The sequence below is a fragment of the Calonectris borealis genome, chromosome 19 (genome assembly GCF_964195595.1).
Source record: "Calonectris borealis chromosome 19, bCalBor7.hap1.2, whole genome shotgun sequence".
NCBI classification, from domain to species: domain Eukaryota; kingdom Metazoa; phylum Chordata; class Aves; order Procellariiformes; family Procellariidae; genus Calonectris; species Calonectris borealis.
Genome location: NC_134330.1, coordinates 8,586,031 through 8,642,983, shown reverse-complemented (window position 1 = coordinate 8,642,983; position 56,953 = coordinate 8,586,031). Strand labels below are relative to the sequence as shown.

Genomic DNA, 56,953 nt, shown 5'->3' with positions numbered 1-56,953 from the left:
ATCCTCATTTTAGCACCACTGATTCAGGTCAGCATTTCATCTGGCCACCTCGTGGCACTTCCCGGAGTCCTATTTCAAAGTAAGCTATCCAAGGTAATTTATTTGGTTTATATGCTTTATTTTATCCACATAAATCATGAAACAAAGTCCATAGGGAACAGGCACTCTATACTTATCATAATATGTAACTTAGTTCCCCAGAGACTGAGTATGTACAGAACAGCTAATAAATGGTTCAAAAAAACCTGGGTCATTAAATCTTGTTTTATATCTTCTTGTTTCCATCAAAGTATGCAGGAGTGGAAATTCTCTTTCTAAGACAGGCTCCTACTTTTCAGCCAACTGGGAATAGAGCCAGCTGAAAAGAGAGAACCCCACATACAGCACTGACAGCTGTGCACAAAATTCATGAGCTCAAGAGACAGACTGCTGCAGAGACAGGTGTCCGAGATCTAAGTTTAGCTTGAAAGATTAAAACAGTATCTACAAAGAATGCATTTATTCTAATCCTCTCTATGCTAGAAACTACACATGCATCACTGATGTATGCATCCTGGAAACATTTGAGATATGTCTTTCTTCTGTAGGATTTCATCCTATTGTGTTCAGGGATAAAATAGGTTAGCGTTAAGACCACAGAAATGCACAAACCCAGGAGAGAGAGATGTTCCTGCTGCCTGAGGACGGGTTGCAAGCGGTCAGGATCTACAGTTACAGAGGAGATAGGATTCAGGTTTGCACGGCAATGACGGCTGCCCACCCTGGCAGCAAGCAACCCCACCCCAGATGTTCTCAACACAATGAAGATGTCTTATGTAAATAAGAGCTGGGAGGCAGATCAGGTGTGGTTCTTGCAAGACAAATGTGCTTGGGAATTATGTATGATTCCATGTTTAGCTACCCTGGTATAAATCCAGAGTAATTCTTTTGATCTTAAAGCAGCACTGCTCTAAATATACATTAAATGGAAGAACATACCCACTATCCTCAGAAGAGCCAAAGGTACGGGAGGACGCAGCCTTTCCACCTCCCCAGTGTAGCTACGGGTTTGAGGGAGGCTCTCTTCCCCTCGCTGCCATAACTGGGTGAAGAATCAATTTCCTTGTAACAAACCATAGATACAGCATAGCAGATTTTGATGCCTTAAGCTTGTAGTCTCTAAATTAGAGACAGTCTGGGAAGGCAGGAGACCCAGTTTTTGATTCACAAGGAACAAAGGATGAATCACTCACTTATTTAGTATCATGTGATATAGTGCAGTTGCATATATAATGGTCTATCAATACAGGCAGAAATTATCATATGTTAATACAAGAGAATTTGATAATCTTGAGGACATCAAAGTGATGAAGTCAACAACAAGGCAGGCTTAATAAACTTCACCTCCTTCACTCAATAAAACAAGGGGCAGGTGCTCACCTTTGGAAAGCTACAGAGCAAAATTCCTGGGTTGATAATAAAGATTTACAGATTCTTTCCCCTCTGTGATACAGAACATATTGAATCATAATGCCAGAATTTTTAGAACAATTCTCACTCCCAAAGAAACAAGAATAACAAAGGGCAGGGTATTTTAAAAGGGCAGAGTCGCTGTTTAACCACAGAATTCCTCTATATATCCAATTTCCACAGATTCAAGAAAATTCCCCAGTTTTGTTCAGGGAATGGAATTTCATTGTCATGAAATTTTGCAAATACTTGTTTAATTCGGCACTTTCACAGGGAGACAACACATCATTTCTAAGATCTCGTGGCAAAGCTGCTCCTAAGGCTATCACAGAGATTACTTAGTTGGCGCCAACCGGCACAAAATTATAATACATGGCTGGAACTGCCATGCAATTCTTGCAAGCAGAAGTAATCTCTACCCTTGCATCATCAGCTCTACCAAGCAGGAGGTCATGTGATGGGTGCTCCAGACAACGTGGGGGAGAACAGAAGTAGAGAGGATGTTTTTAATTTACGTATTTTACATATCTGTAATGGGCACCTGAGAACCAAAGCCGCAGAGTAACTTTTCTGCAGCCTCTGGGAAAATCTCTTTGGGAAATCGGCTGGACGGAGGGAGGATGCAGAGGAGAGGAATAGGGCACAACTGCAGGCAGTAGATAAACCTACCTATGGGTGGTGACAAGCACACACAACTGCTGAGTTTATAATTTTGAACATCCCCATGGCATGCAGAAAAACCTCTTCTCACTGGGAAAGAGCTCCTCCATACCCACTTTACCCATCACTTGAGATTTGGTCACGGTCTCCCACCACTCCAGCATCCCAAACACCTAGGAAATAATAATGAGTATTGCCCCTGCAAAACACCTGTGTGGTAGGGAAGCACTGGCTGTCCCTACTGTGCAGAGAGGGACATGGGGTGCACAGCATCTTGCCTCAGACTTCTCCAGTACGAGTGTGGCAGACTTCCAGCATGTGGTGCTTTCACAGCAGGATCAGCTTTCCATGCCGAAGAATGGTTTGGAGGGGGAGCAGTGGGGAACTCCATGGGCTGTACGTCAAAGCCTCCTCCTAGGGCTTTCCCACAAGCAGATGGCAAACTGACTCCCAGTTAGCAACTCATCACAAAATGAAAAACATCTTCCCCTTCCCTTCTCTTTCGAGGCAGGCTCATGTGTTAACTGTTTAGCTTTGTTTACAGGCTCCTCGGGGTTGGGCCTTTGGTTTTTTGCAGATTCTTGCCCTCGTACAATAGCAGACACCAAGAAAAAAGAATAATAATGATAAAAAAACCCATCAGTCCAACACTGAAATTCATGAACATCGCTCGGGTTTCTGACAACCCGAGTGTTTCGGCTTTGTCAAGATTCCTCAGTAATTCACAGCTGCTTCTTCCCTCTCCCTGGCTTGCCCCTGGGATCCAGGCACTCACAGCCTCACCACAGCTTCAGGACATAACAGACCCAGGAGGGATCCCATGCCTCACAGCAGTGAGACCCTCCAAGAAGTGGTTTCCTCAGAAGTACGAGATTAAAACTTAAGGGGAAGGAGCACTAACATTTATTTGAAAGGGAGAAAAACAGCCTGGGTAGCAAATCTAACAACTTTGTCCCAAAGTTAAACCCTGAGAGTCGCTCCACATCAAGACCAAATGGTTGTTTCTTCCTTCCAGGGCTGAGGACACCATTACCATCCTGCTCCACCCATCCCATGTCAACACAGGAAACGCAGACCCAATCCAGCCACCAGACTCATGCTTTTCTCCTCCTACTCAGTAGCATATTACAAGGCCACTAAATTAAAAGGAATGCTCTTTAATTCTTCGGCTTTCAACCCTTCCCAAGCACTGCTTCTGTATAGATTTCAAACCAGTTTGACAATATACAGTTCTTCTGGTGTACGTGTGGGTTTTGGAGCAATATTTAACAACTAAATTAGATGTATGCGTAAAATATACACAAGGGTGTCTAGATATTAGGTGGGGTGTTATTACATAAAGGCAAGAACAAAGACCATTTATATTACAGTACGCAAAACCAGCATACAGATTTGTGCACAGGTACACTGGTTATAAGTAAACTAATAGCTTAGGCATTTTATGCAGCATTATTCATGACTTTCATATTAAGCCATCCGTATTCTTTTAAATTCCATTTTATGTTACCCATATTATTTTTAATCCATGCCATTTACAAGGCCTTAGTGGAAGAGGTCTGCAGTTATGTTGTGGTGAAGCCTCTGTAGCGTGGCCACAGACGTGTGTGGTGCAGGACTACTCCATTATGCTAAGCAGCCAGCCGTGAGCTTATGCTCTAAGTACGAGATCATCATTGCTTCAGACAAAGCATAGTGTAGCGTTAGCTCAGTGTCCTCATTGTTTGTCTATGTTCCTTGCAAGTAAGAAGTAGCTCACTGGCCAGAGGCCAGTGCTCTTCAAACCAATCTGCAAATGGCCTAATCAGAGCTGTGATCTGTTCTGTATACTCAATTTGTTGAGTCACATCAATTTGTTGAGTTTCCTCTCCCATTAGAAATACATGCAAGTGCCGTTTTCTAAACATATTAACTCTCTTCAGGCTATTTTGTTGTGTAAACAGAAAGACAACTGACTAGGCATTGAAGTCAAGAAACTGATGTTCACCGTAGTCTAAATTCTTTACAACTTCACCAGTTTTACGTTTCTTTCATTTCATTACATCATTTTGAGAATTATGCTGTGCCCTTTTTCCTAGACAACTCCAGCTTAATCACAGTTAGAAAACAAAACAATACACTATGCAGGGGAAGGACGTTCTTCAGTTAAATAAAGTTGCATCATTTCAGCCATGCTCAAAGACCCACCCAATACCCAGAATGCCAATGGGATTAACCTTGAGGTTGCCAAAGCCACAATTTACCAGTGGTCCCACCACAATCCTGGGACCTTTGCTCAATTACAGATCCAGAGATCTTCCCACCACTGCCAGTCCTCCAACCCTGCGCTCTCCTGAACCATGTCTGGAGTCAGCACAGGCTCAGGGCACAGAAGGCAACCCACAACAATCCCACCATTCCCACTTCTCACCACTCCCCCCCAGGTCTGCTTCTCTCTACTGCCCACAGGGAAAGGCAAGCTGGCCTCAAAACAAGTCCTAGGAGGGCCCAACTTGCAAATTAGGAGGGCAATATAACTGGCTTTGCTGCAGGCTGCCAGAAACAGCACAGAGACTGGTTAAGGTAACTTCAAGGTCAACATTAAGTACTGCTGTAGACATACCTTTTCTCTTGAATTTTCTGCCAGTATCTTCTGTCAGCCTCTCCCCATCACTTCTGTGAAGTACAGTCATCTTCTTGATTGCTGTTGTCCATCCCAGAACTGGCTCATTTTGGATAGGGCTCTGTACACTGTTTGTGAAGCAAACCATAAAATAGGATTATTCATAAGCCGCTGCTTCACAGGATGTTTTCCATGCTACCATGCACAGCTTGTACAAAGGTAAAGATTTTCAGCTTTCTTCCCTCTGTACAGTAAAAACTTATGGCCAACATTTGTTCCTTTTTGTGTTACAAGATCACAACCAAGCTGCCAATCATCTGGCCAAGAGGGTTATGCAAGAGTCAGGTTTACAGTAAAGTTGTACAAATTTTATAGCACCACAAACACTTTAACTACCATGATGCTTAAAACTCAAGAGCATTTGGAGAACAAGGAGAGTTATTCAAGCTCCACACCATTTTGGCTGCATGTTTTCCAGGTGTATGATTTCACCACATGGAAAAACACAGCCATTGCCAAAGTGAACTCATAAAAACCTTTGATGAGTAAAGTTTGGATAAGCACAAATCATTTGAACCGACAGTTGGTCCAATTCTCAAAGGGGTTTGGCAGACATAATATAATTCGTGGTTTCACACACAGGCCATTTTTCCCCTCCCTCCCTCTCCCCCCCAATCTTCACAAATTCGGAAGATGTTGTTCTAGAAGGTGCACTGGGTTGGGTTTGCTGTGTTTTTCTTTTCCCCCCGAAGGGTTAGGCACCACACTATTGCAACTCAAAGCCATTTGGGGCTGTGAGTAAGCTAGCAAACAGGTTTTCCAGAACTGTGTTTAGATAGTTGCATGATCTGCCTAATAGACATTTTAAAAAAAAAAAAAAAAAAAAAAAATTAAACTCTAGGTCTCTCACCACCCATTTGCTAGCAGGCAGGTAATATAAGGCAAACGCTTTAACAATCTCTTCCTCTGACACATTTGGACATGTTATTTCAAGATGTGTGGCGTCATTTAAGGCTGTGCCATGAGATAACACAGTATTTACATCTCTGGGCTGGGAGCAATATTGCTACAGCTTTTAGACATTATTGACATAATATTTTCTTTGATAAACAATCTATCAGGAAATTGTCAAATTCATAACTGAGGTAATGCCATTGACTAAGCAATCCTACACGGTCCAACAGGCAACTAGAAATAACATTAGAGAGCATAAACACTATGAAGATGACTCCTGTTCCAAACGGCTTTTGTTAAGCCCTGCTATGGAGAAAAGCGTTCATTTACAGCTCATGCTGTCTCTTCTCTATCCAAACGGGTAAATCAGACAGACAGCGGAGGTCTTCCTGATTAACCTCTCCGTAAGTAAGAGCAAAACTTGCTTGCTCCTCCAGACCTGGAGTGAAACTCTCATCCCTTTAAATAGAAAATTTGAAATTTACCAGTAATTAGTAAGTTTTGGATACTTGGATGTATTTGAGCTGTAAGGATTCTGCATTTTGCACTCCACAATGCAAATGAGGAACGGATAGAGAACAGACATTTAATTTCTACAGCATGAATTACAGTTCTCAGTAGACTTTATGCACCTCATCTTCAACAAGTCGCTATGTCATCTTACACCTACGTGAATGGACTTATAGCAAGTAAGTAGAGCTTTTTCCCCTTTTTTCATTTTATGAATTTTTCCAGGGTTCAGAAAAATTTGTAAACTCCTGCTTGCCATTTGCGTCTTCCTAACGTACATACCAAATCTAAAACATTCAAATTGCCTAAGAAGAAACTTCGAGTGGTCACATGAGGTGCCCCTGTCCCTTGCTCAGACATATAAAAGAGAATCAGCTGCAGCAACACAGCACAGGTTTTTGAAATTCACTCTCCATGCAAGCTTTGCCATATTTCCTTATAAGCTTTTCCAATGAATGCTCCTGAAAATTCATGCCTGCAAATTCACTGGATGGAATAATCAGGGTAAGCAAAGTGAGAAGCAAACTGAATCACCTTTTTGCTTGCTTTTTTGAATTTTTTAGTATTTGCACAATTTGTCACAATGCCTCCCTTCTTTACCCTCGTAAATAAATCCCATTTCCTCCTACAGGAACTCCACGGATGTGACAGAAGTTGCCCTCATGCAAGGCAGAGGCAAAAAGGAACCAGTTAGACGTACGCACAACAATCTCAAAACATCCCCATCTTCTCACAGCTGCCTACAGAGAGGTCCAGTTTTCCAAAGCAACCACATATATAATGGTGTTACAATTGCCCTTCTCTTTCAAAACATCCACATTGCTTGGGCAGTTCGGGGCCTCAAGTGCGCCACTTAAACGTGTACATTAACCCCCGTGCCACAGCTGGTGAGGTTGCAAATGAGCTGGGCCTTCCTCTCCTTTCCATAGGACTTAATACTGACATACTCCCCTTGACTTCAATCAAGCCCCTAAGTCATAACATGCTTCCACGTTCAGCTTCTTGGTTTGTTTTTAAGTGATCAAGCTCACACAAGCCTAACGATTCCCTTCAGTTTTACAAGCATATTCATGTTTGCTGTCAAACGCATGAGTTAGTTTTCTGCAGGCTATTGCAAGAGAGCAACCATTAATTACTGCAACAGCACAAAATGCCTTTTTATTTAGAAATATATTTCAAAATGTTTTTGGTGATTATACCATCACTCTCCCAAACTAGGTAGGCACAGGTAAACAGTTTATCTACTCTGAATTTGTAGAAGCTTGGTGTATTTTGGTTTCCTACAGAATAATATTTCCTCTGTCTTTCCCTTCTGTGTGAGCTGATTTTTACCTTTTTTTTTTTTTTTTTTAATTCTGTGCCTTTAGGAGCTTAATGGAAGATTTCCAAACACAATGAAGTGTCTTAAAGGGTAACAGAAATGCACATTTACTCATTACTGAGGCTTTACAACACAATGTGTTTCAGCGGAGAGAAGCTCAAAAATATGGCTTCCACCGAGAGCCCTTGGGAAAGGTGCTTCCCTTCACGTACTCATGATGGCACCAGAGCCGGTTGCTCAGAAGTTTAGTTTGCAGTCAGATACCTCACAACTGCAGCTTTCAGAAAAGTCTCAACATTATTAAATGCTACTTAGCATGATGCATGCTTTTGATAATGCAACTTTTATTTAGCTATCTAAATTGAGTTCTGAACTCCTTCCAAAAAAAAATTCTACCTCTCTCAGAAGAGACCCCAACCCTCCAGCTTTCTAACAAAAGAAAAAGTAGTTCAGGAAACAGAAATGTGAGTTCCAGTTCATTAGTTTCCATTATGAAATGAAATTAATATATAATTATATGTAATATGTATTTATATATGTATGCATATAGTTGCATTCGAATATTATATATTAATATACTATACGCATTATATAATTTTTTAATATATATTAGAGAAAAATTCTACAGTCCCCCAGTAATTTATCCTTTCCAATGAGTCCCATGTTTACACTTATGCCAGCTATTTCTTTAGACATCAGTGAGGACTGTCAATAGGACTTTTCCCAACATGGTAAATAATTACAGGCTCAATCCTTGAGTGACACCAGATTTCACAGATTTAGAAACTACATAAAATCATATTTCTCTAATTAGCTATTAATCAAGCACCAGCAGTTAAACATTTAAACAGCTGAGACCAGATCCCCCTTTTAGAAAATTGCTTCCACTGACAATCAGTGTTGTAAACTTTTCCTATTGTCCTTTTGCAGGAAGAAAATACTGTTGTTATTGACAACAACTAAAGAAAACTTCACCTTTTCATCCCTGGTTATACACAGGCAATAAAGAACCCTTTATTTTAGCAAAAAAAAGAGGCTCAAAACTCTCCCGTTTTGAGTTTGAAGACGGGTTACTGAGCAACTGAGACACCATTCTTACCACTGCTTAGAAGGTGAAGGATGAAGACAGCCTGGAAGTGGTGGCTTTGAGATGTCAGGTCTCTTACATATTCTGCTGCCCCACGCATTTCTAAATACACCCTACTTTATTTACACAAATCTCTAGCTCAGGTAACCTAATGGAAGTTCACTGTTTTCGTGGACGCTTCCGAGATGTACTACCACCACAGAAGTCATGATAACACCTTACATAGCTAGAGGCTAAGCAAAACAGCTAACTTCGTTCAACGCTATCACTAATGCTTTCTATGAAAATAACCCTGTATGTTTGGCTGGCCAAAGGGTTTTAAGCAACACCATACTGTTCAGTTTCTTTCTATTTCATTTTTTAGTGGTTTGTGTGAAATCCTCAACCCTTACAGTGCACGTACTGGCTTCCTGGGTTTCATTTCCATCCAGTTATTTGTCTTTTTATTTGTGAATGAAAGTATCCTTAGGCAGAAGGTGTTGTCCAGATTAGAAGCAGGCAGAGTTTCTCAGCTGAAACTTTTATCCCTGCCCAAAGAAAACAGGCGTATTTGGGTCAACAAAAACATTGCAAATTTATGTTGGATTTGTCACTTCAGCTGAAAAAATAAAAGTCATCAGCCTGAAAGTGCTTACACATTTTCAAACTGAAATTAATAAATTAATTTCAATTAACAAGAAAATATTACAGGCACTTTAATGAAAGGAAGCATTATGTATCGAGTAAAACAAAATATTTTATTCAACCTGAGCCGATTCCCTTTTTTGGTCCTTTTACTAGTATCATCATCCTCTCCTCAATCTGCGGGGCTTTTTTGTTTTTCAAGAAACATTTTCCTCGCAGCTTTTTAGAGCAGACAGTTCAGCTTGTTTTGTTCCCTGCAGCATTTCAACTCCCTCCTGCCCCTTTCAGGACAATTTGTGCCTACCAGTCTCAAGACTAATCTTACTTAGAAACCAAAGGAATTCTTGCTGGAGAGAAAACTCTCCTGTTTGCTGGTAAGATCGGGGACAATCCAACAGGTTATAAGGCAGGGTAATACAACACTGCAGTGGAAGCCGGTTTTGCCCATGCCTAGCCTGCCAGGACAGGAGCCTGTGAACACCCTCCTTAGCCAGGAACTTTTTGACTCATTCCACCCAAGCAAATGTTCCTTAACTTCAAAAAAAAAAAAAAAAGATCAGATTCCCCTCGGCCACTGTCACTGAAGGGTCAGAAACTACTTAAAATATATAGATGGATCTGAAGGAGTTTAATGGCCTGTAATGACAGATACAGAGACCCTCCAGCTGGATGTCACAAAAATTAGAGTAAGCACTTTACAAGGAGATGTGGGAAGAGGAATCCCTTCACCAATTCTTTAGAGATCCAGCTAATTACTGGCCAGATGGATGCTAACATACTCAGAGGGGCTTGTTGCATTGAGAAAGGGTGTTTAACACACCCTCCCCAGATATCCGGGACTGATTAGTTGCTGCCCCCTGCCAGTGCTTCACCTTTGATTTCACATGAATGCTCAGGCTAAAGACGCCCAGCTTTCAGTTAGGACGCGATATGGATCCATTGGCCATTTCAGCAATGCTCAGGGACATTTCTGCTCAATGGTTTGCTCTCTTAGCAGCAAGGGACTGGCCAGTCTGCTCAGCTGGGCTCTCTGGCTTAATTAGGGCCCCCTCACAACTGCAGCCCTTGAATATTGAACCTTCCCTTAGTAGCCCCATTCCCTGCACAACCATAAAATGCAGCCTCTCCTGGTTGGCACAGACTCCAGACTTGGATACACAACAGAGCGGGACATGTGTCTGAGGAGGTTTGGCCCACAATGAGTCAAGGAGGGGGAGGATAGACTGCTAATGTCCATTCACAAGCCTTTTCGGCTTGTAACCCATGAGAAAAAACACAGGGCATTATTTGTCTCCTAACGCTTCTCCATACCTGGCTACTGCCTCTCTGGCAGAACAGGTTGGGATTCCTTTCTTGGAAAGAGCTGGGAGATGCACGTCCCCTTTCTGCATGCTGCAGTGACCACCTTTGAAAGAAAACAAGCCCCATTTCTTTAACATTAAAGAAACATTAAATACAGGGACTGTTATAGAAGTTCAGAACCGCATGAATGGTTTCTTTAAGGTTTGCAACCCTATGGGAACATTCCCCAGAAACAAAGATACTACAGAGACTTTGCAGCATGGCAGATTTGACCAGACCAGCCATTGTGTAATCAACCCGGCAGGAGCATCACAGAGCATGGAGGAATGTTTGCATGTCAAGCATAGTTTGGGACAAGATTACCTGCAAATCTGATCTCCGTAGCCCTACTCATTGCTTCTCAAGAAAGTCTCTTCATCAGGGAGAAAAAAACAAGACAGAGAGAAATTCTTATACAAGAAATATCTTTGGGGCTCATTCTTACCACTTCCTCCTGTCCTCCTTTATAGCCAACCCATTATCTCACAGCCACTGCTGCTGTGCAAAGCTGCATTACACCCTGGCTTGTGGGATTGCAAGACACCATGTGCGAACGTGGAAAAAACCTCCTGATCTTAATAAGCACCTCACCCTCTCACCAAGACATGGTTTGGACTGGCAAATTTTGTCCTGTTAAACCAAGCAACATCACAAATTACAGTGTGCAAACATTAATTGAGACCACACCCTGGAAGAGTGAAGGGAATTGATGTGCAGCAGCGTGACAGAGCTGGACAGTGGCAACAAGACAACAATTTCTATCACACAAAAGCTGCAAATCAGAGTTTAACTTGTCTAACCAGCCTCTCTACATCACATCACGGACACAAATCTACCACCACCCTGGAATTTGTGCTCTCAGGTCTGTGTTCCTGAGTTGCCAGCATTTAATGCGTGTCTCAGGTGGAGCCAGCAAAAGCTCTTGTAAAATTGATCTTGGCCTGCACGCACAGACCTAAGGTGGTAATTCACCTGGATAATTTGCAAATGGGAGGTTTGAGGACTGGCGTGGTGGAATGAAATTCGCTTCATCAGAATCTGCAGGTGATCAAATTCAGACTCCTGTGCACAGTCTTCATGGACCCAAGGAAGTCAATGGAATCACTGAAGATTTGGGATAGAATTTGATTGAGGACAATAAAATTATTATTTCTGGAAGCAGCAGGATTTGCTGGAATTCTGCATAAAGTCTAACCTTACAAACAGGTGTTGGGGGACACAGAAGACACAGGAAAAGTAGCATGGAAAAACTAGCATGTGATCTCTCTTGTAGAGATACAGTACCATACCCAGAAATACACAGGTGGATAACAACCCTACTACAGAACAAAATAAACTATTCCAGCCACACCTAGAGAGACCCTCCTTTAACAAGGTATTTCTGACTAAACAGAGAAGTTTAAACACCAGCAATCCAGGTAGAGGCCAGTCTGGCTCAATGGCTCCTGATGTACTGTTGACCCAGAGCTAAACTAATTAGCCCATTTCCTTTTAAAGTGTTCTCAGATGCCACTTGGCCATATCACTCCACACCAGAGAACTCTGAAGCAGAGTTCATAATTACACCAGCAAATGTTTGATTGAAAATTACACTCAAACGACATAGACTGCAAGAGGTTACCTCCCTCCCAATACAAAAGGCCTGATTCAGGACTCTGGGGCAGCTCCCCTTTAAAGTCACTATAATTCTGCAAGTCCAGGAAGCATGGTAATAGAGAAAAAATAAACTTATTTTTGGCACGCAGGCCAGAGTCATTTTGCTAGCAGTCCCCCTCTGATGCTGATGCAGCCCAAATGTGGCTGATGAGCCTGTTACAGCCTTGACTAGCTCAGATGTGGGCAGGAGGAGGGAAACACCAGGGTTATTCTCCTCTGGCGACAACAGCCCAGAGGCACAGCTCAGCGAGAATTTTAAGTAGCTAAAATGCTAAGCATCGAAGTGAGATTCTGTCCCAAAACTTCCTGTGGGTTACATTTGCACCTCAGTCTCTCTACCTGTAAAATAATAATTACCCAACACACCAGTTCTTGTAGGACTTAATTAGCACTTGTCAACCTCTTAGAGCTCCTCAAGGGAAGAGGAGCTATGCACCACAAAGTACTAATTAATGGAAGAATCCTTTGGAACAAAGTATACGATTCTGTTGTTGTCAGATCTAATAGAGTCATAAAAAAACAGGGCTGGAAGGGATATCAAGACGTAACCTAGGCTGTTCCCCTGCCCTGAGGCATGATCAAGTATATCTAAATCACTCTTGATAGATGAATACCCCTAAATCTTGGGATGCTCAAGCTGCGGATTAAAATAGATAAAGATAGACTCATATTACATGTGCATTGCACTCTTTGGCTCTGCTGAACGCAGATAAATACTCCCTCACGTGTGGCACATGGGGCCTCTCTTAAGTGCTCTCTGCACTGGCCTGAGAGAGGCTTTACTGCACCCGCAGTGAAAGTGTACTGCGAGATCTACCGATCTTTCCAACTCATTATTATTACAGCTCATGCAATAAAAAGACCCATTGTAGCATACAATCCCCAAATCTCAAAATCGGAATTAATGAGACACAAAAAATGTGAAAAAGACCTCCAAATGGGGAATGGAGCAGAGAGGTGTTAAAGGATATGCTCATGTTATGTGGGGCTTCAGCGAGAACCAGAAATTTGGTGCAGATCACCCCAGTCTCATGCATGGCTGAATTGAAAGACTTCCCTTCCGTAATACCTTCAAATCATTTTTGTTATGTTTTTCCCACTTTTCTCCCCCCCTTTCCAATCCCAAGAGTCCATCTAAAGTACAGTTTGGCCTAACATATAATTCAGATGTGGCTACTGAAGCATTGCATAGCCTTGAGTTTAAAATTTCCTTTTTTTTTTTTTTTTTTTTTTGAAACTGAAGTTAGGCAGGTCAGGCCTGGAACATTAGTTACACAAAGATTTTTAGAGGTTTTTTTTTTTTTAAATGCTTTAATTGTAAAAATGTGTCAGTTCAAGCAGTCTTTCCAAGACATACATGCAAAGTACAGTAGGAGATACCTTATATTTGATTAACTTCATACAGGAAAGCTTTTGAAACTTATACTTTCTTCATCAGGCTAGTGGATAAAAGCTAAGCTAGGCAACTGATACAGCACTTCAGAAGTTTATTAAATTAACCAATTAAACTGGGGCGGTATACAATATACAGAGGCCAAGGCAAACAATAGAAGGTGGAACACACTCCTGGGGCTGAGACGATAGTGTCGTGTCAGCATTTCCATTATGAAGCTACTTCAGAGTTATTGTGGGAGGTGTGCAATAAAAGAAAAAAAGCTTAAACCACTGAATTCAGTCATTCTAAGGGATTCCCAAACATGCCCAGGCGGATGGAAGAGCAAGATGCAAACCAGTTTTTCACTAATTTTGTCACTTGAATCAGAAAGCAGGTTTGGCCTGGAGAAACAGGTTGGCACATAACACAGGAAACAAAGGAAGGCTGGTTCTCTGGAGCTGCACAGTGCCCAGCATAAGGGAGCCCTGTTCTTGGTTGCTTGAAAATATGACCATAATGAACATGATTAATCAAGTACAGCATGTTTGCACGTTTGTGTGGGCTAAGACACAGAGCTTACTCAGTAATAGGAGGTCTTTGCGGTAAGGCTGGCATCTTGTATAGCATCTTACCCTTAATCACAGCATCCCTAAATGGCAATGTAACACAAATTGTAAAACAAGACAAATCACACATACAGCAAAGCTGTTTGTATTGGCAGAGTTGAACCACAGAAGCGTACCTGACTTGAAGTTTTGTCATCTTTTCAGTGCTAAACAAGAACCAAAGTGAATACTTTTCACAATAGGGAGTATCGAGCGTGAGCTGAACTCCCCCAAAATTTTGGGTGCCCAACATCAGGTTCAGATCCCAATTTTGAAGGTTGCTCCTTCCCTGTACAAACAGTGCAGATTTTTTGGGTCACAGAGATTCAGTGGTTTCATGTTACATTTCGCAGCACGTGAAAACCTTTTCATGAGGTGCAAACCTTTTCACGCAGCCCCAGAACCACTCACTGAAGGGGGGGAAAAAAAAAAGGAAAAAAAAAAGAGACCGATAATGGAAACACTGACACAACATTTACTGTAACAGCATGATCAACAGCAACTATAATTCTCCTTCAGAAAGTTACACCCACAATGCTTTCTTTGGCCTGTATACCTTGTATATTGCCTTGGTCTAACTGGTTAATTTAATAAGCTTCAGAAATATTTAGTTGCCTGGCTCAAGTTGGACACGATTTAAAACCAGGTAGCCTGGTTTGTGACCACAAGTTGTTCTTGGGATGGCATATCCATGGTTCAGTACAGCATCCCAGCTCGGCTCTGCTCGAAGGGCAGTTCTGCTGTGCTCCATTTCCTCTCTGGAAACCTAACAAATCCAGCTCAGTTCCCAGCACCACAGAGCAGCCACACAGCTCTGGATATAAAAGCAGCTCGGCAAACGAAGGTTAAATTCAATTAGCTGAACCCACTTAGTGTTCCAGCTCTGCAACAGGATTTAAGAGAGGCTAGGGAGTGCTGGGAAAGCACATGGGTGTTTTAGAAGAGACAGGATGCCATGGTGGGTAAGGACCAGCCTGGGACCCAAGAGACCCACTGCTATTCCTGCCTTTGCCAGTGACCTACCATATGACCCTGAAGAAGCCACTCCACTTCATGTGTTTTTCTTTCCCCTCTTGCCCTTTTTCTGCTTTGATTATAAAGTTTTCCAAGTGATTGCATCATCCTGTTTGTACAAAATATGCATTTGCATAACATCTCGCACAACAAGGCCCTGATCACAGCTGGGGCTTCTAGACACAAGAGTTATAAAGAAAAATATTAGCAAATTCAATGTGTTTAAATGCCCATTATGGGTATTTTGTAACCAACATTTCTTCATTAAAGATTCTACTGTGTTGTTTTGCCAAACGACACAGGATAGAGGAAGGTCCTGTGTGGAAGATGTTGGCTGATGCTATTCCTTGCAGGCAGAACCTGAGGGGCATCTTGGAGATGGAAAAGGGATGGGCTATTTTGTAGGCTAATAGCAAAAATCTAGAACAGCTGCATAGCTCTGACAACCTGACAAAGACATTTTTCAGTCCCAAGCTCCAGTTTTACTAGCTCTCTTCACAGGATGTTCCTGCCTTCAAACCCAAATTCATTGGTTCGGCCTCATGTGGACGCACAACTCAGTCCTAATCTAATCAAAGCCTGTGATCGAAAAAAACGCCTTTTGGATCATTCCCAGAGTTAATATTATTTCTACCCATTGTGTCTCCCTTTATACTCATCTCCAAAATGGTGAACAGCAAATGAAGAGAAAGAGGAGAAAAGAAATTAAGACAAGTAGTGACCAATCTTCCACACCCCAGGTTTGCCGCTAACAACTGTCTAACCAGAAAGCTGCAAAAGAGGCATCCGAGCCAGCAATAGCATCAGCAGGAGCTGAGCTGGAGCCTCAAGTTCTGGCAGTAGCAGTGGCAGTGCCCCAAGAACAATACTTAGAAGGAGTAAGGCCAGTGGCAGCAGCCCCTCAGCCTGTCCAAAATCTAGGATCCCCATCTCTTTCATTGGGGAAAGTGCAAGACTTCTGGGTGCACCCCGAAGTCTGGCCTTGCAACCTGGAGGAGGGAGGAAAACCAGCTGTAACCTTGATCCCTTTCCAAAGCACCACAGATCTAAAAACAGAGGCAGGAGAATGAGACTGACAGTACGTGCTGTTTAACAGCAGGAAAGAAACAGCATCAGCATAGATGCTGCTTTCCTACACCCATTCCCAAAGCTTGGATTTTTGACATTTGTCTTGTGAACTTAACATGCAAACTGGGTTGTGTAAGGCAATTCCACACAGCCCAAGAAACAATAATGGATATGCAAGTTATCATCATCTACCTCGTAATTCCTGTGGGTCTTGAAGACTCGTTCTGCAAAGCACCCACCTGTACAGCGCCAAGAATCCTAATAAAGTGCCAGGACTAATCCAAAGAGAATGAGATGAGCAAGTGCAAAGCAATTTGTTTAAGAGTTCATTAAGCCAGTGACAGACTTTGGCTTTCTTAATCTTCACCCGGTGTCCTACATCCCCACCCTTGATTCCTCAGCACATCCTGCAGCACACTGCCAGACAGAACGATTCAATGGAGAGAGTCAGTGCTGACCAGCTCCCGCAGAGCTCAGTGGAAATTCTGCCACAATTTCTGTGAAACTTGCAATTTAGGATCTTGCCAGCCAAAGCTGTCACATTTCCTACACAAGTGTCATAGCACAACTGCTGCATTAATAGCACTCACTGTTCAAGACTTGGAGTTGTAACACATAATGCTGTGCAATATGCAGGTACGCCAGCCGTCTGGAATACACCCTTTCACATTGAACGTTCCTCCTCTGCTTGCTCCAGTTGAAGTTGGATGTTCTCTTCTTGATCTCAGTACCTGGGTTTGTTTTGTTGGGTTTTTTTTTTTTTTCTTTTTCTATTTTGAAATTCTTAAAATTAAAATGCAAGGGTTTGCCCTTTTAAAGGGGAAAAGAGGCTGGAATGAGTAAAATACCCTTTCCCTTTAATGATCTGTGGCACAGCCAGCTGGGACAAAGTTGGATATGATGTCAGATTCCTAGTGCTTTAACACAACAGGGCTGTTTCCCCTAAGTATTTCTCTAACTAAGCAGAACTCAAAGGTTTCCTTCTCCAACAAACACCTGAGCAGAAATGACTCACCCACCACGTCGGCAACTGGCACAGATCTCTCAGCCCTAGTGCCAAGCCTACTTATATTGTTGAAATACTGAGAGGGGATTTTTCCTTCTGTGACTTCCAAAAAGGTTTGTCCGTCTATATTTTGCATAAAAAGTAGCCTATGCCTGTTTTTGTCAAGGGGCGCGAGAGATGAGTTGGACTAAAGCATATTTGTAAGACCAGCCATACAGTAAAGTAATTTTTTCAAGCTCATGAAACATTATAATGCATCTATCTCTAATCAAATCACTTTTTTTTTTTTCCCTGCCTGACTTCCTTCAAAAATAATGGATATATGATCATGGTGTGCATGAGCATGCATCTCTAATAACTTTTGAATGAGTTGGTTGCTTTTAGCTCAATTTGAAAGAGAGACAGGCGTTTCAGAGCTGTCACATTGCTACAAGTTTCATGAAAATAGGCAACTGGATAGAAAAGAGAGCTCTAGAGGCTGGAAAGCTGCAGCATGAGTTCACCCAGTGTCAGGCACCAGAAAATGACATTGTAAAGGCACTGACACGTGGAATAGCCTCAATGGAAGGTTACCATCAGCCAAGAGATAGAAAGCCACAGTACACCAAGTACTACCTGAATATTTATTTTGAAGGACATTGTAACAAAAGTCACCAGTCAAAAAATGAATGGCCTTCAAGATACAGCACTCAAAAGAGCAGACAAGACAGCTAAATACTTCAAAGAAAACCTTCAAGCAAAAGTACTATTAATTTTAACTAAATTAATTTCAGAAGAGTGACTTCTGATATACCCCACGGTAAGCCCCAGATCATACAAATCCACACTTTATTGCCTGAGTAGTGCCATTTAAAATCAATAGGATTACTCATAGTGGTAAAGTTAAGCACCTGTGAAAGCGTTTGCAAGATTGAGGCCTAGGGCCTGGTCTAGGCATAGCTTTTGTACTTGAAGAACTGGTTCACTTAAAGGTTTGTTTTGTTTTTGGTTTTATTTTTAAAGAAAACAACAGAATAATTAAAGCCATACAACCACTTTAAAGTGGACACGTTTTTATTACTATAACGGGAACTTCCAACAGCACAGCCATTCCCAGGTCAGCTACGCTGCTCCAACTGCACTCACACTGTAGGGAGTTGTGTCAATACCATTAAGAGCAGCCCCAACTTTTGCACCTTGAGCAGCTCAACAAAGAGATGCCAGCCCACTATGTCGACTCAAAGCTCTCCAGGTAATTCATCCACTGAAAACACCTGATGGAACAAGCAACATGGGCAAACCCACATTTAAACATTTGGTCTGGACTCTGTCAAAAAGTAGGATTTTTTTTTTTTTCTTCCAGAATTTTCTTCCTATCCTGTGCATGTGTACCCACAGGAAAAAAAAACACACACACACCTAAAAAACTTTAGAATTACATGTGCAGAATTAAGGAAGCTGAAAAAGATCAAGTTTGCCTCACAAGAAGACAACAAAAAGGAGTGTCCATTCTAAGGAAAACACCCCAAACTTTCAGAGATGCTAGGAGGAAGAGGGAGTGGAACAGTGAACTAACACGTTTAGATTACTAAGAGGTTAAAAAAATTGTCGCACTTTCAAAGAAGAAGAAAAAGACAAAAGACATTAAGAGTAAACAGGAAATTTGGGAAATCTATTTCACTCAAAGTAGCAAACATCTGGAATAAATTGTCAAGAACTCAAGACCATCAAAGCAAAGTATTAATGAGGTTAAGAGGCAGCTAGGCTGGAGGAGGAGACTGAAGAATACAGTGACAAAGGAGAGAGGTGGAGCCGAGAGAAACCTAGAGGCAACAGGCTCATTAGCCTAAAGGGCTTTGTTTCTCTCTCTGCCCAATACTTACTTATCTTCTCATTGCTTCAGGGTTAAAATGGGTTTTTCTGCTGCTTTTTGGTTTATGGAAAGGAAACAATACTTTTTTCCTAGTAATTTCATGCTGGGATCTGTGGCATGGTACTTCATTGTTGAGCCTCCAAATTCCTAAGTTTAACTCAGGAAAGTACAAGAAAACTGAATACACGCTACTCCTTCAACCAAGTAGAGCTTTCTGAAGTCTGGAGTCCTCATTCCTCCCTTTCACACTTAAAATTAAGAATAATTCTTACTTTTGTTACAGAATGTTTCTTAAAGAAGAAAAACCTCGTCCCTTTAATCAAAAGGATCTAGTAAACATCTCCATGGATTCAAGAGCTGTTTTTTAAGACTCATTTGTTTTGAAGTAATTCAAACCAGGCTGAACAACACCTTTAAAGATGACAAAAAACAGTAGGCATAAATGAATAAGGAGTCTAAGAAGGAAATACTTAGCATGACTTATCCCTTAATATCCAGATTCCTCTCTAGAAGGGATAATCAGAAAGCTATGTTGGCCCTTATTCAAAAGAAGAGAACGGTCTTCCATCTCTGCCTGGACTCTTATTAACTATATTGGTTACATTCATGGTCATTAACATCCTTTAAAAGATGATCTTGGGATTTCATTTTCCACCTCCCATTATTGAGCAATGGAATATTCATAAAACAGTAGACAGAAACAACTCAGAAGAAAAAGAAAAGAAAGCCTCCAAGTTCCCATTTCTGCCAGTTAAATTAAACTAAACTGAGGATTCAACATGAAATTGATTCAGGAGCGGCAGTATACATGCACACACATTAAAAAGCACACTGGGGGGGATATAGAATAATAAAACATGCGCTTGCCTGTCCTCTGCTCTAATAACCACATGCAAACTTCAGCCAAGCCTGACAGAGTGGGAGAGGTTTCAAAGATATGAAGTTCCTGTGGGTTTCACAGGATAGGCAGCTGGGTAAAGGATGAAGATGCACTTAAGAGCCCCACCGAAGTAAAGTGCTTATTAGACATAAGAGAATCCACACCAGCCTTCATTACTTGTCTAATAGCACAGGGCCTGCTCATGCTGTTCGTTATCAGCCAAGCACCCACATCTAAGGAGTCAAAGTTTTATTGGGAACATCTGCTCTTGTCTTTGCAAAAGACAGCTGGAGCTCCGCTTCAACCTCAACTGCTTCTCCATTAGCTGTTCCCAAATCCTTTTCTGCACCTTTCCAGCCCAAGAGGAGCCAACAGGGCTGTCGAGGGGCCACCCCGCACTGGTGGGGGCACAGGGAGGGCTGACTGGCACTCGCTTACAGAGAGGCCCCTGCTGCCCCGTAGCCCTGGGGTTTTATTTTTAACGCAAAGCAAAAGAAATATGCCTCAATACTTGCAAGGAGCAATGAATTAGACTAGAAGAGTTTTGAATAACTAGACGCATTCAAGTTACCCAAGTCTGTTGGTGAATTTAGCCACCAACTAACGTGGTGGTCGTGAGAGGAGGGGAGTCTCCTTCAGGAGCCAGCTCAGGCCTAGTCCCTCACTTCAGAGGACTGAAGCGTCCTCTGGGCCATCCCTCACTAGACTGACTATAAAGAAAGCACCAAAGCCCCTATTCCTCACTTCAGCACTTCAATTAGATGCCATGAATACCTACAGCAGTTGAACGGGCCAAGGCCTCTTATTTTTCTCCCAGTTCTAACACGGAGAATCGGTGAAAGAGGGGCTTTGAGGCACTCCACTCCACTTTTCTCCGCTATTTTTACCTTGCCATTAAAACATAACTAGAGGGGGCCAACTGGAAAAAAAAGGATTTTTTTTCTCAGTCAGCCAGGTATGCGGACAGGTAACCCGGCCAGAGCCTGCCGGTGAGAGCACGCTGCCCGGCACCTCAGTCCCTGGGGCTTAACCGATACCGGCCTGATAGGCACAGGCACAAAACACAAGAGATCTTTAATACTAAAAGCAGGCGGTTGTTTTTTCAGTGACTGAGGGGTGCTTTAATGAGCACACGGTGTTGTAGTGGCTGGAAAAAGGTGATAAGCTTTATACATTATATGAAAAGCCAGGGGGTTACTTTATGTAGTCAGACACAGCTGACTAAACAGGGCACTGAAAGTCATTCACAGCCAAGGTAAGACAAAACAAAACAACAAAACCCCCACAACCTTCCTGTCCCGCCTCCCCCAAAGAACCGGTTCCCCAGGCACAAGCCTAGGGTTGATCCGAGGCCTCAAACACCCTAATTAATATGCTGCTTGGAAAAAACCACTGGCTTACCTTGGCGTGCCGAGGCCTCACCTCCACCTTGGTTGTGCAGGAGCAGGGACAGGAGAGCCAGGCTGTGCACAGATGCGGAGCAGCCCCTGTGACTGAGCCCAGAGCTTCTCCTCCTGTCCTTCATCTGACGGTGGTTCCGGGGGGGCAGTGGAGCCCGTTAGCATTAATCCCCCACACCTGTGGGGCTGGAGGGGCACTCAGAGCCGCCCTCCCGGCCCCACACAGGTGTGGGAAGGTTCCAGGTGTCAGCCACGCTTGGGGAAGGGCCCTGAGACCTCAGCTCGCGGCCGAGGCACTACATGGGAAGGCAAAACCCCCCTGGCCTTTGCGGAGCAGGGCTGCCGCAGCCACCATGTTTCACCGGCTGAGGGAAAGCTCGGCTCCCCGTGCCCGGCCCAGTCGCTCTAGCTAGCACACTTGCATGCATGTGTTTAACCCAGGAACAAAAGTAAACTTCTCCATCTTTTCCAGGAAAAATAGGGCAGCACACAGTATTTCGGCATTACCTGTATGCTACTGTTTGTACAAACTTGGGTGAACTGTAACACCAATTTAAAAAGAAATTACTGATATTTCCTTAAGGCTTTGGACAATTCCAGACAAAATACGGATACCTGTACTGCTTCAGCACTAGATTCACACCAGTATTATTTTCCCAAGCATTAAATTCTGTCACAGCCTTTACACCCTCGGCCCAGTTTGGAGGGCAGAGATCCTTGCTGAAACTAGCTAATTCCTGTTCTACAGATAACTTTCTGGCTGCTATTTAAACTGCATCCTTTTTACATATGATAGCTTAAAGGCAGTAGCTTACCAGTAAATTCATGGAGATGTATCTCTTTTTGGTCTGTTAGAGGAAGCCCCTAACCCCATTCTCCCTGGTAATGAACTTTCTACTCATCACAGCTGTGGTGGTACCTGCAGCTTCCAAAACTTAAAGGGACAAGGTAGGAGAAGTAAAATTACCTGCCATCCTCTCCAGTTTTCTGTAAAACAACTTCTTTTTGAAAGATGTGAGCCTGTGACACACTGAGCAACACCAGTTTTCAGTACGGTGTGGGTAGGTTCATTCAGGAAGCCAAAACCCATGCAGAGGAGGAATCAAAAGGCTTGCAGCAACACTGTGCAAGTCAGCTAGAGGAGAACCAGCTTCGCCCCTTCCCAACCCTGGAGTGGGATGTGGTTTATCCGTGCTGTACAGGTATATACAAACTGGCTGCTGCCTGAGCGTGGCGAGTAGCTTTCACAGCTATCCAACCAACCATGCTGCTTCTCCAGAGATGCCTTTGTTATGCTCTCCGGTAATAAAAAAGAGAAGCTGTAACATCTGTAGCAAATACCTGACCAAGCCTATCAGGAAATTCGTGGGGGGTCAGCTTGCAGGATCAGCATCTGGAACAGCAATGTAGCCAACGGCTACTGGTCAACAGAAGACATGGCTGATCCTGACTCTCTACCTACTTACTATGTGACCTCAGCCAAGACGGTTCTTACCTTACTTTTTTCTTTCAGTCCTCTGGCTGTTTGGCTCTCCCTTCACTTGCGTACATAAGGTCTTTTACCCCATTAAAGGGCAGCTACTGTCTTCTAATCATTGTAACAAAAAATTCCTGCCTGGCCTAGCATCTGAGCTCTGCATTCTTGCTGAAGCAGCTGACCAAACACTGAGCTTGCTAGTATATTTTGCAAAAAAATTATGTTCCTCAGGTCAAAAGACACATTAAGCAATCATTTAAACTGAAAGGGACAGTAACAAATGGCAACATTTCCCCAGATAAGGACTCAGGGAGGTATTGCCATGCTTGACCTTAAATACCTGCGTTAGCATTCCTAGGCCCCTGCTTTATAATCAGTGGAGTCAGACAGATGCTTGCAGGGGCTGAATCAGAGGAGAGATGAACTTAAGTGCCCTGAAATACCTATTCAAGGACCTCTCTCCCTTCAATCACTGAAGAGAAGTCCTGCAGAGATAAGCCTCCTTGAATATATACTAGATTTAAGTGGCCAAAGTTAAGTCAATATGCATGAGAATCCCCGAAGTTATATAACTCTAAGAAAAATTTCCAGGTTTGCATGTCAGAAAACTATTATTTCAAACACTGTGCCCACGCGTGCTTCAAGGATCCAAAGTCTGGCTCCTTCAATGTGAAACCCCTCTTATGCCTTCCAAAATCTTGAGTTTGGAAAAGAGCATAATAGCGTGTTAAAAGACAAGGGACCTCAGATACTGCAGCTGTACAGACAGTTCTGCACAGCATCAACACGCCCAGAAGCGTTCCTTCGCAGGTTGTGAACCCCAGACATGTAATCAGAGCAGTGGCAGTTGCAGTCTTTTCTGGTGCAAGCCATGGGCTTGCCTTTAAGAATCAAGTGGATTTGCTCTTGCGTATAAACCAGCTTTGCTGAAGCTGGGTTTCCCCCATTCACAGTGGGAAATCCATTCTCACTGGGTATAAGCATTATCATAGGATGACTTAGAGAGATATGGCTGTCTGTGGTTCATGGATGACATCTTGCTGACCACCTGAATTTAAACAGACTGTTGGGGAAATGAAGCAAGGCCCACAGGTGAGAAACTTTTTCTGTATAGTTGCCTGCAGGCAGGTTAAAGACCAGTGACCTAGCGTACAGTTAAAAACCATGTCTAACATGAATTATCACTGCTAAAATAATTTCAAGATAACAAGGGAGAAGGAAAAGGAGGAGGAGACTGTCCTAGGGTCAGATACTGTTCAATATTAACAATTTGGAGGGCAAAACAGAGAACACATACAAAATTTGTGGATGATGGACAGTATGCTAAGGCAACTTATGTGGAGTTTGGAGGACAGGGATAGAATTCAGAACAGCCTTAAATTGAAGGGGAGATAGAGAATCAACAAGAAGGAATTAAAGATCAGTGCAGATCGTTACACATTAGAAGAAAGGTTTCAATAAAATTTGGAGAGTAATTGGTTAGGCTGTAGTTCCTCAGGAAAGGATCTGAGGTTCAAAGTGCAGCACAGATTGATCATATGTCAACCCAGTAAAAGGCAAGTGTCACTGGAGCTGTATTAACAACGCTGGCATATGTAACATCACAGCATCACAGATTTATTGAAGTTGGAAGGCACCTCTGGAGACAGTCTAGACCAAACCTCCTAATCAGAGCAGCATCGGCTAGAGCAAGTTTCCCAGGATCATATCCAGTTGGGATATCTCCAGCAATGGAGATGCACGACCTATCTGGGCAACCTGTTCCAATATTTGACCACCATCACAGCGAAAAAGTTTAAATGGAATTTCCTGCATTTCAATTTGTGTCCATTGCCTCTCATCCTGTCAATAGACACCATTGGAAGGAGTACGGATGTGTTGTACTCAGTCCCATCATCCAGGTCATTAATGAAAATTTTAATTGCATTTTCATATAGAAAACTCATACTTCAGACAATCTGCACCTTTTTAACATTAGTGAAAATTCAAGGTGTGTCCTTAGATAACCCATGCTGGCACATTACCAAAGTAACAGAGGCAGAGGGGAATCAGATCTAAGGAGGTTTCTGGGATAGACAGAACAGGCTACAGGGGGATCAGAAGTAAGCAGTTACTAAGAAAGAGAGGTCTGGAATAAACTTCTCCCCACATTGCCTAGAAACATACATAACCTTCACTGCTGCTGAATCACAGCGGGGTTTTTTGATTTGTTTGGTTTTTTACAGATAACCAACCCCTGAAATAATTATTCCATTCTGGCTAGTGCTGGAATTTTGTGTTCAAGTTGGCACACCGTGTTTTAAGAAAAATATGCACAAATTTAAGGTAATCCTAAAGAGAGCAAGAAGAATCAGAAGTGTAGAAAAGATTGTTGAGAGGAACATTTGGAAAAAGAATGTTGAAAAAAAGAAAACTAAACAGTCTTCCAGTGTGCTAACATTCATTACAAAGAGGATGCAAGGGATGAAATTGGCTTAATTTGCAGACAGAAAGATTTAGGTTAGATGGTAGGGGGGAAAAGTGCATAGATATAAGGCTAGCTTTGGACTTGAGGCTACCTAGAAAGTTTAGACAGGTCAAACATTTCTAACAACGATCCTGCCTCCAAGCAGAACAACAAGCTGGGGAAAACTCACGAGAACCTTCCTCTGCCTTTTATGACAGTATATTTCAAAGGCTGCTCTACCCATTCACAAGGTTTCAGAAAGGTTTACAGGATTAAACATTTAAGAGTTAATAAAACACATTATCAATTCTACACTGTTTCATTGGTTTTTTTCCCATCCAAATAGTAATTGTTTGTGAAAGGGCTGACACGAAAGAGCAACTGCCAGGGTTCATGCAAGTTCAATTCCCATCTGATCATTTTAATGATGCTTGGTGAGAATCTGTTTTTGTGGAATTAACCTCAGCTCTTTGTTCCATTTAGTTATTTGAATCTGCATCCAAAACCCATAAGCACAGCTCTATGTCCCTAAATGAAAATGGGGATCAAAATGAAATTGGGATTGATAAAGATTCTTAGAACAAACCTGTAATATTTTCATGATATTTATCTGAACATGTGTCCTTCCTCTCACAGAAGGTGAGAGTTACAGCTTCAAATTCTCTTGCGTGATGGTGCAAGAGCCCAAGGTGCTGAAGTCAACAACAAGCTTGGTGGTATAGTCCAACCCAAAGATCTCTTCAAGCACTCTGCAATAGGCACATGTCTGCTACACTGCCCTTGACATGCAGTAGTTCTGGGGCATCAGTCAGGAAAAAAGGGAGAAATGGATTTTGAACAAAGAGAAAAGTGCACCAATGAGGAATGAGCAGCAGAACTGCAAAAAACCTGAAGGCAAATAGGTAGGGTCACATGGAACTTGGGGCTTTATATAGCCCACAAACCACTTCAGAGTCATGAGAGTTCTGGGTGGTTGAGAGCACTCTGGTGGTGCATGAATGTTTGGTAGCTGCTGGAGTATCTCACAGCCTGCACCCTGATTTGGTCCCCATCAGGAACTGGAGGGAATTTGGAGTGAATTTCAAGCAGAGCTTCTGGTTTAGCTTCCTCCACAAAAGCTACCTAGGTTGCTCAAGGTAAGTCGTGGCAATCAGGTGGTTTGCTTCAAAACTGCACTGCACCAAAACAAATCGCTCATCTAGACAACGCCTGGCTCAAGCTAGTCTGCACTAAGGTGGTCCTATTTCCCATCTCCCCACGGCTCCATGCTCCTGTCCCATCTGCAGCTGTTGGGGAGCAGCAAGGGCCAGCTGTTCCCTAAGGAACAGGGAGCCTGCAGCAGGGCATGGTAACATGGCCAGCAGGAAAGTGGCCTCACCAGTATCCAAGCAAGACAAGCCCAAAGATGGTAGTCAGGTTCAAGAGTCCAGATCATCAGGCAAGTCTATGATGATGAGGCAGGTCCAAGATCAAGCTGAAAAGTCAAGCTGCAGGTCAGGGTTACATCCAGTGACAGTTACTAGAGTCACATGCAGTTCAGTGATCGCTAGGCAGGTCCACAGTGATATGGAAGGCCCAAGGAGTAGTATAGGTCCAAGAGTGTAGCTCAAAAAAGATTTGAAGGCCCTGCGCTGAGCTTAAATGGGGCTCTTGAGCACACAGGCAGCAGGTGTGGGTGGAGGTTCCAGGTGAGACTTGTCAAGGCCATTAAGGTCTATTAGTGCACTCAGGGCCCTGACAGTTGCAGACAGGCAAGAAAATTTGGGGAGCTGATGTGACTGAAGAGCAAGGAGGTTTCTTCTCAGTCAGCACCTGATGTGTGTGTATGAGCTCTAGTGCTGACCTGAGGGAGGGAGGGGGTGCAGCCAGGGGAAGAGGAGAATGTGGAAATGCTCAAGCCAGACTTCCATCAGCCTAAGATGCCACAGAGCTGCACTGGAAGAAGTCATGTAACTAGGCAGTAAGAGATGAAAAAGGACCCATCAAAAAGTGTGCATGCTTTGATGGAAAAATGTGACCTCATCTTTCAAGAGCACTATCCTCAAAGTTTTTGCCTACCAGTTTGCATGAGGAAAAATAAACCTCTCTAGATTGAAGGCTAAAGGTGATCCTGTATGCCATTTTATGTAGTCCTCAGTCTCATTCTGAAATCTTTAAACAGTGCAAAAAACATAAGCACCATCTGACCGCTGAGTGACTTCAGCTCATATTATTGGAACAGTCAGTACTCATTTGGTTGGGTATGTGATTTTGTGGAGCTCATACAAGGTAGTATTAGACTTGGCACGTGTGTTTGCGGCATACAAGAGCATCTTCCAGACCCACCATTCAAGCAATTTCCAAATGAAGTCTGTAAATGAAACATCCATTTTGCAGTCCTCTCCCATAAGCAGCTCCCTTCTTTGCTGAGAAGTGCTGTCACTTGTTTGGGTCTGCATAAAAGCCTAAAGCAGAAGCTCATAAATCATCTGTTCTACTGTGCCACCGAAAATCCTCTACCTCCATGACCTCCCATTGCCTATCTATAATCCCATCCCATATGCAGTGGTCATATACCTATGAAGAAAAACACATTCTGGGGAGAAAAGAGCCAGCGTGTGAAACAGAGGTAAGAACTAGGCTTGTACAGGAAAGCTCAGCTTCTGGTGAATAAGCCATGAGGTGGAAAAAAAGGTTATGCAGACTTTTTCATTGCATGAATTTTTACTAGTCCCCAAAGCCCAGTCAAGCTGCACACCTTGTTGGGAGGGATGGGTCTGGGTGACCATGCAATTGTTTCAAATGTTACAGGAACGTACGGCAAGAAGTGCTAAAGCCCTCTCCACATCTTCAGCAAGATTCATGCAAGAAAGGGCCAAATTTTGCTTCTAGCTGTGTCCACCAATATTTTTAAGAGAGAGAATTACTGGTAGATACAATTGGGAATCACCTACTTATACTGGAAAAACATTGCTATTACAGGAATATGCATAGGTCTTCTGGACATAGGGGCAAGGGGTGAGATCTATTATATCAACGTTGTGTCTGCTAAGAGCCTTCTCATTCCAGTTGTCCTATATTACTGAAGTGCACTGAGTGCAAGGTTTTGCTGGAACAACAAAAAATGCAGGTGGGGATGAATGTCACATCCCTGAGTCATGCAGATGCTAAAGCTTTTTCATGTAATTTCTGCCCCTCCTGACGAGGGCAGAATTTGACACCTAGCCCTCACGTTCTCTTTCTACGAAAACTAAGAGGGAAACAGAAAATAAGTGGCTGTTGCTTCCTCTTAATGGCTGTGGGACTGTAGTGCCAACAACACTGATGCAAAAGGAAACCATTTTCATTAGTTGTTAAAACAGCAGAAGCTTGTTTTACTTTGGCTGCAACATCCTTCTGAATCCCACGCAGGAAGTATTCATGCAGTATTCCACATAGGCAGAATACGTCCAGTTCCTAGAAGTCCAGATACAAGAAACTGTAGCCCAATTTAGAACTATGCTGATCTTGGATTATAAAAGTGAGAGGTAGTCTGCTTTCATATGTAACCCTGGGCTAGAGGTCCTGAGTTCTTTTCTTGTCTTTGTCCCTAGACTTTCGACGATCTTTGGCAAAACACATCCTTCAGTGTGTGCCTCACCTGTAAAACAAGGCTAACGACAAACAGGTGAAAGACTAGGCGTTATTGTTATTTCATGGACAACCTCCCACACATAATAAAGGTACCTCTGAAGGGGGAAATTCGTTATTACTGGTTTCTAAGCGCACCTAGGTAAATTTTACTATGAGAAAAATAGCCACTATTCCACTACTACTGTTCTTTTGCACCAAAGCAAATGAGTCAAGTGGCTTATGAAACTGGCCACATCACTGAGACGGAGAGGGCATATTGCATATTCACAAGAGCTTAACATTGTTTTATTTACACTTTCATTGCTAGGGGCTGTGAAATGGAAGAGAATTCTATTTACCAAATACTCTTGCTGGTGCAATAAGTTAGAAGATTTCTCAATTAACACATGGAGCTTATGTATAAAAGACAAGAGGTTAAGCAATGCTGCAGTGCCCAATGGACCATCTGGTGAACATTAGGATTGTCAATAAATCACAAAAGCACCAGTTCATCAAGAAAATTCCATTTCAAACCACTGACAGAAAAAAAAAAAAAGATGGGAAAAAAATCACAAAATTGGTATTTTCATCTTTTATAAAAACAGGAGCATTAAATAACTTTAATCTAATTTCAATTGTTTTATTGGTTCTCTTCTGATGACCACATGGCTTCACATACTGAATATTTAGCCCTTTGTCTTGCACACAAAAGCATTATGAAATAACTTGGTGCATCGTCACAGGAGAAGCTCATCTCTTTCCTCTTAGTCTTTCTCCTCACCATGGGTGATAACGTAACAGAGGTTCTTATAGTCAAGATTACCAGAGACATCTGGAGGGAAAGCAGCAAACATCTGGTTGATCTGCCAAGCAAGCAGGAGATAAGTGTTACAAACATAGGACTGTGGGACAGCAACATGTACTGCTTTTCATTTTCAACCCAGTTCAGCTCCCTTCTGCCTTGATCCGTTAACCAATATGGAAAATTTTTCCCTAGCTTCGGTAAAATTGAAATAGGAATTAGGACACAACTAGTTAATACAGTCCTGCTATAATCCCAACAAGTTCCCTGTCAAAAAGAGCTCTCCCTGAAATCCAGGTAAGCCCTGGCCAAATAATTTACTACAGTCTGCCCTCCAGTCTGTTCTTGCCGTGAACCAACTCCACTCAATCTCCTCTTCTGAAAATAAAGTCCCTCTAAATTCCTCCCAGCCAGCAGAACCCATGTTCAGTCTCACACAAACCACAAAGTCAGTACCTCATTTCAGAACTCATTTCAGATTTCAAACAAAATAACTCTCACAGAAATGGAAACCAGATCATAGTCCCACCCAAACCCACTTGAACTCTAGTAAATTCATTGCCCAGCTCACCATAGGAAAGAACAGCAAGAGATAGGCCACGCTTACACTTGGATGGAAGTCCAAAGAATCTGTTTGACTTTGATTTAGTTATGGAGCTATTCAGAAGAGATGCTTTGAATTGTTCCTAATTGCTAGAGCTGGCATCAACCTTCTCTCAGTCTGGATTTGAGCTGAATTCATGCATTTAAAAAGGGGCAAATACTTATTGCTGAATAGTAGCTGGAGATGGATTTCTATTCTGAATAAATCAGAAGGTCCTTACCTCTTCTTGACTGAACCGGTCTGCCTGTGTCATAAGCATTTCTTTGATGCTGTTCAAATAAAATGAAATAACCTGATTAAAGGGTGATAATGGCACATGACAATTCAGATGGCAAGATCCCTCCTGAAGTCGCATGAAAGAAAATCTGTGTGACCGCATAAATTAGAGCTGTTAATCCTTACATGATATTGTAAGAGATTTTCTGTGGGTACCCATCAGTGTCAATGCCTCGCTCTGCCAACTTATTTTGCTTTTGTGACATTTTATAGAGGTTTAAAATTGTTTAAGGTTATTACTCTAATTGAAATATAGCAATTTTGTATGCTTATCTTAACCTAAAACGGTAGGTTTTCTCACTTGCTGTTTAAAGTTTGGATCACTTAACAAAACCAAAAGACAGAATATTTTCTGTAAAATCTGAGGATGAAAGGAACAGAGCATGAAATGAGAAAGAGGACTTGAAAGAGAACTCCAACAGCTATTCCAAATCATCATCTGAGAATCCCCTTATTTGCATGCAGTCGTTCCCAGAGGAGACTGTGAAACTGCATGAGACCTGTTGTATTTCACGGTACAATGTCTTGATCTGGAGTTACAGCACTGTAACAAGGAGCTTATCCCACACACAATCTGCATCCTATGCAATGACATCAAAGAGAGTATTTTTGGGACAGACCCTCAGCTAATTTACCCTCTGTTTTCAAACCCATTGTGGGAAGTCAGTTGAGCATGTAATTTTTTTACCTAAGTTTATAGGTGAACAGAAAAGCCAGGAAGAATAATTACTGTTTCTAGTCTAACCCCTTTAGATAAAACGTCTTTATATTTCACCCAGTTACTCATGTGCTGAGGGCAGTACATGCACAATGTGCTAGAACTTCCACCAGTATGAACTCAGTTATACCACATAAACATCCCTTTCACTTGCACTAATAATTTCCCCTCATGTAGAAGAATTCCTATATTAATCTCAAAGAGTTTGCATTCACACTGAAGAGGCAGACTTGTCTCCTTTTGTTACTACCAAAGGTATTTATACATTATCAGGATTTTTTCTAGATCAGTAAAACAGACTATAAACCTGTGATAACAGATGAGCAGTCTGTTGTACAAAAACAAAAGCTGAAATAAGTATAGAAATCTGTTTTAGTTTGTGGATTTGAAAAAAGACTGGTTTTTTGAAGAATTTGTTGTGGGCGAGTGAGAGCAATAGCTTTTCTGGAAACAGCCCTTTCTGCTTTTTAAAGTGAGTATTTATTTCTGCTTTTTAAAGTGAATATTTAAAACTAACTATTTATAATAGAAATCATGCCTGCACAGGAACATTTCCATATGAGCAAAATTCACCTAATGTGGATGCAGATGTTCAGGCAAAATAGTAAAGCTTCCCTTTCTGCTCCCATATACCATGCATCTCGAGCGAAAAAAGTCACACAGATAGAAGTATAGTTTTGATGGCAGAGCTACAACTGTACTTCCTCATATCTCTGACACACATATTTTTTTCCACTAAAAGGCTACAACAAAAACATATCCCAATTTGCATAAGAGGCATATACACTTCTGAATCTCTTTCTTGTTGATGTGAAGTGCTCATTTGGAAGGACAGAAAGGGAAAACTGAAAAAAGAAGTTTCTGAGTGATGGATAAGGTTCTTACGCACAAGGACAAGAGTGAAAATATCCATGCAAGTTTTGGGAAATACTCTGAGGTCAAAGACAGAGCTTAAGCTGTTGTATATATTTTTTCTGCATGACTTTACCATTCTCTTTACTTAGCAAAGTCTTTCTTCATCTCTTTCTCTCATATTGCTGTTTCTGTTTTGTTATCCTGGCAGTTTGTTATGTGACTGCATTTTTTGAAGTGGAATTCTCAAATGATCACTGGGTGCAAGAGTGGAGTGATCATAATCATCAACATAAATTGATTATTGCATATATGTGCACTGGGGCAAACAGCATTAGCAAATGTAAATAGGAAGCGTGATACAGGAAGGTGCTTGGTGAATAGAAGGAAGCACTTACAGCAATTTTGTCAGAAGTCACAAATAAACTTCATTACAAACAGGACTGAATTAAAAAGAGATCTGGGCACTATGTGTCTTCTATTCACATGCTTAAAGTATTTAGGGGAAAAGAAAAGATCAAATATCTAATTATAATCTTCTGATGCACAGCCCAGTAGGCTCTGGCACACTCATAAGGAAGAGGGACTGAGTTAAGGATCTATGCATATTTTCCATTATTTATTTTATAGGGAAACGAACACTCACAAGTTCCAAAGCTAGAGATTATGCACTTTTTTCTTTGTCTATATTGTTGTCTTTTTTAAAGACTATTTGCTTCTCAAAAAAAAAAAAAATCAAAGTCTTCTGGGCAAAAAAAAAATCCATTTGCCTTGACATAGGAGTCTAAATGTTATCTCTTGTCCTGGCTGACATCAGTTCCTTCTACAGTTATAAATACTTTGTTGCATTCTTATATTTTCAAAACCTTTTTTTAAATTATCTGTGCAATCTCTGGGATATTTTGGTTTTCCACTGGGTTTGCCCTTTCTACAGTGCTCTCTTGGAGAAAACCAGGTGAATTGAAATGAGCAGCGCTCTACAAATATGATGAGAAACATCACTAGCTCAGCCAAACTAATCTCCAAATGTCCAGAATGCGTGTAAACTCCCTGAGTCCATTTTCATCTGGTACAAATCTGAAAAGTTTTGTTGGCATCAGCATGAGACACAGTTGATGTTGGCCTGACTCACTTTGTTCGATGAATGGCATTTAGGGCTGAATCATCGAACCTTTCCAAAAGCTATGCCAGTTTACACCAGCTGTGAATCTGACCTAAAGCATTTTCTCTTTTTGACATCATGCTATAGGAAGGATTTTATGCGTGGTATAATGATGCAGACAAACAAAGTCTGTCATTGAATTTGGAAGTAAGTTATAAACTCCTGGAGCTTCTGGAAAGGTTAGAAGACTCCAACCCAGCTACCATCAGATGGACTAAGTGAGTCATTTCCAGACTAGAGGTGAAGACACGCAGAGGGAAGAGACATAAAAATCCCCAGAAGGATGTTAACTCCATGAACATAAAAAGAAGTTCTGATTAAAAGGTCAACATGGCTGGTTTTGGAGAGAAACATTCCAGGATTTTTTAATATGGAGAAATATTATTTATTAACATTAACTGTCATATTGAAATGGCTGTATGAGCCAACATAAAAATTATTTCAAAACCTTCAAATGTCTAAATTTTGGAAGCATATGAATAGAACTTAAACCTCAAAGACATTCACGGAATTGATTTAATGGTTTGTTCTGTAATGATCAACATTACCCTCGGGTCTAATAAGTAAACATTATGCTCTGTTGTGGTGATGAACTAAAACAATTGTCTAATGTTAGCAGTGCAGCGGGGGTGGGGACAAGGTTGACATTTTCCATCAAGGAAAAATAAAAGTATTTCTCTCTCATCTTAATTTTGGAGTGTGATACTACATTCCTAATTTGCCCCAAACTCCAACTGGCTTCCAGCATCCAAGGAATGTAGAACTGGACACAGGGTGGCAAGCTTCAGATTTTGCATGCAGTATATTGTTACAGATAGTGGTGGGAAATATAACATTTCATGGGTTTTGTATTATCAGAAGGTTGAATTTCATGGTTGTGATTTCACTACCGTGTGTTCTGGCCTATTTGGCAATAGGCTACATTTTATTCTGATTGTTTGAGTCACTTCTGATGTATTTCTCTGACTGTTCTTCCCAAGCTGTTTGGATAATGTTAACCCCAAAACAATCAGGATGATTGTTAACCCTCTGTTCCTTCTGATTGTTTGCTACATCCACTTGTGTTTTAATTATTTTGGAAGTTCTTTAGCGAAAAGACTGTCTCTCTGCTTTTATTTTGCATATTGCTTACCATAATAGGACTCTCATACCCACTGGGAATTAAGTGCCACTGTCATAGAAAAGCATATTGGTAACAGAGGGAAAAATTGTACGTGAATTTTGTATTTTCAACTAACTTTCATGAGACATCAATAATTGCAGATAATGTCATGGAAAACTTCACCTCAGAGGTTCTGGTAAAAGGTTTAGTCTTCATTTACCATATCACAACATTACCAGAATTCCTTGATGCAAATACAATTTTATAACTCATGGATCCCTAATAAACTTCCTATACATATTATGCTTTATAAAATCTACCTGAAATGGCTACTGCAGTAGAAGTATAGACCCCAAATTCACCAAGGAATTTAAACATATGTATAAATCTAGGCACATAAAGCATTTCACCAGAGCCATAGGTCAGACCTCCTCATCCACTGCCCTGATTTGATATCATTTATCTCATTTACCTGAAGGCCTGCTCACACTGTTCTGGCAGCGCAATGAGGATTTACGTTTGTGCAATCAGCACTTAAAGTCCTTTTACCCTGCTTTGTTGGTGTAACAGGTTATGAATACAAATTAGGTCTTGCCTTCTTATCTAAAAAATAACCGTATTGACAATAATTGCCATATTATTAATAGTATTATTTGGTTTGGCTCCCACCATATCTAGTGGAAATTTACAGCAAATTATTGTCTAGAAGCAGAAGGCTCAAACAGTAAACACATAACAAGGAAAATGTCCTCACTAAAAACATGTCCCGGAGTTAATTAAATTGATCACTTTTTTTAAAAGGAGACTAGGTTTCCCGTTTTAGTCAAGCACTCCAAGAGTTAGGCACCAGACATTCATTTTAATTTTACATATGGACTTAATCTACGAAGAGTCATGTGTTGATTTATATCCAGACCTTCAAAAAAGGCTATCTAATGGCCTACATGTGATTATATTTCCATTGCCTCTTGCAATGTCTGAAGACAACAACATCTCTTTTTGGTATACAAATACATTCATACAGTAGTCCAGTCTTTTAACTCTGGCTTACAAAGCTAAATGTTTCTCTGCCTGACATTTCCTCTGTCTCTTAAAATACTGTGAAAAATATAGCTTTTAAACAGTTCTTTAAACCTGTGCTGCTATTATTATTATTATTATTATTATTATTATTATTATTATTATTATTATTATTATATTTGAAATAAACTTACTAGTCTGCCTTTATGTGGCCTTTTCCTTCTGGGTCGAAAATCTTAAAAGCATTCAGAATGGTTTCTTCTGGGTCCGTGCCTAAAATTAATGAAATATAATTTAGAAGCCTGGATGTATTTCTATAGCTGCCGAATACTTGCTAAGTAATTGCATTCACTTGAAAACAGTGCAAAATGGAGAATTCTGCAGTTGTAGGTTTGAAGACAAAGGTTCCTTATGTCGGCAGCATTTGTCATGTCAGATAAACAATAGAGGTGAATAGTTCAATGCTCAGAAGCTTAAAAATAATAACTCATATCTATTCTATGTCTGCAGGAGAGAAAACTTCCAGGAACTGGTCTCCAATATCAGTACCCAGAGGATTAGTGGCTTTCAGAAATGAAAATATAACAAACTGTTTCCATCACTGGCTTCCTTTAATCTTGTACTGTATGTTCCTTGTAAAAACATTTTTTGATGTTACTTGTTCTTCACTATATAGAGAAGAGGTTATTTCCCTCACTAAAGGAAATAGAGCTCATCATAAAATCAGAATGTCAATGGAATGCAATGGAAACAGGATGATCAATGTAAAATGGTGATTTGCACTTATGTTCTGTAGTGCACTTCCACTTAAGTATCTCTTCATTACGTGTTACTTATAGAAACAGGGTGGTTTAAAGCACTAGACTCCAAGATTTTGCTTCTGCTCTTAGCTGGGCCACAGACTTTTGGTATGACTTTAATTTCCCTGCTCCTCTGTTCCCAGCAGTAAAATGATAGTAATAGTCTTCCTTTTCTTCCATCCTTTATCTGTCCCATCTATTTAGACTGGAAAAAATTTGGGTCAGGGACTAGCTTTCACAGTGCCTTAATCTTGGCTGGGGTTTCTGACTATTCTGTAGCACTGCAGATTCTGAGTATACTCACTTAGAGCCAGTTTCAACCCCCACCAAAGGATATGCTATATACTCTGTTTCTGACTATTCCCCAGTATTTCAAAATGTTACGGTAGTATATATAATACAAATCATTATTTATAACTGTAGGAAACCAAGTTTACAAGCAGGTGGACTGACCTATGGACAAATGAAGCTGCTTGGGATGCTGAAATGTTGAAAGCGTGATTAAAAAAAGGCAATAACACGAAGAATTGCCGTTTCAAAGTTTGTTTCAAAGTTTGGCAGAGATAGAACCAGAATAGAAGCCAGTCAAGGTTCCCTGCTCTAATGACTACATACACTACTGATGGCATCTTAGTTTTCTTTGTTTAAAAGGTTCCACAAGGATTAGTAGTAGTATCTTAGTGGATATAATAGTGAATAAACCTAAGGCTATACAGCCTCCTTCTTGTCACATACTGGCCATGTATATTTTTTTGCCAGGCTGTAAGCAATGTATTCAAACTGCAATGAATAGATCATCAATACAAAGAGCATTGGTATTTAATGATGTTTTGATTGTCCCATGAAGAGAAACGTCTCCCAGCTCTGAAGAAAGGTCTGCATTTTAAGTAGTCACCACTGTGTGGGGGATTTTTTTTCCTTACTGTGTTTTACATTTTCTACTCTGTCATATCCTTGGACTTTGGCTTTGAAGAGAAGCAATGCAGCAGGCATTCTTTATTGATTAGCTGGTAAATAAAGTGGTTTCTTTGATGTGCGGCATCTCTGTTTTCTGTACAAATTGTATTATTCTGACTCCCTGTAGAAACAGCTCCATGTGGTTGGCATTAACATAAACCGAGTTTTGTTAGCTGTTCATCTGGCATCATAATCTCAATATACAAAGCTAAAGCTCGTCCCAAAAATCCCAGCTTCCCCTTTATGACAGAAATCAATTATAGCACAACAAATTTTACTTAGAAAGCACCTTTCACCAAATTCTCTGAGTGGTACTTAGCTAATAAAGAGTGTTGCAAAATTGCCATATCCACTTCCTCTAGCCCTTTCTCCCTTTCTAATTGCACTACAAAGGCTCTTCATCCCAATTAGTTTTGATTGGGAATGTGCAGTCTTTTGGCTCTGCTTCCTTTGCATGACAAACCCAACCAGAAGGGCATGACAAGCACAGCTGTGATTTTCCCTTCACCAAATGGAAATTAAAATAACCCTCCTCCTCTGCTGGTAGCCAACAGGAAACCTGCAGACAAGAGGGGTACGCTTTACCATTCACCTTCCTGTGCTGGCTCTGGTTTTAGGCCACACATTGGCAGGGCCAGACTCTTTGCCAGCTTCAGCAATCTGAAGAGGGAAGGGGGAAGAGGGGAAAGGAAGAAGAGCTCATTTCCATGCTCTGTGTGATCACAAGCATCACAAATAGACAGGAATGGGTAGCAGGGCACCCCACAAGAAATACTCACATATCCCAGAAGGAAGATTATGGAGAAGGGCACTACCTACTCTGCAAGGTGACATCTGGAATGTAAAGGTGGAGGTACCACTGTGATCAAGACAGATCGATGTCTGGGTAATAAAATCCCCTCCTCAGTGTCAGTCTACAGCCTTCTCCATCATGTCTTACGCTTCCCAGACTTGCTGTGTTCCTTAGCAATAGTGTATTTCTTTGAGGACTAGCTACATTAATTCTTTCTTTCAGACCTCTCTATTTTCTATTCTAAGTGTAGAAAGCCCTTCACTGAAATTGTGCTCAGTAATGTAACGCCAGAGTCCAGCAGCAATACAATAAATGTTTTTAAGAAGATGGGATCAGACTTTTCCATTTTTCTGTTCGTTAGTTATTTTAACAAACTTCTGGAATGTGCTTGGCTAAGGCCAACCTTGTTTTGAAGGTCAAGGCTTTCACCTTTCTCTAATGCATATAGGAAGATGACTAGAGGTTTCTCTTGGCCTCATACTCCCTCTTGCAGTTTCTAGCCACTAACAGTGTAAGAGATATGACTACATTACTAGCTCCCATAACAAATTTAGTACCCACAGTTTCTGAACTCCCTACAGTGATCCCTATATATTCTGTGGCAACGGGCAAAATCCCTCTCCCTTATTATTGTAAATCCACTGAGATTAAATTATTTCAATTTGTCCACTCGATTAAGAGTTATTCAGCGAAATCTTCATCCAATGGCAAAATCACTATTGACCTCAAGTGAAACCAAGGCTGGCCTGTGGGTTACAACTAATATAGAAAATGAGGGAAGGCCATGTTGCTTCTTCATGCCCTATAACTGCAAGGATGATGTAGAGGTCACATTTGCATAATGAGCCAAAGGAGTGCAGAAAGTTTTTTTGTAGAAATACTGAAAATACTTTTAAACCAGCTAACACTGGGACTGATACCACTATAGCATGAGCAACAGGAACATACTGACGGTAAGTAACTCATCTGCACTGTGCTCCAGGCTGCCATGATTTCATTACTTTCTGGACCTCAACTTAGCACTTTCATGTTAGCTTATGTAAGATGAAATCACACCTTTGAATTGTCCTCTGGACCGTCCCTTAGCCTTTTCATACTTCAGCTCTGCCTGCAAAAATGGAGATCACTCCTTGCCTTTAAGCATTGTTCTGTGGATACATTATTATAACTTGCAAGGTGCCGAGATATTTCAGTGCTGAGGATCTTTGACAGATACCTCTCCAACCCCCCAAAGGTACTTACCTTTCAGCTTTTCCCCAAACATAGTAAGGAAGACAGTGAAGTTAATAGGACCTGGCGCCTCCTTCACCATGTCTTCAAGCTCTTCATTCTTGACATTCAGACGACCTGCAGCAGAGATCATTTTTCATAATAAATCACAAATTGTGTTTCAAAAAACGATTCCCATTCATCTCCTCCCACTAGGGAGCTCAGGGCTCTGTGCAACTTTGCTAATAACATGGTAGGACACAACTCCAGAATACCCTAGTGTAAAAAAAAATTGGCAGAGCTGGCTCTAAAATCAAAGGGTGACTGAAGGAGTAAGAAGGATAAATAAGATGGACGTGGCCAGCAGTGGACGAAAGAAGGGGCACTTCCAAATAAATTCTTTTTCTTTTTCTTTTTTGTTTTTTTTTACCTCAGGCCCCACAGATATTAATATAGCAGAGTTCAAAGTGGCTGAAGTGAATCCAAGGTCTCAGTCTTTGCTCTCTTACATATCGAGATGCCTTTCTGAGTAGAGGGCAGATGGATGAGTTGAATAGTCGTAGCCCTCCCCCATCCTTGTGTAGTCCTGTCCCTTCCCCATCCTTGTGCAGTCCTATTGATGAGAATTTAGACCCTGGCAACCCTACTCGAGTGGTAATTTGCTGTGACTGTACTTTATAGGCATTGAAGGGCTTCGCTGAACAGGAAAGGTACCAGAACTTGGCCTTAAGAAGTAAATATTTCAGGGTTACAGTAGCTACAGGCCAAAGTTTTCAAACCTCATTGTCACAATAAAGAGTTCAGGAGCTTCTGCTCTTTGCACTGACTCTGCTGGCGTCTGATTCCACCCCAGGGAGCACTAAAGATTCTTATCAAACTCTTTTTAATAAGATCCAGATGGCAAAAGCCCAAATGCCTACATCACTGTTCAAGCCTCAAATGTTGCAACAAGGATACAATTCCAGGTTTGGGATCATGAACATTTTGATTTTTCCTTTCCTTGGGAAGGTTTTCTTTAATCTGCTTGATATTATCAGGATTGTGATGTGCATGGAATGGACAATACCTAATCTCATGACATGCACATTCCACCCCGCATAAACGCACAACAGCACAGAACCTCACATGAAGTCTTCCTACTTTTGTGTGGGCAGAGGGGCAGCTAGTCCATGACAACAACATTAATTGGTAGATATTGCATGGCTCCTAGATGAAAAAGGTGCAGCCTGTGAAGCCTGGATTCAGAGGCAAATCAGAAATGCCTGGCATGGATCCCTGCTTGGGTGGGCTTTTTATGAAATAGTTGCAGGGGAGGGATCAGTGCCTTTGGAGAGTTGCCAGCTGCACAGCTCTGTTGCACCCGCCAGTGAGTCCCAGAGAGACCTTCGTTTCGCTGCTGAAAGAGGCTGCTCAGGAGACTTTCCAGCTGGAGCTATGTAGAAAGATAACAACTACCATAAAGGAGGAAGATCAAACTGAACAGGTTTCCTTTTACCTCCTATGTATCGCATTACTTCCCTCACTGTAACTGTAATACAAACTTTTCTTCTGTGCTTGAAATTTAAACTGCATTTCTTTTAAGTATTTAATTATTACTACCAGTTTACCTAGTGCAGCAAATGTGTCTCTCAAGTCTGCTTTGTCAATAAAGCCGTCCCTGTTCTGATCCATGATGGTAAAAGCCTGTTGGAAAAAAAAGGAAAATGTATTGCCATTGCCATATTGCACTGGACAGTGCTACAATCGCACATACCCGTCCAGGGGGATATTATATGCATGCTGTAAAGAAGAATATTTAACTTCCTTTGATTCATCCACATCATGCCACATCATTGCACTTTGTTCACTTTCAACACATTACTGTATCTTGGCAAGGGGCTTAATTAAACCCACCCAAACTACTTCTTACTAAATTAATGCTCAGTGCAGTGTGTAGCTGGGCTGAAGCCAATGCTGGCAGCTCCAGCCATTCAGGCCTTAACCCATAAAAGTTTGAATTAGGGAGGCTTTAGCTAGGGAGAATTTAATCAGTGGTTACTCTGTGTGTTTTGTACCTTTCCCTTACCTCATTTCTTTGTGCAGCTATCATATTCTGTAAAACATTTAATTACTGTAGATCAAGCTGAAGTCAATTTCTTCTGGGCCTCAAAATGATGCTTCATACAGAGATAGCTGAATTTTCAAAAGTACAGAGAAATGTAGATTTCATAGTATTATTTATTAAAAGTTTGTTTCCCTTTCCAATAAACTGTATCCTTCAGACTGTACTCTGTGCTCTGACTGACCTTGATGTGTTGACCTTAAATACTTCTTGTCAGGCAAAATTTAACTTTTGATAGAAAAAACCCAGTTATTTTTCTATTTTCAGCCAACACAAAATTTATGTACTCCACCCATTATTTACCAAGCCAGCTAACTACCTACCTATTTGCATGTCTGTCTATTCGCTGCCATCACACTTTTAATGTTTCATTGATTTTGAAAGATTTTAGTCCCCTGGCCATACTATGGGGAATATTAGTAGAACCAGGCACGTCTCTGAAGGTGGTTATCTGTCTGACATGCACATCAATATGAGAGTGTATCTTTACAATGACCAGGAATTATTCTTACTTATTATTATGAAAGACAACGTTCTCCTGAGAAGACAGCTAGTCCATTGCAGCTACAGTAACTTGCAGAGTTTTAAAGTCTACTCCTCTACTGGGTGCACTTCGTTTCATGATCATATTATATCAACATATCTTCATGTAGTTTTACCTCCAGTTTCTTACAAAGCCCCACTGCTCACATTCCAGTTTGCCCATGTGATTACTTGCAGCCTGCGTGTTCATAACCCTTCATTTACCTGCCAAACCATCACCTAATAAAAAATTAAGCCCAACTCTTCAGAGCTGCTTTCCCTCCTTTTAGAGGGGCTTGCTTTAAATGGTGATCCCCACAATCTGGAGGCAAAACAGAAGATAATATGAAGAGCAAAGCAGAGCCCAGCAAGCTCACAGAAGACAGGAAGAGCCTTAGGTATGTATTGTAATGTGTGAACTTAAAATAACATAGTAACAGCAATGCCGAAACATTTTCCGGTGAGCTGGTTGAAATCTCTAGATAAAAATGTTCTGATCAAAACCAGCTTTTCAGAAATACTTGTCCCAAGTATGCCGTCTTTAAACACAATGTGGTCTTGGTTTTCACTGGACCACTCCACTGCCTCATGCTTTTGCCATTATTCTGCCATCATCCTCCCAGAAATGCTCCTAGTATTATCTTATTTAGAGTAGATAAAATATAGCATTCTGACCAGTTTTTCTTTTCATTGGTAGTCCTTGGAGAAAATAAAACTGGAGGTTCATAGGATACGGAGAAGAGTTGGGAGAAGAGTGTTAAGCATGTTCCTATCAACTGTGGGGAAGAGGTTAGTGGTTTCAATTTATTTACCTGGGCCATATTCACAATCCTTTGCATGCATTTTTAGTCTCATTCACCACTGAGCTTTACTGGTGGGAATCCTCATGAAAAGTAAAGTTGAAAGCCATATGCACAAAATGAAACAGTAGCTATCTATCACGTTGGAAATTGCTTTGGAGATGTGAGTTAGCAAAAAATGGGGAAAAAATGAATAATTTAAAATGACAAACCAGTACAAAATATGACGGCCTCACAGACATCTAGAATGTCCACTCAGAAAAAGAGCATAAACTCATCAAAAAAATTATCTGTCTTTAATATGCTTCAGCTTTTACGCCAGCCCGTTAGATTTACCTCCTCACAGGTAACTGGTCAAAGAATCTACAATGCATGGTAACACCAAATTCTTTGGGAGCTAAAAGAAGCTTACTTAGTTAATCTCAACATGTTGCTTTGTTTTATTAGCATTTATGGAGAAAGTCGGCTGAGGGCTTCTTGGTATTTTTGTTTCTAGTTTGTGGGCAGTATTAGAAGGGCACAGAAGAATATTTTCTATTGCTATTGTGGAACAGTCCACTAATTAAAGCCCTGGTTCAATGAGACATCTCTATTCAGGATAATACTTGAGCTAGTAAGACTATTCTTATTTAAAATACCACTTAAGCTTAACTTCAAACATGTGCTCAAGTGTTTTCCTGAATCAGGGCTAAAGTGGATGAGATGATAATTTTCCTTTATTTTGGGGTGGGGGCTTGGGGGCTTTTCCAGTAAGTCTAGAACTTGAAACAGGAGAGTGAGGGAGGGGCAGAAAGAAGGAAAGAATGAAAGAAAGAATAAAGGAAAGAACAAACAAACAGACAAGGAAAATGATATACCAGCCAAAACCACAGAGATGATTCAGAAAACTACTGTGTGTTCTATTAAAGCAGATGGAGAATTGAATAAGGATTACAAACAAAACCTATGTTATTCATTAGCAATAACAGGAGACTATAGAGAACAGCAGAATAGTGACCAACCTCTTTGAACTCCTGGATCTGGGTTTGTTCAAACATAGAGAATACATTGGAACCACCTTCTATCTTCTTCTTTGCCTTTTTTGGAGCCTGTAATACAAGTCAGAAGATCAAATATATATTACTTTTTCTGTTAAGCACCCATGAAAACAAATTCCATCTTTAACAGAAGGTAAAATATATACAGTCAAGTAATACAAGAGGATTGTATTTTGTTATGACAAGGTTTTTAATTCAATCTTTTTTATATATATATATAAAAAAAAAAAAAAAGGATAAAAAATGCTGCTTTAATAACAGATGAATCTCTCACTGAGGCTTTTTGCCGTTCCGTTGCTCTGGCCTGGAACCTGACAGCTCAGATAAACAAGGACAGCTTGTCACTGTGCTGCCTTAAAAAAGGTGAGGGACCCAAAGTGTGACTCTGAATATCACAGCTGGTTCACTGCTTGTTTCCTCAAGGAACTGTCTGTTCCATGGGTAGAGTCACCTATCCCAGACCATTTGACGCAGGAGACTACTCCCCCTTCTGCACTGGTTTTCAGAGCTCTGTACTACAGGAGGAGTGATGTAAGTTTATAATCTCACTTGGAGATGAAAGCTAAAATTCCCAACCTGCTGTTCTCAAGAAATACAAACAATTCAGGTAAGTGGCTACGGGTACTCCTTCTTCCCAGTTCCCATACAGGGACAGGCAGCCAGACTCAAAATGAGGCCCTTCATGAAGACTCCGTTCAGGAACTATAAAGGGAAATTTTATCAGTTCCTACTCACATAGAAATGTTTAGAAGTCTGCTCTGTCTGGATCAACACTGACTGAAGAGATTCTTCCTATGTAGGACACCTACACTTGGAGGACAGTCTCTATTCTTGCACCAACCTACATTGCCTTACTAGCCCATATAATTTTAATATTCAGTATAGTAATCTTAAATAAAAGGGCGGGCCTGTTTTTATCACTGTTCTCTGAGACAGAGAAAGATTGGGGAAAGAGCTACAACGATATCTAAGAATCTAATGCTCACTAAAAATCAGTCAGAACTAGACTTCATTATATATCTTTGAATAAGGGCCCAACCTTGCCTAAGACAATACAGTTCTTGTTCTGCAGTAAAGAATAAAATCTGTGATTCCTAAAGATTACAGAAATGTTTTAACCACAGCATTATCCTTACTTGGGGCAGGATAATGAGCTACATTGCCTTTTGAGTTCCCTTCCAGACAGATTATTTTTTTCTTTATCATTTTTACTTTTAAACTTCATCATCATAGTCCCACCTGGTTCTCATGTCATGGAAAATTAGTCTTACTTAGTTTGGGCTATTCTGCATGAAACAGAAGGCAACTTTGACTGTCTCTTTTCATCAAAATAAAAAAGCCTATGAAAGTTCAAATTCAATACTGATTTCAAATATCCTGAGGAGCAAAGCAGCTCAACGAAATATTCCCACTTGACTCTGTTTGAAGTATACATTGTCTGATCAATTTAATTTGCTAGGCTGATTTCCGTACTTAGCCACCCTGTTTTAGATCCCAGGTTGGAAATTAGGGCTATGGTAGACACTCACCCACACACCCGCACTCCAGACCTGTAAAGCTCCAATCTGCTAATGCAAAGCATTAAAATCTGGAAATAGGAATGGAAATTAAAAGAAAAATGTATTTGTAGTGAGGATAAAAATAAGGATAGAATGCCACCACAGGCTTGGGGAAAAAAGTGAATAAGTGGAATGTTTAATGAATGTAGAAATATTGATTTTGGAATAAACAGATTCCCTCCTCCTCCTCCACATGAAATAAGTGCTATTTTGAGCAGTAATGGGCAATCTTCCACGTAACGTGAGGTGCCTGGTGGAGATTTTCAGCAGTTCCAGATCGAATGGAAATATTAAGAACAATCCTACATATTTACATGTATTTGTTCCCTGAGGTAAAAAGAAAGCAGATGTTACCCAGCGGAATGCATCGCAAGCTGTCTGGGGGAACTGACCACAGGGCACAAGGCTGGCTTCAGCGTTTTTGGGTGGGGTAGTAGAACTGGTTCTCCTGTGCTCATGTAGCTGGTCTTTATGAAGACAAAACATGCTTTACCATTCTCATGCTCTGCTCTGCTGTGACCACATACAGCATCCATATTCAGCATGATAAATATTCCCCATTCTAGCAAACAATCTGCATCTTTTTAAGCTAGCACCACAATAGGTGCCCAAGGACAGTGGGCTCCAGCTCCAGGTTTTATTAACTTTCAATGCCAAACACTGGCAATGCCTCCATTATTCTTCAGTTTAATGGGTTCTCTGTGCTGTAAGGATTTAAGCAAGGATTGTAGCTATAAGAAAAGATCGGATAAACCTAAAAGCTGTGGCTCAGTATCTATTAGAAACAGACTAGCAACACAAAAAACACCCAAAAGTTTCTTTACGTTAGTGAAGTCCTATTCAAGGCAAAAAAGATTGAAGACTAGTTATCCAGAGAACAATCACCGTACCGGGGAAGTTCATCCTAGCATGATATTTGTTCAATGTTACTCTCTGGTTAGTCATCTCCAGGGATGATAAAGGAGATCAGTGCCCATGTCGCTCAATCTATCTTTAGTTTTCTGCTGAAGCTCTGGGTGTGGATCCTATTTATGATCTGCTCACTTGTGGAATGGGGCTGAGACACAGGGGCCAATGAACAGCTGTTGGATGGGAATGGCTTTCCATCACCAGTTTCAAGCTAAGTCTTTTGGCATCAAACATATAGAGCATCTTGGATTATCAGTCTCTTGTTATTTGAGTACGCAGTATTGGGAACGTAATTTATCTGCTCTGAAAGGCTAGGAAATTCGTAGTCACAAAAAGAAACTGCACCTTGATTTTGTGTGAATGGTGGGTAGGCAGGCGCTGTGAAGAGGAAGGCTGAGAGATAAGTAGGTGGAGCAGGCACAGAATACAGTACATTGTCACAGCTCCAGGAGAATAGAAATAGGTCTGTGCTGCTGTCTGACAACTCCAAACACTCCAGAATTTTTTAATGAATAGAATCAGGATTCTGACTCTGGAGTATCTCTCTGAAAGAATGGCATTGTAAAAAGAACAACACAGAACTGAGCAAACATACGGTTTCTAAACTGTCAAGGATTTAGTAGGTGACCTACAGAGGAGCAAGTGGGTGAGTGACACATCACTTCTGTCTGCCTTGATTTCCCCATTTGTAAAATGCAAAGTGTGCCGAGCTGCACTTTGCAAAGATAGCTGCTCTATCTGTGCAACATGTGCTTTGAGACTGACATACAAAACGTGCCAGATGAGAAACTGAAGAGCTGAGGGTCCCCTGGGCTCAGATTCCGAGGCCTCAATAGCACAGCAGTGGGAAGAATGTTGCAACAACTGAACAAGCCTATTAATATTCTTGCCTGAGTGTATTAATCATCCCATTGTGAAGAAAACAACACTTCACTTTAGAAGAGAAACCACAGGCTTGTCGCATATCATTCGTTTGTCTTACTAGTGTTAGCACTCTCTCAATTAGCCTGGATTTTAAAGGGTCTCTTTTTTTTTTTTTTTTTTGGTTTGGTTTTGGTTTGTTTTAGAAGCTTTAAATGAAAAAATGGAACCATACCAAAATCTGGTCCCAAGAAAACTCTGTTGAACCAGACATTTGCTTTGAGCTTAGTTTTCCTCACTGAGGTTCTTCTTTATATTTCTCCTCTCTGGCAGTGTCATGGAGCCAGAGAGAACACGAATAGTGCAGTGACACAGGCAGGCAGAAACAATGAGTGTGCACTGCCTTTGCCTCTCTGGATATAAGAATAGGGATTCATTTTTTATATATCGCAGAGGGGGGTGTATGTTCAAGTGAATCAGAGTGAAGAAATCTCTAATTTCAGGGTGACCTAAAAGAAAGGGGGACAGGGAATCAGTTTATATGCAAAGGAGGAAGGAGCTGAAAATACTTGGTTCTTACTTCAGAACATGAGGTGTTGTTTACCCTGATAAATTCATGACATCAGAGATACAAAGGAAGTGACACTGGATTATTGCAGAACTTTACCATCTCAGCCCCTCAATGGATTTTGCAGACAACCCAGAAAAGTATGGTAAAACAGACAAGTTGCTGCAAGATAAACAAAGGTACAGCTCCATAACTGGTGCTACTCCGCACTGACTGCTCAGGTGCACACTTCTACCCTTCAGTAAGTATGAAGTAACCAAGCTCTTACTTGGCATTTTCTGCAGAGCAAGAATGTCTCCACAGGCAGTCAGGCAAAATGGGCAGCACTCTGCCAGAAGCCACATTTTTGGTTTGTTTGGGGAGGTCAGTTCCCCCTTTGGTCCACCATACCTTAAAACACTCAGGAAATACTCTAAATAACTAAAGATGACACAGTTTGATATTCCTGACAGCCAAAGTTAAAACACAAGCAGGAACACTTCCCCACTCAGCAACTTTGTGTCGTCTTTTATAGTTTTTGCCAGAGAAGACACCAATGGATAAGCAGGTCTCCTGGGAGGGAGTCCTTCAGAGAAAAACAGCGGTGTACCCTATTAAAAGCCTGATTCTGTTGTCTTGTACCCTTATGTGTTCATTCAGCCCAGGGCAAACTAGACATAAGATACTACTAGCTTTAAATTGCACCATTTCACATTTTATACTTCCTTCCTCTGCAACTACATCCATGACTACAGAAAAGACAGAATCATCCATCATCTCGCTCAGATTCTGTCCCCTACTGTGATCCACAGTATGATGTTAACTCTGAGTTACTATTACTTTTTCATCCATCACACTCTCTCCTTGTTTTTCATCCACTCTGGGATCTCATTTGTGATGACATTTCCTGTCTTTGAATTTTTGTTATCATTGAATCCAGCTTCTGAATCCAAAGTTACATCTCAGGCCTGTCCAAGGGATTTTTGCAGCACTGGACAGTTGATTATTGTGTCACAAGTTTGCTCTGCTGAGATAATTTACACTGCATCTGCACCAAAGATCCCAGCTATGGACAAGCCACCCTTTTTTAGTGTGGTTTAGGTCCTTTTCATGGCAGGTGAGCAGCATAAGGCCAACCTGAGTGCATGCCTTTGAGGGAAGAGTCTAGAGGAGTAAGCAACATAAACTGCTCTAAGGGCACAATTTGCATTTCAAACAGGCAACAGCCTCAGATCATTCAAATAAAAACCCACGTTATCAGAACTGAGAAACAGAAGATTTTTTTATTACCTGCTCTGCACTGACAAACAGATCCCTCCCTTCTCATCCTCACTCCATTTTATATGTAGTTCCAGCCTCCCACACACCCACACAGACACGCACACCTTTGATCCCTGCTAGATACAAAAATCTGTTGGGCTGCATCCTCCTTGCTTCATACTCCCGTACACTAAAGCATTCTCCTCTGCCCCACATAAAATCCCTTCCCAATCACAGTCTCCTTTATTCTCTTGCACAGATATACACAGAGAATGTATTATCTCCCAAAACTTATCTCGGAACGGCAGATAACCTCTCCAACCGCAGACTGCTCAACCTCTATGACCCAAAATTCACCAACTGCTTTCCACACCCAACAAAATTTCTTGTCTGGCATATACATGTCCTCCTCCTTCATGTAAACAGATGAACAGTCCCTCTCTACCTACACAGTCCTCTATGCTCACAGACACACACATACGTACACATACATGCATGTGCAGATGCATACGCAAACACTTCAACAGTTAAACAACTGGCCACATTTTCAGCTAGTGAAATCAGCATTGCTCCACCGAGGTCAGGACTTGTTTCAGTACAGGTGGTACATTCCAGACAGTTAAGCAGGCTGCAAAACACATTTGATCAGAATGCAATCTATTTTTGGGTACACAGTTCCCTTCAGCATACAGAATTTGCTACAAGGTGTCACTCGAACTGAATAAACACAGGAATCTTTTGGGAATATGGAAAAGGCTTCCCTCTCCTTCCTTCCGCCTCTCTTCTTCCCTTCCTTCTCTCCATCAGCACAGAGCATGCGGAGAGACATCACAGACCCAACTTCACTGAAATTCCCTGGAATTAACGGAGAGCCGTAGACAGTTCTCAGAACTCCATTCCACAGCACTTGTGTGGTCTGCTCTTGTTAGAAAAATTATCTCCCTGAACCCTGCCTCTCTCACTCTCATCAGCCCTGTATGTCAGAGCCTAGTAGCACTGGCTGACTTGTAATTATTTTTTACTATGCTGCTTTGTCTGCACTAATCCTTTGAAAGTAGCTTTACTGCACATCTGAAATATTATGATGCTATAAAACCTCTGTAATATTTATAAATCCCTTAAGACATCATAAAGAGAGAAAAAAACCTCCCCACAGAGTTCATCTAGCATAATTACATATACATTTCCCTCTGATTAATAAAAAATGATCACTTCCTTATGTAAAGATATTCTTCAGCTTTCTTTCATTAAGGCTATTTTTTTCTTTCCATTTTAAATCTGTTTCATGTGTCCCTGTATAGTAAGGTACCTCAGAAGATATTTTCCCAAAACAAAAGGCACAATGAAAAGAACCACCACAGAGAATCAGCAGTTGAATGGGGAGTGAGGAGACAGAATAGTCTCTCACTATATTTTCACATATCCTAACTTAAGGAATTTTACTACAGAATGTCCTGAAATATCTTCAAACATCAAGCAGTGTGGTGTGTCATTGAACTAAATAGGAGGGAAGAAAACTGGTAAATGAAATTTAAAAAAAGAGGGGAAAAAGAAAACCTAAGACCCAGCACTTGCCCCCACCCCACAAAAGGGCTGGCTTAGACTTTAGTGAAGCTGATTAAAGGGAAACCTGTAAATCCACAACTGACGAGGCATAATCAGCACAAGGCACTGCTCACTTCTAAAACAGTGGTGAAAAACGTGATTAGTGGCTTGCGTGATACCATGAAACCACTGACACTGGTATTGCACTGACTGAAACTGGAACATAGGTTTGTGTGTGGATTTTAGAAATGACTTTGAATGTGGTTTTATCCTGCTCAGAACAGCATTTGGATCACATTCATCACCTGCTTAAATGGGATCAGGTTTGAACTAAGCTTTGAGAAAGCTTTTCGTATACAACTCCCTCTCCGGTGTTCTCCAGAATCAAATATTCCATAGCCCCAGGGAGTTACTGGGCAGCATTACTTTAAGGCAGCCTGAAGAAAAGGACCTGCAAAATGAGAAAAATAAGGAAAGAGAAAATCACCAGCTTTTTTTTTTAATATTGTTGTAGTCATTCCTCTGAATTTGCAGAAGACAAAGATAGAGCCTGATCTGCCCACTGCTCCCTAGGCAGGAGTTCTTGTTTGCTCCTGGGAATCACGTCAAGTGCACCTTTGGTGCAGAGGTGGCTATTGGAGTCCCAGAGCTAAAAGGCAAGAGTGAGCACGGCAAAGACAAGACACAGAAATCTCTGCAGTACTTCCTACTTCTCCCTGCAGTCTCAAGAGCAACACAGTTACAATTATAGAGATATCCCTTTCCCTCACTCCCCATCACACCATAGCAGACCTTAGCACTAATTAACACCATCCATGCCATCAATTGCTGCCCTAGCGTACTAGTCTTGGAAAGAGATGCACGAGCTCTTCCCTTCAGCAAGTGCATCTATGTTCCCTACCTTACTCATTTGTTAAACACATGCAGAAAAGTCCTTGGAAGTTCACAGCTTATTCTATGGGATATATCTTCATTCTGGATGCGATACTAAGTATGAGATTTCATGGGGTCCAGTGTGATCGTTACTGCTCTGTTTGAATTGTTAGGGTTAGAAAGAAATACAGACAGAGATAAACAGACAGACATGGGAAAGAATAAAACCTACCATACTGCTGCTGCTCCTTCCACCCCTTCTCTGCCAACTATTCAGCCAGCAAACACAATGCCAATTGTCTCTTTATATAGTGTCACCAAGGAATAAAAATATGCCTGTTCCAAGTTTAGACAATAGATGTAAGGTTGGAAAAGTGCAGTAATTGGATCCCAATACCATTCCAAGCATCTGTTCCATGCACGGCTTTTGCTTTCACAGAAATAATGCAGTAGATAAGTAGAGTAGGCAGTTGGGATACAATTGTACAGCACTCACAATAAGCTAGAGCTGAAGGGGCTTTCCCATGTACTTCTAAATAGTGAAGATAGGGCACGCACTAAAAAGATTTTAAGTGGACATGGCATCCTGAAAAAGCAGAAAGAGAAAATACAGGGGAAACTAGCAATAAATCCGGGCCACTGAGATCTCTGGTAGCTCCAGAGCCTGGTGCATGCATTCAGCTCCACAAAAATGACTGAGGTTCTGCATAGGTGCATCCATAACTGGGAGGTATGCTGGAAAAGCACTGCTCTGCAGATGGCAATAAAGTGACTCAGATCAGGTCTGTTTTCCCTGATCTATCACACATGCCTGAAGTCCAGGGGCCAGATCTCAAGCTACTGCAAATTGATGGAGAGTCATGGACTTCAAAGCAAGAAAAAAGGGATGTTACTAATGAATATGTTGTTAAGAGCAGGAGAAAACAGAAGGAAGCACAGGAACCACAAGGGCTCTGTCTCCTGGGGAATGCTCATGGACATTAATGCATACACATTCCATTCGATCCATAAATCATGTTTGGCATTATCACAATGGGCCAAAGCATTAATCAGTACAAAATGGCATAATTCCACAGACATGAAATCATATTTCCTAAAGGTCTAAAGTGTGTCTGTGAGAGTATCTATACAGGACAACCGGTGCATTAAAAACAGCAGCAACAATAGGTTTTTGAGAGACATACACTAGCATCTGGAATACTTGTCTACATCAATCACAGTAACCTTGAGTCACGAAAATGCTTAACCAATCAACTGAACTTTGAGACAGACGTACATCTAAGTATCTAGTTGAACAAGGACCTTGTTCTTTCTCCAGGTTCAGCCCCTTGCAGTGCTGTCATCTCTAATCTTAGATTTGACTGCATGCTCTTCAGGGCAAGGACTGTTTTAGCTGTTGTGAAGTACCTCGAACACCTACAGGGATAATTAAGTAATAAATAAGCATAATACAATTCATCTGGCTTTAGCGAAATTGTCACAGATACAAGTTGGAAGTTAGCCTAGAGTTCATCGTTCTGAATTCAGTGACATTATACCAATACCTAGTGTAACACAGCATAAAAATAAATCCCTCAGTCCATTCGCCTGCACCCGCCTGCTGGATAGCAGATCCAGGTTTGTATACTAGATTGAGTTTGGTAATCTGAAAAACTCGAAGTAAGGTTTTTGAGGAAAATCTTTCATAATTTCAAAGGTTCACTGTGATAAAGACTTAGCATGTTCACTGGGTTAGGTCCTGATTCGGCAAAGCTGTTAAGCCTCTGCTTAATTTTAAGGAAGGAATAGTCCCACTGAAATCAAAGTAATAGCTCACATACTTACATTTAAGAATACGGCTACTTGTTTTTCAGGATCAGTGCTCTAATCCTAACACGACAGCCAAATGAGCAGCAGCTTTGTCATTGAGTTCACTGGGCCCAGGATTCCATCCTGTGAATTTTGTGTCCTTCTTTGGAAGAATACTTATCTTTTCATCCAGCCATTTCATGAGTTTGTCCTAACAGCTCTGTTAACAGATGCTTTATACTGTTTCTTTGGGAGTTTTGTTTTCTCTTATCTAGTACATCATCATTCATCATTATTATCATCAATTTGCTCCTTAGTTTTCTAGCTTGATCTGCAGGCATTTTACAATAGTGCATGTATTTTCTACATTGATCTTTGTCTTTTCACAGCATTTCTATATTAAATGAATTCTTCCAAGCTGTTTTTAAATGACATGACATGTTAGGATAAAACCACACAATACTGTGTGTTTGTAATGCACATGTCCTGAGAGACCAGAACCTTCTCTGCTTAGTCTATAAAACAAATCCACAGAGGAATTAAGGGAGACATACATCTTGGCTTTAGAGGTCTGCTTGCTTCTGCAACTGCCTCCAAATTATAAAAAGGCTCCAGACTGGAGAAGGGAGGGAGAGAAGGGGGGAATAACATAAGGACTGAAAAAGAAAGGCTTGAATTTAATTGCCCTAAAAATTTCAATCATTCAATCTGGTAATTAGAGAGCTGGCTGATTCAGAAGGCAATTTCATTTGAAAAAAAAAAGAACCCAACAAGATAATTGATGCTAAGTGAATATTTTACCTGAAATATTAAATACCAAACTTAAGTCTGCCTCCAGGGTCCTTTCTGCTACCCCTTTTTGATCTGTCTTTCTACTTCTTTGTATTTTCCTCTCACATGACTCAACGGAACAGGACACTCCTTCAGAGAATCAGATTGTCACAGGGACAGGTTTATTTGAACTCTCTGTGCTGTGAAGGAAACAATGTAATGATTTATTAGTAAAGAAAATAATAATAGGAAGTCTCCTGAGATCCAGCCTGGCTGCAAATCTCAGTGAGATTTTCCAGTGTTGAGTCTGTGTGTCTCTCTGGCCATAAGCAAGGTTTGATGTCCTAGCAAGGGTAACAGCTTTCTTTATGAGCTTACCAAGTATAGAGTGACAGCTTTCTTTATGAACTTAACAATACTTACCAGAATGTTTCATGTTTAATTCTGGACTCTCTGGTGCTGCAAAATGATACTTAAAGGTAGATCTCTGCACTCATGCAGTGCACTGTGGATGTCAGTGTCACAGGGGTCTGATTGCACAGATCTCTTCGCAGGATGGAGAGCAGAGCTGGTTTATTGCACACTGTTCAGAAGAAGTAACTGTTAATTCTCTAATATTTAATAGCCTAATGAACAAGGACAGCATCTCATACACATCTTAAAGGAATGTTGCATGCCTGGAAATTAAGTAGATATTAATTTATACTACATTTATAGATGGAGAAATGATAAAGAAAATGCATGTGACACACACTGGATTCTGATATCATATGCTGTTCTAACTGCTCATCCATGCACCTTTTTCACACAAAATGCTACACTCTATTGCTGTTAGCAATATTAAACTTTAATCTTAAAACACCTTTTTAGGTGAGATTCCACATCTGTTACTGCTTAGGAAGACCACATCAAATGTATTCAGGTGCCTTTGCAACTTCCATCTTTGAGACTGATCATGAAAATGTTTCTGATCCATACAACATTCACTATTTAAAAAGATGCAGATGACAGGACTTAGTCACAATTCTTGTAGTGAGATGGGATGCCAAATGGGATGTGGCTTCTTCTCCTAGTTCAGTGGGGGCAGAAAAAAACCACTAATGCTGAATATGTTATATAGGAAATGTATAATAAGTACCTTTGTAAGTATTCCGGCTATCGCAGACAGAGTTTTGAGACTAACTTCGTACCACAACATTACACTTCTTCTGCACACAGGTAGTTTTCCTTCACGTCTTTGAGTGGCATGCCTTCAAAAGAAGATGTGACAGTTAATCATATTTGGGACCTGAAACCTTCCATATCCTGCCAATAGGTCAGGACAATCCCCAAACCTGTAGAAGAGATGTATCCTAGTCTTCATACCAAAGGACTCCACTTTCTATGCACTGACCAGGCTTGATCTCTCTGTCTGATATCTAATTTGGTGCTGAGGGTAAAGACAAGGCCAGTCCTTATCTAAAAATAGGACTCATGTGAGCCCCATCCTGGCACTCTGCACTCTGGCAAAATGTACCTTGTGGAATTGCCAACTACTACTGTTCTCTGGCCATGTCATCTGTTTTCTCATTGCTATGTGCTCCTAAAATCCTCTAAGTCACAGATGTTCATTTATTCTATATACTCAGTGATTTATCCAAAGGTAAATAGGAATTAAAAGCAAAGCAGCAAACTGAAGCATAGTCTTGCAAGTCCTGGCAGGTGTGCAAACCGTGGATCAGGAGTATAGACCAAATGCCTCTCAAGTAGGCACTAAAGTGAGAACACCAGCTTATTCCAGCAAAGCCACCAGCAAGAACTACCAAGCTGAGGTGGATTTCAAGCCCTCCAGAAAAAATTAGCAACTTCCCTTGAACCACTCACTTTTCCTTAATCACCTTAAATTAATGAGGACCTCCCCTTCTTTTCAGAGCCACGATGATTCCCTTTTCCTTTCTCCCTACAGTAGATTCCTTAGCAGCTGATTAAATTCTTGATACAGAGGACAGGTTACACAGCGCTGCTCACAAACCCCATTGGCTGAGCTTGGTCTGACTCTGTATTTTGGAGCCTGGCAACAAGGCAAGTCTCAGGAAAGTTAGTCTTATGTTCACTGCATATGGAGCTCCTACAGTTCAGGCACAGAAAAGAAAGAGCTATTACAGATACCTCCACAGAATTTTAAATAAATTAAACAGCGCAAATCCCACTGAGAATCTTCTCTCTCCGTTGAGCGGAGACACATACACCTATTTGGAAACAGTCAGGGCTGTTGTAACTGTTAATTAAGTTCTGTGCATTTGTTGTTCAGGACACTGAATCCAAACCTCCTTCTCTCTTTCTCTGACTTACCCCTCCCTCTCTGAGAATTCATAGCCACTATCTAATCTGACAAAAACTGTGTTCTCTTTTATACTTGGAGGTCACTTTATGTTATTTACAGTATGTTGCATTATGTCAAAAGGCATAACATAACATAATGAAAAGCAGACTAATATAACTCAACCTGACATCAATGACATAATATGATGTGGCTACTGAAAAATGCACTGTTGTCATTGTTTTGTGTTTTCATCTGATACTTACTTGGTATTCCAGCATGGGGCATTTGTTGCAGAATTTGGAGAAGGAGGTTATGGACTGAGCATGTCTGATTCTGCTGTGGCTCCCATCATTTTTGCACTGAGATCGGTTTGTTGGCTTTGCCAGGGTTCCTCCTGATTTCCTCTAGCAAGAATCAGGCTCTAAAAAATCATCACATAAAATGCAATTACATTAGGAAAGCCATCAAGTTGGAAAACGCAGCTCCTGGGACTAAGGAAATGACAACACTGTTAAAGTCCCTGTAACCTTAGCTCTGCCCTCTTGGGTAGTAAATGAGCCTGTACTATATTTCCTGCAGGATGTCATTTCATTTTGTAGAATTGTGTAGCAAAGCAGCTGTTCAATATTTCTCTTAACTTCATCACGTAGTCTGTGGTCCCATATCTCATTTGCTGCACATCAACCAAATCCTTTTGTGGGTTAGGTACTTTTCTTCTTCCTGTTTTTATTTGCTTTTGTATTGTTCTAATTACCACAGTATATGTGTATTTCAAAACCAAGGCTGAATCTGTCTTCCCAACACACCCGCAAGGTTGAAACACACAGTTATTCCTTCCTTGTTCCATAGACAGAGAGCAGAAGCACAA

General features: G+C 41.1%; 1 protein-coding gene across 1 annotated transcript; it reads right to left on the bottom strand.

Annotated features, from left to right (window-relative positions):
* Positions 1-29,541: 29,541 nt before the first annotated feature.
* MYL10 (myosin light chain 10) lies at positions 29,542-51,500 on the bottom strand. Its single transcript, XM_075169115.1, has 7 exons — positions 51,457-51,500; positions 43,635-43,721; positions 40,818-40,893; positions 39,244-39,348; positions 35,646-35,724; positions 30,542-30,590; positions 29,542-29,778 (listed from the first exon to the last, which is right to left on the bottom strand). Exons 1-7 carry the CDS (start codon positions 51,457-51,459, stop codon positions 29,680-29,682), a joined length of 498 nt encoding a protein of 165 aa, XP_075025216.1. The 5' UTR covers positions 51,460-51,500; the 3' UTR covers positions 29,542-29,679.
* Between the last annotated feature and the right edge of the window lie 5,453 nt (positions 51,501-56,953).

What these genes read in the sequence shown, in the direction of transcription:
- MYL10 (XM_075169115.1), bottom strand. An exon ending in GTTTGGGGAAAAGCTGAAAG is followed by an intron (nt 35,725 to 39,243) that starts GTAAGTACCTTT and finishes CATTAATTTTAG; the next exon opens with GCACGGACCCAGAAGAAACC. An exon ending in GGCCACATAAAGGCAGACTA is followed by an intron (nt 30,591 to 35,645) that starts GTAAGTTTATTT and finishes TTATTTGAACAG; the next exon opens with CATCAAAGAAATGCTTATGA.